A 69,452-nucleotide genomic window follows, 5' to 3' on the forward strand; every position below is an offset into this window, starting at 1 on the left:
GGGGCGCGTCTTGCTTGGGCCTCTCTCCAGAAGGCCCTCAATCAGACCCAGTGTTGACACGTGGCAAGACGCTCCTCGGGGCGCGTCTTGCTTGGGCCTCTCTCCAGAAGGCCCTCAATCAGACCCAGTGTTGACACGTGGCAAGACGCTCCTCGGGGCGCGTCTTGCTTGGGCCTCTCTCCTGGAGGCGCTCAGTCAGAATGAGTAGTGACATGTGGCCTGACGCTCCTCCGGGCGCATCTACCTTGGGCCTCTCTCCTGGAGGCGCTCAGTCAGACCCAGTGTTGACATGTGGCAAGACGCTCCTCGGGGCGCGTCTTGCTTGGGCATTCTCTCCTGGAGGCGCTCAGACAGACCCAGTGTTGACATGTGACAAGACGCTCCTCGGGGCGCGTCTTGCTTGGGCCTCTCTCCTGGAGGCACTCAGTCAGAACCAGAGGTGACATGTGGCAAGACGCTCCTCGGGGCGCGTCCTGCTTGGGCCTCTCTCCTGGAGGCCCTCTGTCAGACCCAGTGTTGACATGTGGCAAGACGCTGCTCCGGGCGAATCTTGCTTGGGCCTCTCTCCTGGAGGCCCTCAGTCAGACCCATTGTTGACATGTGGCAAGACGCTCCTCGGGGCGCGTCTTGCTTGGGCCTCTCTCCTAGAGGCGCTCAGTCAGACCGAGTGCTGACATAAGGCAAGACGCTCCTCGGGGCGCGTCTTGCTGGGGCCTCTCTCGTGGAGGCGCTCAGTCAGACCCAGTGCTGACATTTGGCAAGACGCTCCTCGGGGCGCATCTTGCTTGGGCCTCTCTCCTGGAGGCCCTCAGTCAGACCCATTGTTGACATGTGGCAAGACGCTCCTCGGGGCGCGTCTTGCTTGGGCCTCTCTCCTGGAGGCGCTCAGTCAGACCGAGTGCTGACATAAGGCAAGACACTCCTCGGGGCGCGTCTTGCTGGGGCCTCTCTCCTGGAGGCGCTCAGTCAGACCCAGTGCTGACATGTGGCAAGACACTCCTCGGGCGCGTCTTGCTTGGGCTTCTCTCCTGGAGGCGCTCAGACGGACCCAGTGTTGACATGTGACAAGACGCTCCTCGGGGCGCGTCTTGCTTGGGCCTCTCTCCTGGAGGCCCTCTGTCAGACCCAGTGTTTACATGTGGCAAGACGCTCCTCCGGGCGCATCTTGCTTGGGCCTCTCTCCTGGAGGCCCTCAGTCAGACCCATTGTTGACATGTGGCAAGACGCTCCTCGGGGCGCGTCTTGCTTGGGCCTCTCTCCTGGAGGCGCTCAGTCAGACCGAGTGCTGACATAAGGCAAGACACTCCTCGGGGCGCGTCTTGCTGGGGCCTCTCTCCTGGAGGCGATCAGTCAGACCCAGTGCTGACATGTGGCAAGACGCTCCTCGGGGCGCGTCTTGCTTTGGCCTCTCTCCTGGAGGCGCTCAGTCAGACCCAGTGTTGACATGTGGCAAGACGCTCCTCGGGGCGCGTCTTGCTTGGGCCTCTCTCATGGAGGCCCTCTGTCAGACCCAGTGTTGACATGTGTCAAGACGCTCCTCGGGGCGCGTCTTGCTTTGGCCTCTCTCCTGGAGGCGCTCAGTCAGACCGAGTGCTGACATGTGGCAAGAAGCTCCTCGGGGCGCGTCTTGCTTGGGCTTCTCTCCTGGAGGCCCTCAGTAAGACCCATTGTTGACATGTGGCAAGACGCTCCTCGGGGCGCATCTTGCTTGGGCCTCTCTCCTGGAGGCGCTCAGTCAGACCAAGTGGTGACATGTGGCAAAACGCTCCTCGGGGCGCGTCTTGCTTGGGCCTCTCTCCAGAAGGCCCTCAATCAGACCCAGTGTTGACACGTGGCAAGACGCTCCTCGGGGCGCGTCTTGCTTGGGCCTCTCTGCTGGAGGCGCTCAGTCAGACCGAGTGCTGACATGTGGCAAGAAGCTCCTCGGGGCGTGTCTTGCTTGGGCTTCTCTCCTGGAGGCCCTCAGTAAGACCCATTGTTGACATGTGGCAAGACGCTCCTCGGGGCGCGTCTTGCTTGGGCCTCTCTCCTGGAGGCGCTCAGTCAGAATGAGTAGTGACATGTGAACTGACGCACCTCGGGGCGTGTCTTGCTTGGGCCTCTCTCCTGGAGGCCCTCTGTCAGACCCAGTGTTGACATGTGGCAAGACACTCCTCGGGGCGCGTCTTGCTTGGGCCTCTCTCATGGAGGCCCTCTGTCAGACCCAGTGTTGACATGTGTCAAGACGCTCCTCAGGGCGCGTCTTGCTTTGGCCTCTCTCCTGGAGGCGCTCAGTCAGACCGAGTGCTGACATGTGGCAAGACGCTCCTCGGGCCGCGTGTTGCTTGGGCTTCTCTCCTGGAGGCCCTCAGTCAGACCCATTGTTGACATGTGGCAAAACGCTCCTCGGGGCCCATCTTGCTTGGGCCTCTCTCCTGGAGGCCCTCAGTCAGACCCATTGTTGACATGTGGCAAGACGCTCCTCGGGGCGCGTCTTGCTTGGGCCTCTCTCCTGGAGGCGCTCAGTCAGACCGAGTGCTGACAAAAGGCAAGACGCTCCTCGGGGCGCGTCTTGCTTGGGCCTCTCTCCTGGAGGCGCTCAGTCAGACCGAGTGCTGACATGTGGCAAGACGCTCCTCGGGGCGCGTCTTGCTTGGGCCTCTCTCCTGGAGGCGCTCAGTCAGACCAAGTGGTGACAAGTGGCAAAACGCTCCTCGGGGCGCGTCTTGCTTGGGCCTCTCTCCAGAAGGCCCTCAATCAGACCCAGTGTTGACACGTGGCAAGACGCTCCTCGGGGCGCGTCTTCCTTGGGCCTCTCTCCTGGAGGCGCTCAGTCAGACCGAGTGCTGACATGTGGCAGGAAGCTCATCGGGGCGTGTCTTGCTTGGGCTTCTCTCCTGGAGGCCCTCAGTAAGACCCATTGTTGACATGTGGCAAGACGCTCCTCGGGGCGCGTCTTGCTTGGGCCTCTCTCCTGGAGGCGTTCAGTCAGACCAAGTGGTGACATGTGGCAAGACGCTCCTCGGGGTGCGTCTTGCTTGGGCCTCTCTCCTGGAGGCGCTCAGTCAGAATGAGTAGTGACATGTGGCCTGACGCTCCTCGGGGCGCGTCTTGCTTGGGCCTCTCTCCTGGAGGCCCTCTGTCAGACCCAGTGTTGACATGTGGCAAGACACTCCTCGGGGCGCGTCTTGCTTGGGCCTCTCTCATGGAGGCCCTCTGTCAGACCCAGTGTTGACATGTGTCAAGACGCTCCTCAGGGCGCGTCTTGCTTTGGCCTCTCTCCTGGAGGCGCTCAGTCAGACCGAGTGCTGACATGTGGCAAGACGCTCCTCGGGCCGTGTGTTGCTTGGGCTTCTCTCCTGGAGGCCCTCAGTCAGACCCATTGTTGACATGTGGCAAGACGCTCCTCGGGGCCCATCTTGCTTGGGCCTCTCTCCTGGAGGCCCTCAGTCAGACCCATTGTTGACATGTGGCAAGACGCTCCTCGGGGCGCGTCTTGCTTGGGCCTCTCTCCTGGAGGCGCTCAGTCAGACCGAGTGCTGACAAAAGGCAAGACGCTCCTCTGGGCGCGTCTTGCTGGGGCCTCTCTCCTGGAGGAGCTCAGTCAGAACCAGAGGTGACATGTGGCAAGACGCTCCTCGGGGCGCGTCTTGCTTGGGCCTCTCTCCTGGAGGCCCTCTGTCAGACCCAGTGTTGACATGTGGCAAGACGCTCCTCCGGGCCCATCTTGCTTGGGCCTCTCTCCTGGAGGCCCTCAGTCAGACCCATTGTTGACATGTGGCAAGACGCTCCTCGGGGCGCGTCTTGCTGGGGCCTCTCTCCTGGAGGCGCTCAGTCAGACCCAGTGCTGACATGTGGCAAGACGCTCCTTGGGGCGCGTCTTGCTTGGGCCTCTCTCCTGGAGGCGCTCAGTCAGACCCAGTGTTGACATGTGGCAAGACGCTCCTCGGGGCGCGTCTTGCTTTGGCCTCTCTCCTGGAGGCGCTCAGTCAGACCGAGTGCTGACATGTGGCAAGACACTCCTCGGGGCGCGTCTTGCTTGGGCTTCTCTCCTGGAGGCCCTCAGTAAGACCCATTGTTGACATGTGGCAAGACGCTCCTCGGGGCGCGTCTTGCTTGGGCCTCTCTCCTGGAGGCGCTCAGTCAGACTGAGTAGTGACATGTGGCCTGACGCTCCTCGGGGCGCGTGTTGCTTGGGCCTCTCTAATGGAGGTGGTCAGTCAGACCAAGTGGTGACATGTGGCAAGACGCTCCTCGGGGCGCGTCTTGCTTGGGCCTCTCTCCAGAAGGCCCTCAATCAGACCCAGTGTTGACACGTGGCAAGACGCTCCTCGGGGCGCGTCTTGCTTGGGCCTCTCTCCTGGAGGCGCTCAGTCAGAATGAGTAGTGACATGTGGCCTGACGCTCCTCCGGGCGCATCTTGCTTGGGCCTCTCTCCTGGAGGCGCTCAGTCAGACCCAGTTTTGACATGTGGCAAGACGCTCCTCGGGGCGCGTCTTGCTTTGGCATTCTCTCCTGGAGGCGCTCAGACAGACCCAGTGTTGACATGTGACAAGACGCTCCTCGGGGCGCGTCTTGCTTGGGCCTCTCTCCTGGAGGCGCTCAGTCAGAACCAGAGGTGACATGTGGCAAGACGCTCCTCGGGGCGCGTCTTGCTTGGGCCTCTCTCCTGGAGGCCCTCTGTCAGACCCAGTGTTGACATGTGGCAAGACGCTGCTCCGGGCGCATCTTGCTTGGGCCTCTCTCCTGGAGGCCCTCAGTCAGACCCATTGTTGACATGTGGCAAGACGCTCCTCGGGGCGCGTCTTGCTTGGGCCTCTCTCCTGGAGGCGCTCAGTCAGACCGAGTGCTGACATAAGGCAAGAAGCTCCTCGGGGCGCGTCTTGCTGGGGCCTCTCTCGTGGAGGCGCTCAGTCAGACCCAGTGCTGACATATGGCAAGATGCTCCTCGGGGCGCGTCTTGCTTGGGCCTCTCTCCTGGAGGCGCTAAGTCAGACCCAGTGTTGACATGTGGCAAGACGCTCCTCGGGGCGCGTATTGCTTGGGCCTCTCTCCTGAATGCCCTCTGTCAGACCGAGTGTTGACATGTGGCAAGACGCTCCTCTGGGCGAGTCTTGCTTGGGCTTTTCTCCTGGAGGCCCTCAGTCAGACCCATTGTTGACATGTGGCAAGATGCTCCTCGGGGCGCGTCTTGCTTGGGCTTCTCTCCTGGAGGCGCTCAGTCAGAAACAGAGGTGACATGTGGCAAGACGCTCCTCGGGGCGCGTCTTGCTTGGGCCTCTCTCCTGGAGGCCCTCTGTCAGACCCAGTGTTGACATGTGGCAAGACGCTCCTCGGGGCGCATCTTGCTTGGGCCTCTCTCCTGAAGGCCCTCAGTCAGACCCATTGTTGACATGTGGCAAGACGCTCCTCGGGGCGCGTCTTGCTTGGGCCTCTCTCCTGGAGGCGCTCAGTCAGACCGAGTGCTGACATAAGGCAAGACGCTCCTCGGGGCGCGTCTTGCTGGGGCCTCTCTCGTGGAGGCGCTCAGTCAGACCCAGTGCTGACATGTGGCAAGACGCTCCTCGGGGCGCGTCTTGCTTGGGCCTCTCACCTGGAGGCGCTCAGTCAGACCCAGTGTTGACATGTGGCAAGACTCTCCTCGGGGCGCGTCTTGCTTGGGCTTCTCTCATGGAGGCCCTCAGTCCGACCCAGTGTTGACATGTGTCAAGACGCTCCTCGGGGCGTGTCTTTCTTGGGCCTCTGTCCTGGAGGCGCTCAGTCAGTCCCAGTGTTGACATGTGGCAAGACGCTCCTCTGGGCGAGTCTTGCTTGGGCTTCTCTCCTGGAGGCCCTCAGTCAGACCCATTGTTGACATGTGGCAAGACGCTCCTCGGGGCACGTCTTGCTTGGGCCTCTCTCCTGGAGGCGCTCAGTCACACCGAGTAGTGACATGTGGCAAGACGCTCCTCGGGGCGCGTCTTGCTTGGACCTCCCTCCTGGAGGTGCTCAGTCAGACCGAGTAGTGACATTCGGCAAGACGCTCCTCGGGGCGCGTCTTGCTTGGACCTCTCTACTGGAGGCGATCAGTTAGACCGAGTAGTGACATGTGGCAAGACGCTCCTCGTGCGCGTCTTGCTTGGGCCTCTCTCCTGGAGGCGCTCAGTCAGACCGAGTGCTGACATAAGGCAAGACGCTCCTAGGGGCGCGTCTTGCTGGGGCCTCTCTCCTGGAGGTGCTCAATCAGACCCAGTGGTGACACGTGGCAAGACGCTCCTCTGGGCTCATCTTGCTTGGGCCTCTCTCCTGGAGGAGCTAAGTCAGACCCAGTGTTGACACGTGGCAAAACGCTCCTCGGGGCGCGTCTTGCTTGGGCCTCTCTCCTGGAGGCGCTCAGTCAGACACAGTGTTGACATGTGGCAAGACACTCCTCGGGGCGCGTCTTGCTTTGGCTTCTCTCCTGGAGGCCCTCAGTCAGACCCATTGTTGACATGTGGCAAAACGCTCCTCGGGGCGTGTATTGCTTGGGCCTCTCTCCTGGATGCCCTCTGTCAGACCCAGTGTTGACATGTGGCAAGACTCCCCTCGGGGCGCGACTTGCTTGGGCTTCTCTAATGGTGGCCCTCAGTCAGACCCAGTGTTGACATGTGTCAAGACTTTCCTCGGGGCGTGTCTTGCTTGGGCCTCTCTCCTGGAGGCGCTCAGTCAGACCCAGTGTTGACATGTGGCAAGACGCTCCTCGTGGCGCTTCTTGCTTGGGCTTCTCTCCTGGAGGCCCTCAGTCAGACCCATTGTTGACATGTGGCAAGACGCTCCTCGGGCACGTCTTGCTTGGGCCTCTCTCCTGGAGGCGCTCAGTCAGACCGAGTAGTGACATGTGGCAAGACGCTCCTCGGGGCGCGTGTTGCTTGGACCTCTCTCCTGGAGGCGCTCAGTCAGACCAAGTAGTGACTTGTGGCTAGACGCTCCTCGGGGTGCGTCTTGCTTGGGCCTCTCTCCTGGAGGCGCTCAATCAGACCCAGTGTTGACATGTGGCAAGACGCTCCTCGGGGCGCGTCTTGCTTGGGCTTCTCTCCTGGAGGCCCTCAGTCAGACCCATTGTTGACATGTGGCAAGAAGCTCCTCGGGGCGCTTCTTGCTTGGGCCTCTCTCCTGGAGGCGCTCAGTCAGAACCAGAGGTGACATGTGGCAAGACGCTCCTCGGGCGCGTCTTGCTTGGGCTTCTCTCCTGGAGGCGCTCAGACAGACCCAGTGTTGACATGTGACAAGACGCTCCTCGGGGCGCGTCTTGCTTGGGCCTCTCTCCTGGAGGCCCTCTGTCAGACCCAGTGTTGACATGTGGCAAGACGCTCCTCCGGGCGCATCTTGCTTGGGCCTCTCTCCTGGAGGCCCTCAGTCAGACCCATTGTTGACATGTGGCAAGACGCTCCTCGGGGCGCGTCTTGCTTGGGCCTCTCTCCTGGAGGCGCTCAGTCAGACCGAGTGCTGACATAAGGCAAGACACTCCTCGGGGCGCGTCTTGCTGGGGCCTCTCTCCTGGAGGCGATCAGTCAGACCCAGTGCTGACATGTGGCAAGACGCTCCTCGGGGCGCGTCTTGCTTTGGCCTCTCTCCTGGAGGCGCTCAGTCAGACCCAGTGTTGACATGTGGCAAGACGCTCCTCGGGCCGCGTCTTGCTTGGGCCTCTCTCATGGAGGCCCTCTGTCAGACCCAGTGTTGACATGTGTCAAGACGCTCCTCGGGGCGCGTCTTGCTTTGGCCTCTCTCCTGGAGGCGCTCAGTCAGACCGAGTGCTGACATGTGGCAAGAAGCTCCTCGGGGCGCGTCTTGCTTGGGCTTCTCTCCTGGAGGCCCTCAGTAAGACCCATTGTTGACATGTGGCAAGACGCTCCTCGGGGCGCATCTTGCTTGGGCCTCTCTCCTGGAGGCGCTCAGTCAGACCAAGTGGTGACATGTGGCAAAACGCTCCTCGGGGCGCGTCTTGCTTGGGCCTCTCTCCAGAAGGCCCTCAATCAGACCCAGTGTTGACACGTGGCAAGACGCTCCTCGGGGCGCGTCTTGCTTGGGCCTCTCTGCTGGAGGCGCTCAGTCAGACCGAGTGCTGACATGTGGCAAGAAGCTCCTCGGGGCGTGTCTTGCTTGGGCTTCTCTCCTGGAGGCCCTCAGTAAGACCCATTGTTGACATGTGGCAAGACGCTCCTCGGGGCGCGTCTTGCTTGGGCCTCTCTCCTGGAGGCGCTCAGTCAGACCAAGTGGTGACATGTGGCAAGACGCTCCTCGGGGCGCGTCTTGCTTGGGCCTCTCTCCAGAAGGCCCTCAATCAGACCCAGTGTTGACACGTGGCAAGACGCTCCTCGGGGCGCGTCTTGCTTGGGCCTCTCTCCTGGAGGCGCTCAGTCAGAATGAGTAGTGACATGTGGCCTGACGCTCCTCGGGGCGTGTCTTGCTTGGGCCTCTCTCCTGGAGGCCCTCTGTCAGACCCAGTGTTGACATGTGGCAAGACACTCCTCGGGGCGCGTCTTGCTTGGGCCTCTCTCATGGAGGCCCTCTGTCAGACCCAGTGTTGACATGTGTCAAGACGCTCCTCAGGGCGCGTCTTGCTTTGGCCTCTCTCCTGGAGGCGCTCAGTCAGACCGAGTGCTGACATGTGGCAAGACGCTCCTCGGGCCGCGTGTTGCTTGGGCTTCTCTCCTGGAGGCCCTCAGTCAGACCCATTGTTGACATGTGGCAAAACGCTCCTCGGGGCCCATCTTGCTTGGGCCTCTCTCCTGGAGGCCCTCAGTCAGACCCATTGTTGACATGTGGCAAGACGCTCCTCGGGGCGCGTCTTGCTTTGGCCTCTCTCCTGGAGGCGCTCAGTCAGACCGAGTGCTGACAAAAGGCAAGACGCTCCTCGGGGCGCGTCTTGCTTGGGCCTCTCTCCTGGAGGCGCTCAGTCAGACCGAGTGCTGACATGTGGCAAGAAGCTCCTCGGGGCGTGTCTTGCTTGGGCTTCTCTCCTGGAGGCCCTCAGTCAGACCCATTGTTGACATGTGGCAAGACGCTCCTCGGGGCGCGTCTTGCTTGGGCCTCTCTCCTGGAGGGGCTCAGTCAGACCAAGTGGTGACAAGTGGCAAAACGCTCCTCGGGGCGCGTCTTGCTTGGGCCTCTCTCCAGAAGGCCCTCAATCAGACCCAGTGTTGACACGTGGCAAGACGCTCCTCGGGGCGCGTCTTGCTTGGGCCTCTCTCCTGGAGGCGCTCAGTCAGACCGAGTGCTGACATGTGGCAGGAAGCTCATCGGGGCGTGTCTTGCTTGGGCTTCTCTCCTGGAGGCCCTCAGTAAGACCCATTGTTGACATGTGGCAAGACGCTCCTCAAAGGCGTCTTGCTGGGGCCTCTCTCCTGGAGGAGCTCAGTCAGAACCAGAGGCTACATTTGGCAAGACGCTCCTCGGGGCGCGTCTTGCTTGGGCCTCTCTCCTGGAGGCCCTCTGTCAGACCCAGTGTTGACATGTGGCAAGACGCTCCTCCTGGCGCATCTTGCTTGGGCCTCTCTCCTGGAGGCCCTCAGTCAGACCCATTGTTGACATGTGGCAAGACTCTCCTCGGGGCGCGTCTTGCTGGGGCCTCTCTCCTGGAGGCGCTCAGTCAGACCCAGTGCTGACATGTGGCAAGACGCTCCTTGGGGGGCGCCTTGCTTGGGCCTCTCTCCTGGAGGCGCTCAGTCAGACCCAGTGTTGACATGTGGCAAGACACTCCTCGGGGCGCGTCTTGCTTTGGCCTCTCTCCTGGAGGCGCTCAGTCAGACCGAGTGCTGACATGTGGCAAGACACTCCTCGGGGCGCGTCTTGCTTGGGCCTCTCTCCAGAAGGCCCTCAATCAGACCCATTGTTGACATGTGGCAAGACGCTCCTCGGGGCGCGTCTTGCTTGGGCCTCTCTCCTGGAGGCGCTCAGTCAGAATGAGTAGTGACATGTGGCCTGACGCTCCTCCGGGCGCTTCTTGCTTGGGCCTCTCTCCTGGAGGCGCTCAGTCAGACCCAGTTTTGACATGTGGCCTGACGCTCCTCCGGGCGCATCTTGCTTGGGCCTCTCTCCTGGAGGCGCTCAGTCAGACCCAGTTTTGACATGTGGCAAGACGCTCCTCGGGGCGCGTCTTGCTTGGGCCTCTCTCCTGGAGGCGCTCAGTCAGAATGAGTAGTGACATGTGGCCTGACGCTCCTCCGGGCGCATCTTGCTTGGGCCTCTCTCCAGAAGGCCCTCAATCAGACCCAGTGTTGACACGTGGCAAGACGCTCCTCGGGGCGCGTCTTGCTTGGGCCTCTCTCCTGGAGGCGCTCAGTCAGAATGAGTAGTGACATGTGGCCTGACGCTCCTCCGGGCGCATCTTGCTTGGGCCTCTCTCCTGGAGGCGCTCAGACAGACCCAGTGTTGACATGTGGCAAGACGCTCCTCGGGGCGCGTCTTGCTTGGGCCTCTCTCCTGGAGGCGCTCAGTCAGACTGAGTAGTGACATGTGGCCTGACGCTCCTCGGGGCGCGTGTTGCTTGGGCCTCTCTAATGGAGGTGGTCAGTCAGACCAAGTGGTGACATGTGGCAAGACGCTCCTCGGGGCGCGTCTTGCTTGGGCCTCTCTCCAGAAGGCCCTCAATCAGACCCAGTGTTGACACGTGGCAAGACGCTCCTCGGGGCGCGTCTTGCTTGGGCCTCTCTCCTGGAGGCGCTCAGTCAGACTGAGTAGTGACATGTGGCCTGACGCTCCTCGGGGCGCGTGTTGCTTGGGCCTCTCTAATGGAGGTGGTCAGTCAGACCAAGTGGTGACATGTGGCAAGACGCTCCTCGGGGCGCGTCTTGCTTGGGCCTCTCTCCAGAAGGCCCTCAATCAGACCCAGTGTTGACACGTGGCAAGACGCTCCTCGGGGCGCGTCTTGCTTGGGCCTCTCTCCTGGAGGCGCTCAGTCAGAATGAGTAGTGACATGTGGCCTGACGCTCCTCCGGGCACATCTTGCTTGGGCCTCTCTCCAGGAGGCCCTCAGTAAGACCCATTGTTGACATGTGGCAAGACGCTCCTCTGGGCGCGTCTTGCTGGGGCCTCTCTCCTGGAGGAGCTCAGTCAGAACCAGAGGCTACATGTGGCAAGACGCTCCTCGGGGCGCGTCTTGCTTGGGCCTCTCTCCTGGAGGCCCTCTGTCAGACCCAGTGTTGACATGTGGCAAGACGCTCCTCCGGGCGCATCTTGCTTGGGCCTCTCTCCTGGAGGCCCTCAGTCAGACCCATTGTTGACATGTGGCAAGACTCTCCTCGGGGAGCGTCTTGCTGGGACCTCTCTCCTGGAGGCGCTCAGTCAGACCCAGTGCTGACATGTGGCAAGACGCTCCTTGGGGCGCGCCTTGCTTGGGCCTCTCTCCTGGAGGCGCTCAGTCAGACCCAGTGTTGACATGTGGCAAGACACTCCTCGGGGCGCGTCTTGCTTTGGCCTCTCTCCTGGAGGCGCTCAGTCAGACCGAGTGCTGACATGTGGCAAGACACTCCTCGGGGCGCGTCTTGCTTGGGCTTCTCTCCTGGAGGCCCTCAGTAAGACCCATTGTTGACATGTGGCAAGACGCTCCTCGGGGCGCGTCTTGCTTGGGCCTCTCTCCTGGAGGCGCTCAGTCAGACTGAGTAGTGACATGTGGCCTGACGCTCCTCGGGGCGCGTGTTGCTTGGGCCTCTCTAATGGAGGTGGTCAGTCAGACCAAGTGGTGACATGTGGCAAGACGCTCCTCGGGGCGCGTCTTGCTTGGGCCTCTCTCCAGAAGGCCCTCAATCAGACCCAGTGTTGACACGTGGCAAGACGCTCCTCGGGGCGCGTCTTGCTTGGGCCTCTCTCCTGGAGGAGCTCAGTCAGAATGAGTAGTGACATGTGGCCTGACGCTCCTCCGGGCGCATCTTGCTTGGGCCTCTCTCCTGGAGGCGCTCAGTCAGACCCAGTTTTGACATGTGGCAAGACGCTCCTCGGGGCGCGTCTTGCTTGGGCATTCTCTCCTGGAGGCGCTCAGACAGACCCAGTGTTGACATGTGACAAGACGCTCCTCGGGGCGCGTCTTGCTTGGGCCTCTCTCCTGGAGGCGCTCAGTCAGAACCAGAGGTGACATGTGGCAAGACGCTCCTCGGGGCACGTCTTGCTTGGGCCTCTCTCCTGGAGGCCCTCTGTCAGACCCAGTGTTGACATGTGGCAAGACGCTCCTCAGGGCGCGTCTTGCTTTGGCCTCTCTCCTGGAGGCGCTCAGTCAGACCGAGTGCTGACATGTGGCAAGACGCTCCTCGGGCCGCGTGTTGCTTGGGCTTCTCTCCTGGAGGCCCTCAGTCAGACCCATTGTTGACATGTGGCAAGACGCTCCTCGGGGCCCATCTTGCTTGGGCCTCTCTCCTGGAGGCCCTCAGTCAGACCCATTGTTGACATGTGGCAAGACGCTCCTCGGGGCGCGTCTTGCTTGGGCCTCTCTCCTGGAGGCGCTCAGTCAGACCGAGTGCTGACAAAAGGCAAGACGCTCCTCTGGGCGCGTCTTGCTGGGGCCTCTCTCCTGGAGGAGCTCAGTCAGAACCAGAGGTGACATGTGGCAAGACGCTCCTCGGGGCGCGTCTTGCTTGGGCCTCTCTCCTGGAGGCCCTCTGTCAGACCCAGTGTTGACATGTGGCAAGACGCTCCTCCGGGCGCATCTTGCTTGGGCCTGTCTCCTGGAGGCCCTCAGTCAGACCCATTGTTGACATGTGGCAAGACGCTCCTCGGGGCGCGTCTTGCTGGGGCCTCTCTCCTGGAGGCGCTCAGTCAGACCCAGTGCTGACATGTGGCAAGACGCTCCTTGGGGCGCGTCTTGCTTGGGCCTCTCTCCTGGAGGCGCTCAGTCAGACCCAGTGTTGACATGTGGCAAGACACTCCTCGGGGCGCGTCTTGCTTTGGCCTCTCTCCTGGAGGCGCTCAGTCAGACCGAGTGCTGACATGTGGCAAGACACTCCTCGGGGCGCGTCTTGCTTGGGCTTCTCTCCTGGAGGCCCTCAGTAAGACCCATTGTTGACATGTGGCAAGACGCTCCTCGGGGCGCGTCTTGCTTGGGCCTCTCTCCTGGAGGCGCTCAGTCAGACTGAGTAGTGACATGTGGCCTGACGCTCCTCGGGGCGCGTGTTGCTTGGGCCTCTCTAATGGAGGTGGTCAGTCAGACCAAGTGGTGACATGTGGCAAGACGCTCCTCGGGGCGCGTCTTGCTTGGGCCTCTCTCCAGAAGGCCCTCAATCAGACCCAGTGTTGACACGTGGCAAGACGCTCCTCGGGGCGCGTCTTGCTTGGGCCTCTCTCCTGGAGGCGCTCAGTCAGAATGAGTAGTGACATGTGGCCTGACGCTCCTCCGGCCGCATCTTGCTTGGGCCTCTCTCCTGGAGGCACTCAGTCAGACCCAGTTTTGACATGTGGCAAGACGCTCCTCGGGGCGCGTCTTGCTTGGGCATTCTCTCCTGGAGGCGCTCAGACAGACCCAGTGTTGACATGTGACAAGACGCTCCTCGGGGCGCGTCTTGCTTGGGCCTCTCTCCTGGAGGAGCTCAGTCAGAACCAGAGGTGACATGTGGCAAGACGCTCCTCGGGGCGCGTCTTGCTTGGGCCTCTCTCCTGGAGGCCCTCTGTCAGACCCAGTGTTGACATGTGGCAAGACGCTCCTCCGGGCGCATCTTGCTTGGGCCTGTCTCCTGGAGGCCCTCAGTCAGACCCATTGTTGACATGTGGCAAGACGCTCCTCGGGGCGCGTCTTGCTGGGGCCTCTCTCCTGGAGGCGCTCAGTCAGACCCAGTGCTGACATGTGGCAAGACGCTCCTTGGGGCGCGTCTTGCTTGGGCCTCTCTCCTGGAGGCGCTCAGTCAGACCCAGTGTTGACATGTGGCAAGACACTCCTCGGGGCGCGTCTTGCTTTGGCCTCTCTCCTGGAGGCGCTCAGTCAGACCGAGTGCTGACATGTGGCAAGACACTCCTCGGGGCGCGTCTTGCTTGGGCTTCTCTCCTGGAGGCCCTCAGTAAGACCCATTGTTGACATGTGGCAAGACGCTCCTCGGGGCGCGTCTTGCTTGGGCCTCTCTCCTGGAGGCGCTCAGTCAGACTGAGTAGTGACATGTGGCCTGACGCTCCTCGGGGCGCGTGTTGCTTGGGCCTCTCTAATGGAGGTGGTCAGTCAGACCAAGTGGTGACATGTGGCAAGACGCTCCTCGGGGCGCGTCTTGCTTGGGCCTCTCTCCAGAAGGCCCTCAATCAGACCCAGTGTTGACACGTGGCAAGACGCTCCTCGGGGCGCGTCTTGCTTGGGCCTCTCTCCTGGAGGCGCTCAGTCAGAATGAGTAGTGACATGTGGCCTGACGCTCCTCCGGCCGCATCTTGCTTGGGCCTCTCTCCTGGAGGCGCTCAGTCAGACCCAGTTTTGACATGTGGCAAGACGCTCCTCGGGGCGCGTCTTGCTTGGGCATTCTCTCCTGGAGGCGCTCAGACAGACCCAGTGTTGACATGTGACAAGACGCTCCTCGGGGCGCGTCTTGCTTGGGCCTCTCTCCTGGAGGCGCTCAGTCAGAACCAGAGGTGACATGTGGCAAGACGCTCCTCGGGGCGCGTCTTGCTTGGGCCTCTCTCCTGGAGGCCCTCTGTCAGACCCAGTGTTGACATGTGGCAAGACGCTGCTCCGGGCGCATCTTGCTTGGGCCTCTCTCCTGGAGGCGCTCAGTCAGACCGAGTGCTGACATAAGGCAAGAAGCTCCTCGGGGCGCGTCTTGCTGGGGCCTCTCTCGTGGAGGCGCTCAGTCAGACCCAGTGCTGACATGTGGCAAGATGCTCCTCGGGGCGCGTCTTGCTTGGGCCTCTCTCCTGGAGGCGATAAGTCAGACCCAGTGTTGACATGTGGCAAGACGCTCCTCGGGGCGCGTATTGCTTGGGCCTCTCTCCTGAATGCCCTCTGTCAGACCGAGTGTTGACATGTGGCAAGACTCTCCTCGGGGCGCGTCTTGCTTGGGCTTCTCTCATGGAGGCCCTCAGTCCGACCCAGTGTTGACATGTGTCAAGACGCTCCTCGGGGCGTGTCTTGCTTCGGCCTCTCTCCTGGAGGCGCTCAGTCAGACCCAGTGTTGACATGTGGCAAGACGCTCCTCTGGGCGAGTCTTGCTTGGGCTTTTCTCCTGGAGGCCCTCAGTCAGACCCATTGTTGACATGTGGCAAGATGCTCCTCGGGGCGCGTCTTGCTTGGGCCTCTCTCCTGGAGGCGCTCAGTCAGAAACAGAGGTGACATGTGGCAAGACGCTCCTCGGGGCGCATCTTGCTTGGGCCTCTCTCCTGGAGGCCCTCTGTCAGACCCAGTGTTGACATGTGGCAAGACGCTCCTCCGGGCGCATCTTGCTTGGGCCTCTCTCCTGAAGGCTCTCAGTCAGACCCATTGTTGACATGTAGCAAGACGCTCCTCGGGGCGCGTCTTGCTTGGGCCTCTCTCCTGGAGGCGCTCAGTCAGACCGAGTGCTGACATAAGGCAAGACGCTCCTCGGGGCGCGTCTTGCTGGGGCCTCTCTCGTGGAGGCGCTCAGTCAGACCCAGTGCTGACATGTGGCAAGACGCTCCTCGGGGCGCGTCTTGCTTGGGCCTCTCTCCTGGAGGCGCTCAGTCAGACCCAGTGTTGACATGTGGCAAGACTCTCCTCGGGGCGCGTCTTGCTTGGGCTTCTCTCATGGATGCCCTCAGTCCGACCCAGTGTTGACATGTGTCAAGACGCTCCTCGGGGCGTGTCTTGCTTGGGCCTCTCTCCTGGAGGCCCTCAGTCAGACCCAGTGTTGACATGTGGCAAGACGCTCCTCGGGGCGCGTCTTGCTGAGGCCTCTCTCCTGGAGGCGCTCAGTCAGACCCAGTGCTGACATGTGGCAAGACGCTCCTTGGGGCGCGTCTTGCTTGGGCCTCTCTCCTGGAGGCGCTCAGTCAGACCCAGTGTTGACATGTGGCAAGACACTCCTCGGGGCGCGTCTTGCTTTGGCCTCTCTCCTGGAGGCGCTCAGTCAGACCGAGTGCTGACATGTGGCAAGACACTCCTCGGGGCGCGTCTTGCTTGGGCTTCTCTCCTGGAGGCCCTCAGTAAGACCCATTGTTGACATGTGGCAAGACGCTCCTCGGGGCGCGTCTTGCTTGGGCCTCTCTCCTGGAGGCGCTCAGTCAGACTGAGTAGTGACATGTGGCCTGACGCTCCTCGGGGCGCGTGTTGCTTGGGCCTCTCTAATGGAGGTGGTCAGTCAGACCAAGTGGTGACATGTGGCAAGACGCTCCTCGGGGCGCGTCTTGCTTGGGCCTCTCTCCAGAAGGCCCTCAATCAGACCCAGTGTTGACACGTGGCAAGACGCTCCTCGGGGCGCGTCTTGCTTGGGCCTCTCTCCTGGAGGCGCTCAGTCAGAATGAGTAGTGACATGTGGCCTGACGCTCCTCCGGGCGCATCTTGCTTGGGCCTCTCTCCTGGAGGCGCTCAGTCAGACCCAGTTTTGACATGTGGCAAGACGCTCCTCGGGGCGCGTCTTGCTTGGGCCTCTCTCCTGGAGGCGCTCAGTCAGAACCAGAGGTGACATGTGGCAAGACGCTCCTCGGGGCGCGTCTTGCTTGGGCCTCTCTCCTGGAGGCCCTCTGTCAGACCCAGTGTTGACATGTGGCAAGACGCTCCTCAGGGCGCGTCTTGCTTTGGCCTCTCTCCTGGAGGCGCTCAGTCAGAACGAGTGCAGACATGTGGCAAGACGCTCCTCGGGCCGCGTGTTGCTTGGGCTTCTCTCCTGGAGGCCCTCAGTCAGACCCATTGTTGACATGTGGCAAGACGCTCCTCGGGGCCCATCTTGCTTGGGCCTCTCTCCTGGAGGCCCTCAGTCAGACCCATTGTTGACATGTGGCAAGACGCTCCTCGGGGCGCGTCTTGCTTGGGCCTCTCTCCTGGAGGCGCTCAGTCAGACCGAGTGCTGACAAAAGGCAAGACGCTCCTCTGGGCGCGTCTTGCTGGGGCCTCTCTCCTGGAGGAGCTCAGTCAGAACCAGAGGTGACATGTGGCAAGACGCTCCTCGGGGCGCGTCTTGCTTGGGCCTCTCTCCTGGAGGCCCTCTGTCAGACCCAGTGTTGACATGTGGCAAGACGCTCCTCCGGGCGCATCTTGCTTGGGCCTCTCTCCTGGAGGCCCTCAGTCAGACCCATTGTTGACATGTGGCAAGACGCTCCTCGGGGCGCGTCTTGCTGGGGCCTCTCTCCTGGAGGCGCTCAGTCAGACCCAGTGCTGACATGTGGCAAGACGCTCCTTGGGGCGCGTCTTGCTTGGGCCTCTCTCCTGGAGGCCCTCTGTCAGACCCAGTGTTGACATGTGGCAAGACGCTCCTCCGGGCGCATCTTGCTTGGGCCTCTCTCCTGAAGGCCCTCAGTCAGACCCATTGTTGACATGTGGCAAGACGCTCCTCGGGGCGCGTCTTGCTTGGGCCTCTCTCCTGGAGGCGCTCAGTCAGACCGAGTGCTGACATAAGGCAAGACGCTCCTCGGGGCGCGTCTTGCTGGGGCCTCTCTCGTGGAGGCGCTCAGTCAGACCCAGTGCTGACATGTGGCAAGACGCTCCTCGGGGCGCGTCTTGCTTGGGCCTCTCTCCTGGAGGCGCTCAGTCAGACCCAGTGTTGACATGTGACAAGACTCTCCTCGGGGCGCGTCTTGCTTGGGCTTCTCTCATGGAGGCCCTCAGTCCGACCCAGTGTTGACATGTGTCAAGACGCTCCTCGGGGCGTGTCTTGCTTGGGCCTCTGTCCTGGAGGCCCTCTGTCAGACCCAGTGTTGACATGTGGCAAGACGCTCCTCCGGGCGCATCTTGCTTGGGCCTCTCTCCTGGAGGCCCTCAGTCAGACCCATTGTTGACATGTGGCAAGACGCTCCTCGGGGCGCGTCTTGCTGGGGCCTCTCTCCTGGAGGCGCTCAGTCAGACCCAGTGCTGACATGTGGCAAGACGCTCCTTGGGGCGCGTCTTGCTTGGGCCTCTCTCCTGGAGGCACTCAGTCAGACCCAGTGTTGACATGTGGCAAGACACTCCTCGGGGCGCGTCTTGCTTTGGCCTCTCTCCTGGAGGCGCTCAGTCAGACCGAGTGCTGACATGTGGCAAGACACTCCTCGGGGCGCGTCTTGCTTGGGCTTCTCTCCTGGAGGCCCTCAGTAAGACCCATTGTTGACATGTGGCAAGACGCTCCTCGGGGCGCGTCTTGCTGGGGCCTCTCTCCTGGAGGCGCTCAGTCAGACCCAGTGCTGACATGTGGCAAGACGCTCCTTGGGGCGCGTCTTGCTTGGGCCTCTCTCCTGGAGGCCCTCTGTCAGACCCAGTGTTGACATGTGGCAAGACGCTCCTCCGGGCGCATCTTGCTTGGGCCTCTCTCCTGAAGGCCCTCAGTCAGACCCATTGTTGACATGTGGCAAGACGCTCCTCGGGGCGCGTCTTGCTTGGGCCTCTCTCCTGGAGGCGCTCAGTCAGACCGAGTGCTGACATAAGGCAAGACGCTCCTCGGGGCGCGTCTTGCTGGGGCCTCTCTCGTGGAGGCGCTCAGTCAGACCCAGTGCTGACATGTGGCAAGACGCTCCTCGGGGCGCGTCTTGCTTGGGCCTCTCTCCTGGAGGCGCTCAGTCAGACCCAGTGTTGACATGTGGCAAGACTCTCCTCGGGGCGCGTCTTGCTTGGGCTTCTCTCATGGAGGCCCTCAGTCCGACCCAGTGTTGACATGTGTCAAGACGCTCCTCGGGGCGTGTCTTGCTTGGGCCTCTGTCCTGGAGGCCCTCTGTCAGACCCAGTGTTGACATGTGGCAAGACGCTCCTCCGGGCGCATCTTGCTTGGGCCTCTCTCCTGGAGGCCCTCAGTCAGACCCATAGTTGACATGTGGCAAGACGCTCCTCGGGGCGCGTCTTGCTGGGGCCTCTCTCCTGGAGGCGCTCAGTCAGACCCAGTGCTGACATGTGGCAAGACGCTCCTTGGGGCGCGTCTTGCTTGGGCCTCTCTCCTGGAGGCACTCAGTCAGACCCAGTGTTGACATGTGGCAAGACACTCCTCGGGGCGCGTCTTGCTTTGGCCTCTCTCCTGGAGGCGCTCAGTCAGACCGAGTGCTGACATGTGGCAAGACACTCCTCGGGGCGCGTCTTGCTTGGGCTTCTCTCCTGGAGGCCCTCAGTAAGACCCATTGTTGACATGTGGCAAGACGCTCCTCGGGGCGCGTCTTGCTTGGGCCTCTCTCCTGGAGGCGCTCAGTCAGACTGAGTAGTGACATGTGGCCTGACGCTCCTCGGGGCGCGTGTTGCTTGGGCCTCTCTAATGGAGGTGGTCAGTCAGACCAAGTGGTGACATGTGGCAAGACGCTCCTCGGGGCGCGTCTTGCTTGGGCCTCTCTCCAGAAGGCCCTCAATCAGACCCAGTGTTGACACGTGGCAAGACACTCCTCGGGGCGCGTCTTGCTTGGGCCTCTCTCCTGGAGGCGCTCAGTCAGAATGAGTAGTGACATGTGGCCTGACGCTCCTCCGGGCGCATCTTGCTTGGGCCTCTCTCCTGGAGGCGCTCAGTCAGACCCAGTTTTGACATGTGGCAAGACGCTCCTCGGGGCGCGTCTTGCTTGGGCATTCTCTCCTGGAGGCGCTCAGACAGACCCAGTGTTGACATGTGACAAGACGCTCCTCGGGGCGCGTCTTGCTTGGGCCTCTCTCCTGGAGGCGCTCAGTCAGAACCAGAGGTGACATGTGGCAAGACGCTCCTCGGGGCGCGTCTTGCTTGGGCCTCTCTCCTGGAGGCCCTCTGTCAGACCCAGTGTTGACATGTGGCAAGACGCTCCTCAGGGCGCGTCTTGCTTTGGCCTCTCTCCTGGAGGCGCTCAGTCAGAACGAGTGCTGACATGTGGCAAGACGCTCCTCGGGCCGCGTGTTGCTTGGGCTTCTCTCCTGGAGGCCCTCAGTCAGACCCATTGTTGACATGTGGCAAGACGCTCCTCGGGGCCCATCTTGCTTGGGCCTCTCTCCTGGAGGCCCTCAGTCAGACCCATTGTTGACATGTGGCAAGACGCTCCTCGGGGCGCGTCTTGCTTGGGCCTCTCTCCTGGAGGCGCTCAGTCAGACCGAGTGCTGACAAAAGGCAAGACGCTCCTCTGGGCGCGTCTTGCTGGGGCCTCTCTCCTGGAGGAGCTCAGTCAGAACCAGAGGTGACATGTGGCAAGACGCTCCTCGGGGCGCGTCTTGCTTGGGCCTCTCTTCTGGAGGCCCTCTGTCAGACCCAGTGTTGACATGTGGCAAGACGCTCCTCCGGGCGCATCTTGCTTGGGCCTCTCTCCTGGAGGCCCTCAGTCAGACCCATTGTTGACATGTGGCAAGACGCTCCTCGGGGCGCGTCTTGCTGGGGCCTCTCTCCTGGAGGCGCTCAGTCAGACCCAGTGCTGACATGTGGCAAGACGCTCCTTGGGGCGCGTCTTGCTTGGGCCTCTCTCCTGGAGGCGCTCAGTCAGACCCAGTGTTGACATGTGGCAAGACACTCCTCGGGGCGCGTCTTGCTTTGGCCTCTCTCCTGGAGGCGCTCAGTCAGACCGAGTGCTGACATGTGGCAAGACACTCCTCGGGGCGCGTCTTGCTTGGGCTTCTCTCCTGGAGGCCCTCAGTAAGACCCATTGTTGACATGTGGCAAGACGCTCCTCGGGGCGCGTCTTGCTTGGGCCTCTCTCCTGGAGGCGCTCAGTCAGACTGAGTAGTGACATGTGGCCTGACGCTCCTCGGGGCGCGTGTTGCTTGGGCCTCTCTAATGGAGGTGGTCAGTCAGACCAAGTGGTGACATGTGGCAAGACGCTCCTCGGGGCGCGTCTTGCTTGGGCCTCTCTCCAGAAGGCCCTCAATCAGACCCAGTGTTGACACGTGGCAAGACGCTCCTCGGGGCGCGTCTTGCTTGGGCCTCTCTCCTGGAGGCGCTCAGTCAGAATGAGTAGTGACATGTGGCCTGACGCTCCTCCGGGCGCATCTTGCTTGGGCCTCTCTCCTGGAGGCGCTCAGTCAGACCCAGTTTTGACATGTGGCAAGACGCTCCTCGGGGCGCGTCTTGCTTGGGCATTCTCTCCTGGAGGCGCTCAGACAGACCCAGTGTTGACATGTGACAAGACGCTCCTCGGGGCGCGTCTTGCTTGGGCCTCTCTCCTGGAGGCGCTCAGTCAGAACCAGAGGTGACATGTGGCAAGACGCTCCTCGGGGCGCGTCTTGCTTGGGCCTCTCTCCTGGTGGCCCTCTGTCAGACCCAGTGTTGACATGTGGCAAGACGCTGCTCCGGGCGCATCTTGCTTGGGCCTCTCTCCTGGAGGCGCTCAGTCAGACCGAGTGCTGACATAAGGCAAGAAGCTCCTCGGGGCGCGTCTTGCTGGGGCCTCTCTCGTGGAGGCGCTCAGTCAGACGCAGTGCTGACATGTGGCAAGACGCTCCTCGGGGCGCGTCTTGCTTGGGCCTCTCTCCTGGAGGCGCTAAGTCAGACCCAGTGTTGACATGTGGCAAGACGCTCCTCGGGGCGCGTATTGCTTGGGCCTCTCTCCTGAATGCCCTCTGTCAGACCGAGTGTTGACATGTGGCAAGACTCTCCTCGGGGCGCGTCTTGCTTGGGCTTCTCTCATGGAGGCCCTCAGTTCGACCCAGTGTTGACATGTGTCAAGACGCTCCTCGGGGCGTGTCTTGCTTCGGCCTCTCTCCTGGAGGCGCTCAGTCAGACCCAGTGTTGACATGTGGCAAGACGCTCCTCTGGGCGAGTCTTGCTTGGGCTTTTCTCCTGGAGGCCCTCAGTCAGACCCATTGTTGACATGTGGCAAGATGCTCCTCGGGGCGCGTCTTGCTTGGGCCTCTCTCCTGGAGGCGCTCAGTCAGAAACAGAGGTGACATGTGGCAAGACGCTCCTCGGGGCGCGTCTTGCTTGGGCCTCTCTCCTGGAGGCCCTCTGTCAGACCCAGTGTTGACATGTGGCAAGACGCTCCTCCGGGCGCATCTTGCTTGGGCCTCTCTCCTGAAGGCCCTCAGTCAGACCCATTGTTGACATGTGGCAAGACGCTCCTCGGGGCGCGTCTTGCTTGGGCCTCTCTCCTGGAGGCGCTCAGTCAGACCGAGTGCTGACATAAGGCAAGACGCTCCTCGGGGCGCGTCTTGCTGGGGCCTCTCTCGTGGAGGCGCTCAGTCAGACCCAGTGCTGACATGTGGCAAGACGCTCCTCGGGGCGCGTCTTGCTTGGGCCTCTCTCCTGGAGGCGCTCAGTCAGACCCAGTGTTGACATGTGGCAAGACTCTCCTCGGGGCGCGTCTTGCTTGGGCTTCTCTCATGGAGGCCCTCAGTCCGACCCAGTGTTGACATGTGTCAAGACGCTCCTCGGGGCGTGTCTTGCTTGGGCCTCTGTCCTGGAGGCGCTCAGTCAGTCCCAGTGTTATTATGTGGCAAGACGCTCCTCTGGGCGAGTCTTGCTTGGGCTTCTCTCCTGGAGGCCCTCAGTCAGACCCATTGTTGACATGTGGCAAGACGCTCCTCGGGGCACGTCTTGCTTGGGCCTCTCTCCTGGAGGCGCTCAGTCACACCGAGTAGTGACATGTGGCAAGACGCTCCTCGGGGCGCGTCTTGCTTGGACCTCTCTACTGGAGGCGCTCAGTTAGACCGAGTAGTGACATGTGGCAAGACGCTCCTCGGGGCGCGTCTTGCTTGGGCCTCTCTCCTGGAGGCGCTCAGTCAGACCGAGTGCTGACATAAGGCAAGACGCTCCTAGGGGCGCGTCTTGCTGGGGCCTCTCTCCTGGAGGTGCTCAATCAGACCCAGTGGTGACACGTGGCAAGACGCTCCTCTGGGCGCATCTTGCCTAGGCCTCTCTCCTGGAGGAGCTAAGTCAGACCCAGTGTTGACACGTGGCAAGACGCTCCTCGGGGCGCGTCTTGCTTGGGCCTCTCTCCTGGAGGCGCTCAGTCAGACACAGTGTTGACATGTGGCAAGACACTCCTCGGGGCGCGTCTTGCTTGGGCCTCTCTCCTGGATGCCCTCTGTCAGACCCTATGTTGTTGACATGTGGCAAGACTCCCCTCGGGGCGCGACTTGCTTGGGCTTCTCTAATGGTGGCCCTCAGTCAGACCCAGTGTTGACATGTGTCAAGACTTTCCTCGGGGCGTGTCTTGCTTGGGCCTCTCTCCTGGAGGCGCTCAGTCAGACCCAGTGTTGACATGTGGCAAGACGCTCCTCGTGGTGCTTCTTGCTTGGGCTTCTCTCCTGGAGGCCCTCAGTCAGACCCATTGTTGACATGTGGCAAGACGCTCCTCGGGCACGTCTTGCTTGGGCCTCTCTCCTGGAGGCGCTCAGTCAGACCGAGTAGTGACATGTGGCAAGACGCTCCTCGGGGCGCGTGTTGCTTGGACCTCTCTCCTGGAGGCAATCAGTCAGACCGAGTAGTGACTTGTGGCTAGACGCTCCTCGGGGTGCCTCTTGCTTGGGCCTCTCTCCTGGAGGCGCTCAATCAGACCCAGTGTTGACATGTGGCATGACGCTCCTCGGGGCGCGTCTTACTTGGGCTTCTCTCCTGGAGGCCCTCAGTCAGACCCATTGTTGACATGTGGCAAGAAGCTCCTCGGGGCGCTTCTTGCTTGGGCCGCTCTCCTGGAGGCGCTCAGTCAGACCGAGTGCTGACATGTGGCAAGATGCTCCTCGGGGCGCGTCTTGCTGGGGCCTCTCTCCTGTAGGCGCTCAGTCAAACCCAGTGTTGACAAGTGTCAAGACGCTCCTCGGGCGTTTCTTGCTTGCGCCTCTCTCCTGGAGGCGCTCAGTCAGACCCAGAGGTGACATGTGGCAAGATGCTCCTCGGGCCTCTCTCCTGGAGGCGCTCAGTCAGACCCAGTGTTGACATGTGGCAAGACGCTCCTCGGGGCGCGTCTTGCTTGGGCCTCTCTCCTGGAGGTGCTCAGTCAGACCCAGTGTTGACATGTGGCAAGACGCTCCTCGGGGCACGTCTTGCTTGGGCCTCTTTCCTGGAGGCGCTCATTCAGACCGAGTGCTGACATGTTGCAAGACGCTCCTCGGGGCACATCTTGCTTGGGCTTCTCTCCTGGAGGCCCTCAGTCAGACCCAGTGTTGACATGTGGCAAGACGCTCCTCGGGGCGCGTCTTATTTGGGCCTCTCTCCTCGAGGCCCTCAGTCAGACCCAGTGTTGACATGTGGCAAGACGCTCCTCGGGGCGCGTCTTGCTTGGGCTTCTCTCCTGGAGGCCCTCAGTCAGACCCAGTGTTGACATGTGGCAAGACGCTCCTCGGGGCACGTCTTGCTTGGGCCTCTTTCCTGGAGGCGCTCATTCAGACCGAGTGCTGACATGTTGCAAGACGCTCTTCGGGGCACATCTTGCTTGGGCTTCTCTCCTGGAGGCCCTCAGTCAGACCCAGTGTTGACATGTGGCAAGACGCTCCTCGGGGCGCGTCTTATTTGGGCCTCTCTCCTCGAGGCCCTCAGTCAGACCCAGTGTTGACATGTGGCAAGACGCTCCTCGGGGCGCGTCTTGCTTGGGCTTCTCTCCTGGAGGCCCTCAGTCAGACCCATTGTTGACATGTGGCAAGACGCTCCTCGGGGCGCGTCTTGCTTGGGCCTCTCTCCAGAAGGCCCTCAATCAGACTCAGTGTTGACATGTGGCAAGACGCTCCTCCGGGCGCGTCTTGCTTGGGCTTCTGTCCTGGAGGCCTTCAGTCAGACCCATTGTTGACATGTGGCAAGACGCTCCTCGGGGCACGTCTTGCTTGGGCCTCTCTCCTGGAGGCCCTCTGTCAGACCCAGTGTTGACATGTGTCAAGACGCTCCTCGGGGCGCGTCTTGCTTGGGCTTCTCTCCTGGAGGCCCTCAGTCATACCCATTGTTGACATGTGGCAAGACGCTCCTCGGGGCGCGTCTTGCTTTGGCCACTCTCCTGGAGGCGCTCAGTCAGACCGAGTGCTGACATGTGGAAAGACGCTCCTCGGGGCGCGTCTTACTTGGGCTTCTCTCCTGGAGGCGCTCAGAAAGACCCAGTGTTAACATGTGACAAGACGCTCCTCGGGGCGCGTCTTGCTTGGGCCTCACTCCCGGAGGCGCTCAGTCAGACCCAGTGGTGACATGTGGCAAGACACTCCTCGGGGCGCGTCTTGCTTGGGCCTCTCTCCTGGAGGCCCTCTGTCAGACCCAGTGTTGGCATGTGGCAAGACGCTCCTCAGGGCGCGTCTTGGTTGGGCCTCTCTCCTGGAGGCGCTCAGTCAGACCCAGTGGTGACATGTGGCAAGACGCTCCTCGGGGCGTATATTGCTTGGGCCTCTCTCCTGGATGCCCTCTGTCAGACCGAGTGTTGACATGTGGCAAGACTCTCCTCGGGGCGCGTCTTGCTTGGGCTTCTCTCATGGAGGCCCTCAGTCAGACCCAGTGTTGACATGTGTCAAGACGCTCCTCGGGGCGTGTCTTGCTTGGGCCTCTCTCCTGGAGGCGCTCAGTCAGACCCAGTGTTGACATGTGGCAAGACGCTCCTCGGGGCGCGTCTTGCTTGGGCTTCTCTCCTGGAGGCCCTCAGTCAGACCCATTGTTGACATGTGGCAAGACTTTCCTCGGGGCACGTCTTGCTTGGGCCTCTCTCCTGGAGGCGCTCAAACAGACCGAGTAGTGACATGTGGCCAGACGCTCCTCGGGGCGCGTCTTGCTGGGGCTTCTCTCATGGAGGCACTCAGTCAGACCCAGTGTTGACATGTGGCAAGACGCTCCTCGGGGCGCGTCTTGCTTGGACCTCTCTCCCTGAGGCGCTCAGTCAGACCGAGTAGTGACATTTGGCAAGACACTCCTCGGGGCGCGTCTTGCTTGGGCCTCTCTCATGGAGGCCCTCTGTCAGACCCAGTGTTGACATGTGTCAAGACGCTCCTCGGGGGGCGTCTTGCTTTGGCCACTCTCCTGGAAGCGCTCAGTCAGACCGAGTGCTGACATGTGGCAAGAAGCTTCTCGGGGCGCGTCTTGCTTGGGCTTCTCTCCCGGAGGCCCTCAGTAAGAACCATTGTTGACATGTGGCAAGACGCTCCTCGGGGCGCGTCTTGCTTGGGCATCTCTCCTGGAGGCGCTCAGTCAGACTGAGTAGTGACATGTGGCCTGACGCTCCTCGGGGCGCGTGTTGCTTGGGCCTCTCTCCTGGAGGCGCTCAGTCAGACCAAGTGGTGACATGTGGCAAGACAATCCTCGGGGCGCGTCTTGCTTGGGCCTCTCTCCTGGAGGCCCTCTGTCAGACCCAGTGTTCACATGTGGCAAGACGCTCCTCGGGGCGCGTCTTGCTTGGGCCTCTCTCCAGAAGGCCCTCAATCAGACTCAGTATTGACACGTGGCAAGACGCTCCTCGGGGCGCGTATTACTTGGGCCTCTCTCCTGGAGGCGCTCAGTCAGACTGAGTATTGACATTTGGCCTGACGCTCCTCGGGGCGCGTGTTGCTTGGGCCTCTCTCCTGGAGGCGCTCAGTCAGACCGAGTGCTGACATGTGGAAAGACGCTCCTCGGGGCGCGTCTTGCTTGGGCTTCTCTCCTGGAGGCGCTCAGAAAGACCCAGTGTTGACATGTGACAAGACGCTCCTCGGGGCGCGTCTCGCTTGGGCCTCTCTCCTGGAGGCGCTCAGTCAGAACCAGTGGTGACTTGTGGCAAGACACTCCTCGGGGCGCGTCTTGCTTGGGCCTCTCTCCTGGAGGCCCTCTGTCAGACCCAGTGTTGGCATGTGGCAAGACGCTCCTCAGGGCGCGTCTTGGTTGGGCCTTTCTCCTGGAGGCGCTCAGTCAGACCCAGTGGTGACATGTGGCAAGACGCTCCTCGGGTCGCGTATTGCTTGGGCCTCTCTCCTGGATGCCCTCTGTCAGACCGAGTGTTGACATGTGGCAAGACTCTCCTCAGGGCGCGTCTTGCTTGGGCTTCTCTCATGGAGGCCCTCAGTAAGACCCAGTGTTGACATGTGTCAAGACGCTCCTCGGGGCATGTCTTGCTTGGGCCTCTCTCCTGGAGGCGCTCAGTCAGACCCAGTGTTGACATGTGGCAAGACGCTCCTCGGGGCACGTCTTTCTTTGGCCTCTCTCCTGGAGGCGCTCAAACAGACCGAGTAGTGACATGAGGCAAGACGCTCCTCGGGGCGCGTCTTGCTGGGGCTTCTCTCATGGAGGCCCTCAGTCAGACCCAGTGTTGACATGTGGCAAGATGCTCCTCGGGGCGCGTCTTGCTTGGACCTCTCTCCCTGAGGCGCTCAGTCAGACCCAGTGTTGACATTTGGCAAGACACTCCTCGGGGCGCGTCTTGCTTGGGCCTCTCTCATGGAGGCCCTCTGTCAGACCCATTGTTGACATGTGTCATGAAGCTCCTCGTGGGGAGTCTTGCTTTGGCCTCTCTCCTGGAGGCGCTCAGTCAGACCGAGTGCTGACATGTGGCAAGAAGCTCCTCGGGGCGCGTCTTGCTTGGGCTTCTCTCCCGGAGGCCCTCAGTAAGAACCATTGTTGACATGTGGCAAGACGCTCCTCGGGGCGCGTCTTGCTTGGGCCTCTCTACAGAAGGCCCTCAATCAGACCCAGTGTTGACACGTGGCAAGACGCTCCTCGGGGCGCATCTTGCTTGGGCCTCTCTCCTGGAGGTGCTCAGTCAGACTGAGTAGTGACATGTGGCCTGACGCTCCTCGGGGCGCGTCTTGCTTGGGCCTCTCTCCTGGAGGCGCTCAGTCGAACCAAGTGGTGACATGTGGCAAGACAATTCTCGGGGCGCGTCTTGCTTGGGCCTCTCTCCTGGAGGCCCTCTGTCAGACCCAGTGTTGACATGTGGCAAGACACTCCTCGGGGCGCGTCTTGCTTGGGCCTCTCTCATGGAGGCCCTCTGTCAGACCCAGTGTTGACATGTGTCAAGACGCTCCTCGGGGCGCGTCTTGCTTTGGCCTCTCTCCTGGAGGCGCTCAGTCAGACCGAGTGCTGACATGTGGCAAGAAGCTCCTCAGGGTGCGTCTTGCTTGGGCTTCTCTCCTGGATGCCCTCAGTAAGACCCATTGTTTACATGTGGCAAGACGCTCCTCGGGGCGCATCTTGCTTGGGCCTCTCACCTGGAGGCGCTCAGTCAGACTGAGTAGTGACATGTGGCCTGACGCTCCTCGGGGCGCGTGTTGCTTGGGCCTCTCTCCTGGAGGCGCTCAGTCAGACCAAGTGGTGACATGTGGCAAGACACTCCTTGGGGCGCGTCTTGCTTGGGCCTCTCTCCTGGAGGCCCTCTGTCAGACCCAGTGTTCACATGTGTCAAGACGCTCCTCGGGGCGCATCTTGCTTGGGCCTCTCTCCTGGAGGCGCTCAGTCAGACCGAGTGCTGACATGTGGCAAGACGCTCCTCAGGCCGCGTGTTGCTTGGGCTTCTCTCCTGGAGGCCCTCAGTCAGACCCATTGTTGACATGTGGCAAGACGCTCCTCGGGGCGCGTGTTGCTTGGGCCTCTCTCCTGGAGGCGCTCAGTCAGACCGAGTGCTGACATGTGGCAAGACGCTCCTCGGGGCACGTCTTGCTTGGGCTTCTCTCCTGGAGGCGCTCAGAAAGACCCAGTGTTGACATGTGACAAGACGCTCCTCGGGGCGCGTCTTGCTTGGGCCTCTCTCCTTTAAGCGCTCAGTCAGAACCAGAGGTGACATGTGGCAAGACGCTCCTCGGGGCGCGTCTTGCTTGGGCCTCTCTCCTGGAGGCCCTCTGTCAGACCCAGTGTTGACATGTGGAAAGACGCTCCTCGGGGCGCATCTTGCTTGGGCCTCTCTCCTGGAGGCCCTCAGTCAGACCCAGTGTTGACATGTGGCAAGACGCTCCTCGGGGCGCGTCTTGCTTGGGCTTCTCTCCTGGAGGCGCTAAGTCAGACCGAGTGCTGACATAAGGCAAGACGCTCCTCGGGGCGCGTCTTGCTGGGGCCTCTCTCCTGGAGGCGCTCAGTCAGACCCAGTGCTGACATGTGGCAAGACGCTCCTCGGGGCGCGTCTTGCTTGGGCCTCTCTCCTGGACGCGCTCAGTCAGACCCAGTGGTGACATGTGGGAAGACACTCCTCGGGGCGCGTCTTGCTTGGGCTTCTCTCGTGGAGGCTCTCTGTCAGACCCAGTGTTGACATGTGTCAAGACGCTCCTCGGGGCGCGTCTTGCTTGGGCTTCTCTCCTGGAGACCCTCAGTCAGACCCATTGTTGACATGTGGCAAGACGCTCCTCGGGGCACGTCTTGCTTGGGCCTCTCTCCTGGAGGCGCTCAGTCAGACCGAGTAGTGACATGTGGCGAGACGCTCCTCGGGGCGCGTCTTGCTTGGGCCTCTCTCCAGAAGGCCCTCAATCAGACTCAGTGTTGACACGTGGCAAGACGCTCCTCGGGGCGCGTCTTACTTGGGCCTCTCTCCTGGAGGCGCTCAGTCAGACTGAGTAGTGACATGTGGCCTGACGCTCCTCGGGGCGCGTGTTGCTTGGGCCTCTCTCCTGGAGGCGCTCAGTCAGACCGAGTGCTGACATGTGGAAAGACGCTCCTCGGGGCGCGTCTTGCTTGGGCCTCTCTCCTGGAGGCGCTCAGAAAGACCCAGTGTTGACATGTGACAAGACGCTCCTCGGGGCGCGTCTTGCTTGGGCCTCTCTCCTGGAGGCGCTCAGTCAGAACCAGTGGTGACTTGTGGCAAGACACTCCTCGGGGCGCGTCTTGCTTGGGCCTCTCTCCTGGAGGCCCTCTGTCAGACCCAGTGTTGGCATGTGGCAAGACGCTCCTCAGGGTGCGTCTTGGTTGGGCCTCTCTCCTGGAGGCGCTCAGTCAGACCCAGTGGTGACATGTGGCAAGACGCTCCTCGGGGCGCGTATTGCTTGGGCCTCTCTCCTGGATGCCCTCTGTCAGACCGAGTGTTGACATGTGGCAAGACTCTCCTCGGGGCGCGTCTTGCTTGGGCTTCTCTCATGGAGGCCCTCAGTAAGACCCAGTGTAGACATGTGTCAAGACGCTCCTCGGGGCATGTCTTGCTTGGGCCTCTCTCCTGGAGGCGCTCAGTCAGACCCAGTGTTGACATGTGGCAAGACGCTCCTCGGGGCGCGTCTTGCTTGGGCTTCTCTCCTGGAGGCCCTCAGTCAGACCCATTGTTGACATGTGGCAAGACGCTCCTCGGGGCACGTCTTTCTTTGGCCTCTCTCCTGGAGGCGGTCAAACAGACCGAGTAGTGACATGAGGCAAGACGCTCCTCGGGGCGCGTCTTGCTGGGGCTTCTCTCATGGAGGCACTCAGTCAGACCCAGTGTTGACATGTGGCAAGACGCTCCTCGGGGCGCGTCTTGCTTGGACCTCTCTCCCTGAGGCGCTCAGTCAGACCCAGTGTTGACATTTGGCAAGACACTCCTCGGGGCGCGTCTTGCTTGGGCCTCTCTCATGGAGGCCCTCTGTCAGACCCAGTGTTGACATGTGTCATGAAGCTCCTCGGGGGGCGTCTTGCTTTGGCCTCTCTCCTGGAGGCGCTCAGTCAGACCGAGTGCTGACATGTGGCAAGAAGCTCCTCGGGGCGCGTCTTGCTTGGGCTTCTCTCCCGGAGGCCCTCAGTAAGAACCATTGTTGACATGTGGCAAGACGCTCCTCGGGGCGCGTCTTGCTTGGGCCTCTCTCCAGAAGGCCCTCAATCAGACCCAGTGTTGACACGTGGCAAGACGCTCCTCGGGGCGCGTCTTGCTTGGGCCTCTCTCCAGAAGGCCCTCAATCAGACCCAGTGTTGACATGTGTCATGAAGCTCCTCGGGGGGCGTCTTGCTTTGGCCTCTCTCCTGGAGGCGCTCAGTCAGACTGAGTGCTGACATGTGGCAAGAAGCTCCTCGGGGCGCGTCTTGCTTGGGCTTCTCTCCTGGAGGCCCTCAGTAAGACCCATTGTTGACATTTGGCAAGACGCTCCTCGGGACGCGTCTTGCTTGGGCCTCTCTCCTGGAGGCGCTCAGTCAGACTGAGTAGTGACGTGTGGCCTGACGCTACTCGGGGCGCGTGTTGCTTGGGCCTCTCTCCTGGAGGCGCTCAGTCAGACCAAGTGGTGACATGTGGCAAGACACTCCTCGGGGCGCGTCTTGCTTGGGCCTCTCTCCTGGAGGCCCTCTGTCAGACCCAGTGTTGACATGTGTCAAGACGCTCCTCGGGGCGCGTCTTGCTTGGGCCTCTCTCCTGGAGGCGCTCAGTCAGACCGAGTGCTGACATGTGGCAAGACGCTCCTCGGGCCGCGTGTTGCTTGGGCTTCTCTCCTGGAGGCCCTCAGTCAGACCCATTGTTGACATGTGGCAAGACGCTCCTCGGGGCGCGTCTTGCTTGGGCCTCTCTCCTGGAGGCGCTCACTCAGACCGAGTGCTGACATGTGGCAAGACGCTCCTCGGGCCGCGTCTTGCTTGGGCTTCTCTCCTGGAGGCCCTCAGTCAGACCCATTGTTGACATGTGGCAAGACGCTCCTCGGGGCGCGTCTTGCTTGGGCCTCTCTCCTGGAGGCGCTCAGTCAGACCGAGTGCTGACATGTGGCATGACCCTCCTCGGGGCGCGTCTTGCTTGGGATTCTCTCCTGGAGGCGCTCAGAAAGACCCAGTGTTGACATGTGACAAGACGCTCCTCGGGGCGCGTCTAGCTTGGGCCTCTCTCCTGGAGGCGCTCAGTCAGAACCAGAGGTGACATGTGGCAAGACGCTCCTCGGGGCGCGTCTTGCTTGGGCCTCTCTCCTGGAGGCCCTCTGTCAGACCCAGTGTTGACATGTGGAAAGACGCTCCTCCGGGCGCATCTTGCTTGGGCCTCTCTCCTGGAGGCCCTCAGTCAGACCCATTGTTGACATGTGGCAAGACGCTCCTCGGGGCGCGTCTTGCTTGGGCTTCTCTCCTGGAGGCGCTAAGTCAGACCGAGTGCTGACATAAGGCAAGACGCTCCTCGGGGCGCGTCTTGCTGGGGCCTCTCTCCTGGAGGCGCTCAGTCAGACCCAGTGCTGACATGTGGCAAGACGCTCCTCGGGGCGCGTCTTGCTTGGGCCTCTCTCCTGGAGGCGCTCAGTCAGACTGAGTAGTGACATGTGGCCTGACGCTCCTCGGGGCACGTCTTGCTTGGGCCTCTCTCCTGGACTTGCTCAGTCAGACCCAGTGGTGACATGTGGGAAGACACTCCTCGGGGCGCGTCTTGCTTGGGCTTCTCTCGTGGAGGCTCTCAGTCAGACCCAGTGTTGACATGTGTCAAGACGCTCCTCGGGGCGCGTCTTGCTTGTGCTTCTCTCCTGGAGACCCTCAGTCAGACCCATTGTTGACATGTGGCAAGACGCTCCTCGGGCCGCGTGTTGCTTGGGCTTCTCTCCTGGAGGCCCTCAGTCAGACCCATTGTTGACATGTGGCAAGACGCTCCTCGGGGCGCGTCTTGCTTGGGCCTCTCTCCTGGAGGCGCTCACTCAGACCGAGTGCTGACATGTGGCAAGACGCTCCTCGGGCCGCGTCTTGCTTGGGCTTCTCTCCTGGAGGCCCTCAGTCAGACCCATTGTTGACATGTGGCAAGACGCTCCTCGGGGCGCGTCTTGCTTGGGCCTCTCTCCTGGAGGCGCTCAGTCAGACCGAGTGCTGACATGTGGCATGACGCTCCTCGGGGCGCGTCTTGCTTGGGCTTCTCTCCTGGAGGCGCTCAGAAAGACCCAGTGTTGACATGTGACAAGACGCTCCTCGGGGCGCGTCTAGCTTGGGCCTCTCTCCTGGAGGCGCTCAGTCAGAACCAGAGGTGACATGTGGCAAGACGCTCCTCGGGGCGCGTCTTGCTTGGGCCTCTCTCCTGGAGGCCCTCTGTCAGACCCAGTGTTGACATGTGGAAAGACGCTCCTCCGGGCGCATCTTGCTTGGGCCTCTCTCCTGGAGGCCCTCAGTCAGACCCATTGTTGACATGTGGCAAGACGCTCCTCGGGGCGCGTCTTGCTTGGGCTTCTCTCCTGGAGGCGCTAAGTCAGACCGATTTCTGACATAAGGCAAGACGCTCCTCGGGGCGCGTCTTGCTGGGGCCTCTCTCCTGGAGGCGCTCAGTCAGACCCAGTGCTGACATGTGGCAAGACGCTCCTCGGGGCGCGTCTTGCTTGGGCCTCTCTCCTGGAGGCGCTCAGTCAGACTGAGTAGTGACATGTGGCCTGACGCTCCTCGGGGCACGTCTTGCTTGGGCCTCTCTCCTGGACTTGCTCAGTCAGACCCAGTGGTGACATGTGGGAAGACACTCCTCGGGGCGCGTCTTGCTTGGGCTTCTCTCGTGGAAGCTCTCAGTCAGACCCAGTGTTGACATGTGTCAAGACGCTCCTCGGAGCGCGTCTTGCTTGTGCTTCTCTCCTGGAGACCCTCAGACAGACCCAGTATTGACATGTGACAAGACGCTCCTCGGGGCGCGTCTTGCTTGGGCCTCTCTCCTGGAGGCGCTCAGTCAGAACCAGAGGTGACATGTGGCAAGACGCTCCTCGGGGCGCGTCTTGCTTGGGCCTCTCTCCTGGAGGCCCTCTGTCAGACCCAGTGTTGACATGTGGCAAGACGCTCCTCCGGGCGCATCTTGCTTGGGCCTCTCTCCTGGAAGCCCTCAGTCAGACCCATTGTTGACATGTGGCAAGACGCTCCTCGGGGCGCGTCTTGCTTGGGCCTCTCTCCTGGACTTGCTCAGTCAGACCCAGTGGTGACATGTGGGAAGACACTCCTCGGGGCGCGTCTTGCTTGGGCTTCTCTCGTGGAGGCTCTCAGTCAGACCCAGTGTTGACATGTGTCAAGACGCTCCTCGGGGCGCGTCTTGCTTGTGCTTCTCTCCTGGAGACCCTCAGACAGACCCAGTATTGACATGTGACAAGACGCTCCTCGGGGCGCGTCTTGCTTGGGCCTCTCTCCTGGAGGCGCTCAGTCAGAACCAGAGGTGACATGTGGCAAGACGCTCCTCGGGGCGCGTCTTGCTTGGGCCTCTCTCCTGGAGGCCCTCTGTCAGACCCAGTGTTGACATGTGGCAAGACGCTCCTCCGGGCGCATCTTGCTTGGGCCTCTCTCCTGGAAGCCCTCAGTCAGACCCATTGTTGACATGTGGCAAGACGCTCCTCGGGGCGCGTCTTGCTTGGGCCTCTCTCCTGGATGCGCTCAGTCAGAACCAGTGTTGACATGTGTCAAGACGCTCCTCGGGGCGTGTCTTGCTTGGGCTTCTCTCCTGCAGGCCCTCAGTCAGACCCATTGTTGACATGTGGCAAGACGCTCCTCGGGGCGCGTCTTGCTTGGGCTTCTCTCCTGGAGGCGCTCAGACCGACCCAGTGTTGACATGTGACAAGACGCTCCTCGGGGCGCGTCTTGCTTGGGCCTCTCTCCTGGAGGCGCTCAGTCAGAACCAGAGGTGACATGTGGCAAGACGCTCCTCGGGGCACGTCTTGCTTGGGCCTCTTTCCTGGAGGCCCTCTGTCAGACCCAGTGTTGACATGTGGCAAGACGCTCCTCCGGGCGCATCTTGCTTGGGCCTCTCTCCTGGAGGCCCTCAGTCAGACCCATTGTTGACAGTTGGCAAGACTTTCCTCGGGGCGCGTCTTACTTGGGCCTCTCTCCTGGAGGCGCTCAGTCAGACCCAGTGTTGACATGTGGCAAGACGCTCCTCGGGGCGCGTCTTGCTTGGGCCTCTCTCCTGGAGGCGCTCAGTTGGACCCAGTGGTTACACGTGGATAGACGCTCCTCGGGGCGCGTCTTGCTTGGGCCTCTCTCCTGGAGGCGCTCAGTCAGACCCAGTGTTGACACGTGGCAAGACGCTCCTCGGGGCGCGTCTTGCTTGGGCCTCTCTCCTGGAGGCGCTCAGTCAGACCCAGTGTTGACATGTGTCAAGACGCTCCTCGGGGCGCGTCTTGCTTGTGCTTCTCTCCTGGAGACCCTCAGACAGACCCAGTATTGACATGTGACAAGACGCTCCTCGGGGCGCGTCTTGCTTGGGCCTCTCTCCTGGAGGCGCTCAGTCAGAACCAGAGGTGACATGTGGCAAGACGCTCCTCGGGGCGCGTCTTGCTTGGGCCTCTCTCCTGGAGGCCCTCTGTCAGACCCAGTGTTGACATGTGGCAAGACGCTCCTCCGGGCGCATCTTGCTTGGGCCTCTCTCCTGGAAGCCCTCAGTCAGACCCATTGTTGACATGTGGCAAGACGCTCCTCGGGGCGCGTCTTGCTTGGGCCTCTCTCCTGGATGCGCTCAGTCAGAACCAGTGTTGACATGTGTCAAGACGCTCCTCGGGGCGTGTCTTGCTTGGGCTTCTCTCCTGCAGGCCCTCAGTCAGACCCATTGTTGACATGTGGCAAGACGCTCCTCGGGGCGCGTCTTGCTTGGGCTTCTCTCCTGGAGGCGCTCAGACCGACCCAGTGTTGACATGTGACAAGACGCTCCTCGGGGCGCGTCTTGCTTGGGCCTCTCTCCTGGAGGCGCTCAGTCAGAACCAGAGGTGACATGTGGCAAGACGCTCCTCGGGGCACGTCTTGCTTGGGCCTCTTTCCTGGAGGCCCTCTGTCAGACCCAGTGTTGACATGTGGCAAGACGCTCCTCCGGGCGCATCTTGCTTGGGCCTCTCTCCTGGAGGCCCTCAGTCAGACCCATTGTTGACAGTTGGCAAGACTTTCCTCGGGGCGCGTCTTACTTGGGCCTCTCTCCTGGAGGCGCTCAGTCAGACCCAGTGTTGACATGTGGCAAGACGCTCCTCGGGGCGCGTCTTGCTTGGGCCTCTCTCCTGGAGGCGCTCAGTTGGACCCAGTGGTTACACGTGGATAGACGCTCCTCGGGGCGCGTCTTGCTTGGGCCTCTCTCCTGGAGGCGCTCAGTCAGACCCAGTGTTGACACGTGGCAAGACGCTCCTCGGGGCGCGTCTTGCTTGGGCCTCTCTCCTGGAGGCGCTCAGTCAGACCCAGTGTTGACACGTGGCAAGACGCTCTTCGGGGCGCGTCTTGGTAGGGCCTCTCTCCTGGAGGCGCTCATTCAGACCCAGTGGTGACATGTGGAAAGACGCTCCTCGGGGCGCATATTGCTTGGGCCTCTCTCCTGGAGGCGCTCAGTCAGACCGAGTGCTGACATAAGGCAAGATGCTCCTCGCGGCGCGTCTTGCTGGGGCCTCTCTCCTGGAGGTGCTCAATCAGACCCAGTGGTGACACGTGGCAAGACGCTCCTCGGGGCGCGTCTTGCTTGGGCCTCTCTCCTGGAGGATTCAGTCAGACCCAGTGGTGACACGTGGCAAGACGCTCCTCGGGGCGCATCTTGCTTGGGCCTCTCTCCTGGAGGCGCTAAGTCAGACCCAGTGTTGACACGTGGCAAGACGCTCCTCGGGGCGCGTCTTGCTTGGGCCTCTCTCCTGGAGGAGCTCAGTCAGACCCAGTGTTGACATGTGGCAAGACACTCCTCGGGGTGCGTCTTGCTTGGGCCTCTCTCATGGAGGCCCTCTGTCAGACCCAGTGTTGACATGTGTCAAGACGCTCCTCGGGGCGCATCTTGCTTTGGCCTCTCTCCTGGAGGCGCTCAGTCAGACCGAGTGCTGACATGTGGCAAGAAGCTCCTCGGGGCGCGTCTTCCTTGGGCTTCTCTCCTGGAGGCCCTCAGTCAGACCCATTGTTGACATGTGGCAAGACGCTCCTCGGGGCGCGTATTGCTTGGGCCTCTCTCCTGGATGCCCTCTGTCAGACCCAGTGTTGACATGTGGCAAGAATCTCCTCGGGGCGCGTCTTGCTTGGGCTTCTCACATGGAGGCCCTCAGTCAGACCCAGTGTAAACATGTGTCAAGACGCTCCTCGGGGCGTGTCTTGCTTGGGCCTCTCTCCTGGAGGCGCTCAGTCAGACCCAGTGTTGACATGTGGCAAGACGCTCCTCGGGGCGCTTCTTGCTTGGGCTTCTCTCCTGGAGGCGCTCAGTCAGACCGAGTAGTGACATGTGACAAGACGCTCCTCGGGGCGCGTCATGCTGGGGCTTCTCTCATGGAGGCACTCAGTCAGACCCAGTGTTGACATGTGGCAAGACGCTCCTTCGGGGCACGTGTTGCTTGGACCTCTCTCCTGGAGGCGCTCAGTCAGACTCAGTGTTGACATGTGTCAAGACGCTCCTCGGGCGTTTCTTGCTTGGGCCTCGCTCCTGGAGGCGCTCAGTCAGACCCAGTGTTGACATAATACAAGGCGCTCCTCGGAGCACGTCTTGCTTGGGCCTCTCTCCTGGAGGCGCTCAGTCAGACCCAGAGGTGACATGTGTCAAGACGCTCCTCGGGCCTCTCTCCTGGAGGCGCTCAGTCAGACCCAGTGTTGACATGTGGCAAGACGCTCCTCGGGGCGCGTCTTGCTTGGGCCTCTCTACTGGAGGTGCTCAGTCAGACCCAGTGTTGACATGTGGCAAGACGCTCCTCGGGGCGCGTCTTGCTTGGGCCTCTCTCCTGGAGGCGCTCAGTCAGACTGAGTGCTGACATGTGGCAAGACTCTCCTCGGGGCGCGTCTTGCTTGGGCCTCTCTCCTGGAGGCGCTCAGTCAGACCCAGTGTTGACATGTGGCAAGACGCTCCTCGGGGCGCGTCTTGCTTGGGCCTCTCTCCTGGAGGCGCTCAGTCAGACCGAGTGCTGACATGTGGCAAGATGCTCCTCGGGGCGCGTCTTATTTGGGCCTCTCTCCTGGAGGCCCTCAGTCAGACCCAGTGTTGACATGTGGCAAGACGCTCCTCGGGGCGCGTCTTGCTTGGGCTTCTCTCCTGGAGGCCCTCAGTCAGACCCATTGTTGACATGTGGCAAGACGCTCCTCGGGGCACGTCTTGCTTGGGCCTCTTTCCTGGAGGCCCTCTGTCAGACCCAGTGTTGACATGTGGCAAGACGCTCCTCCGGGCGCATCTTGCTTGGGCCTCTCTCCTGGAGGCCCTCAGTCAGACCCATTGTTGACAGTTGGCAAGACTTTCCTCGGGGCGCGTCTTACTTGGGCCTCTCTCCTGGAGGCGCTCAGTCAGACCCAGTGTTGACATGTGGCAAGACGCTCCTCGGGGCGCGTCTTGCTTGGGCCTCTCTCCTGGAGGCGCTCAGTTGGACCCAGTGGTGACACGTGGATAGACGCTCCTCGGGGCGCGTCTTGCTGGGGCCTCTCTCCTGGAGGCGCTCAGTCAGACCCAGTGTTGACACGTGGCAAGACGCTCCTCGGGGCGCGTCTTGCTTGGGCCTCTCACCTGGAGGCGCTCAGTCAGACCCAGTGTTGACACGTGGCAAGAGGCTCTTCGGGGCGCGTCTTGCTTGGGCCTCTCTCCTGGAGGTGCTCAGTCAGACCCAGTGTTGGCATGTGGCAAGACACTCCTCGGGGCGCGTCTTGGTAGGGCATCTCTCCTGGAGGCGCTCATTCAGACCCAGTGGTGACATGTGGAAAGACACTCCTCGGGGCGCATATTGCTTGGGCCTCTCTCCTGAATAGCCTCTGTCAGACCGAGTGTTGACATGTGGCAAGACTCTCCTCGGGGCGCGTCTTGCTTGGGCTTCTCTCATGGAGGCCCTCAGTCCGACCCAGTGTTGACATGTGTCAAGACGCTCCTCGGGGCGTGTCTTGCTTGGACCTCTCTCCTGGAGGCGCTCAGTCAGACCCAGTGTTGACATGTGGCAAGACGCTCCTCTGGGCGCGTCTTGCTCTGGCTTCTCTCCTGGAGGCCCTCAGTCAGACCCATTGTTGACATGTGGCAAGACGCTCCTCGGGGCACGTCTTGCTTGGGCCTCTTTCCTGGAGGGGCTCAGTCAGACCGAGTAGTGACATGTGGCAAGACGCTCCTCGGGGCGCGTCTTGCTTGGGCCTCTCTCCTGGAGGCGCTCAGTCAGACCGAGTGCTGACATGTGGCAAGACGCTCCTCGGGGCGCGTCTTGCTTGGGCTTCTCTCCTGGAGGCCCTCAGTCAAACCCATTGTTGACATGTGGCAAGACGCTCCTCGGGGCGCGTCTTATTTGGGCCTCTCTCCTGGAGGCCCTCAGTCAGACCCAGTGTTGACATGTGGCAAGACGCTCCTCGGGGCGCGTCTTGCTTGGGCTTCTCTCCTGGAGGCCCTCAGTCAGACCCATTGTTGACATGTGGCAAGACACTCCTCGGGGCAAGTCTTGCTTGGGCCTCTCTCCTGGAGGCGCTCAGTAAGACCGAGTAGTGACATGTGGCAAGACGCTCCTCGGGGCGCATCTTGCTTGGACCTCTCTCCTGGAGGCGCTCAGTTAGACATGTCAACACTGGGTCTGACTGAGCGCCTCCAGGAGAGAGGCCCGAGGAGCGTCTTGACACATGTCACTACTCAGTCCGACTGAGCGCCTCCAGGAGAGAGGCCCCAGCAAAGACGCGCCCCGAGGAGCGTCTTGCCACATGTCAACAATGGGTCTGACTGAGGGCCTCCATGAGAGAAGCCCAAGCAAGACGCGCCCCGAGGAGCGTCTTGCCACATGTCAACACTGGGTCTAATTGAGCGCCTCCAGGAGAGAGGCCCAAGCAAGACGCGCCCCGAGGAGCGTCTTGCCACATGTCAACACCGGGTCTGATTGAGCACCTCCAGTAGAGAGGCCCCAGCAAGACGCGCCCCGAGGAGCGTCTTGCCTTATGTCAGCACTCGGTCTGACTGAGCGCCTCCAGGAGAGAGGCCCAAGCAAGACGCGCCCCGAGGAGCGTCTTGCCACATGTCACTACTCGGTCTAACTGAGCGCCTCCAGGAGAGAGGTCCAAGCAAGACGTGTCCCGAGGAGCGTCTTGCCAAATGTCACTACTCAGTCTGACTGAGCGCCTCCAGGAGGGAGGTCCAAGCAAGACGCGCCCCGAGGAGCGTCTTGCCACATGTCACTACTCGGTCTGACTGAGCGCCTCCAGGAGAGAGGCCCAAGCAAGACGTGCCCCGAGGAGCGTCTTGCCACATGTCAACAATGGGTCTGACTGAGGGCCTCCAGGAGAGAAGCCCAAGCAAGACGCGCCCAGAGGAGCGTCTTGCCACATGTCAACACTGGGTCTGACTGAGCGCCTCCAGGAGAGAGGCCCAAGCAAGACACGCCCCGAGGAGCGTCTTGACACATGTCAACACTGGGTCGGACTGAGGGCCTCCATGAGAGAAGCCCAAGCAAGACGCGCCCCAAGGAGAGTCTTGCCACATGTCAACACTCGGTCTGACAGAGGGCATTCAGGAGAGAGGCCGAAGCAAGACGCGCCCCGTGGAGCGTCTTGCCACATGTCACCACATGGTCTGAATGAGCGCCTCCAGGAGAGAGGCCCAACCAAGACGCGCCCCGAGGAGCGTCTTGCCACATGTCACTACTCGGTCTAACTGAGCGCCGCAAGGAGAGAGGTCCAAGCAAGACGTGCCCCGAGGAGCGTCTTGCCAAATGTCACTACTCAGTCTGACTGAGCGCCTCCAGGAGGGAGGTCCAAGCAAGACGCGCCCCGAGGAGCGTCTTGCCACATGTCACTACTCGGTCTGACTGAGCGCCTCCAGGAGAGAGGCCCAAGCAAGACGTGCCCCGAGGAGCGTCTTGCCACATGTCAACAATGGGTCTGACTGAGGGCCTCCAGGAGAGAAGCCCAAGCAAGACGCGACCAGAGGAGCGTCTTGCCACATGTCAACACTGGGTCTGACTGAGCGCCTCCAGGAGAGAGGCCCAAGCAAGACACGCCCCGAGGAGCGTCTTGACACATGTCAACACTGGGTCGGACTGAGGGCCTCCATGAGAGAAGCCCAAGCAAGACGCGCCCCAAGGAGAGTCTTGCCACATGTAAACACTCGGTCTGACAGAGGGCATTCAGGAGAGAGGCCGAAGCAAGACGCGCCCCGTGGAGCGTCTTGCCACATGTCACCACATGGTCTGAATGAGCGCCTCCAGGAGAGAGGCCCAACAAAGACGCGCCCCGAGGAGTGTCTTGCCACATGCCAACACATGGTCTGACTGAGCGCCTCCAGGAGAGAGGCCCAAGCAAGACGCGCCCCGAGGAGCGTCTTGCCTCATGTCAACACCGGGTCTGACTTAGCGCCTCCAGGAGAGAGGCCCAAGCAAGACGCGCCCAGAGGAGCGTCTTGCCACGTGTCACCACTGGGTCTGATTGAGCACCTCCAGTAGAGAGGCCCCAGCAAGACGCGCCCCGAGGAGCGTCTTGCCTTATGTCAGCACTCGGTCTGACTGAGCGCCTCCAGGAGAGAGGCCCAAGCAAGACGCGCCCCGAGGAGCGTCTTGCCACATGTCACTACTCGGTCTAACTGAGCGCCTCCAGGAGAGAGGTCCAAGCAAGACGTTCCCCGAGGAGCGTCTTGCCAAATGTCACTACTCAGTCTGACTGAGCGCCTCCAGGAGGGAGGTCCAAGCAAGACGCGCCCCGAGGAGCGTCTTGCCACATGTCACTACTCGGTCTGACTGAGCGCCTCCAGGAGAGAGGCCCAAGCAAGACGTGCCCCGAGGAGCGTCTTGCCACATGTCAACAATGGGTCTGACTGAGGGCCTCCAGGAGAGAAGCCCAAGCAAGACGCCACCAGAGGAGCGTCTTGCCACATGTCAACACTGGGTCTGACTGAGCGCCTCCAGGAGACAGGCCCAAGCAAGACACGCCCCGAGGAGCGTCTTGACACATGTCAACACTGGGTCGGACTGAGGGCCTCCATGAGAGAAGCCCAAGCAAGACGCGCCCCAAGGAGAGTCTTGCCACATGTAAACACTCGGTCTGACAGAGGGCATTCAGGAGAGAGGCCGAAGCAAGACGCGCCCCGTGGAGCGTGTTGCCACATGTCACCACATGGTCTGAATGAGCGCCTCCAGGAGAGAGGCCCAACAAAGACGCGCCCCGAGGAGTGTCTTGCCACATGCCAACACATGGTCTGACTGAGCGCCTCCAGGAGAGAGGCCCAAGCAAGACGCGCCCCGAGGAGCGTCTTGCCACGTGTCAACACTGGGTCTGACTGAGCGCCTCCAGGAGAGAGGGACAAGCAAGACGCGCCCAGAGGAGCGTCTTGCCACATGTCAACAATGGGTCTGACTGAGCGCCTCCAGGAGAGAGGCCCAAGCAAGACACGCCCCGAGGAGCGTCTTGACACATGTCAACACTGGGTCGGACTGAGGGCCTCCATGAGAGAAGCCCAAGCAAGACGCACCCCGAGGAGAGTCTTGCCACATGTCAACACTCGGTCTGACAGAGGGCATTCAGGAGAGAGGCCGAAGCAAGACGCGCCCCGAGGAGCGTCTTGCCACATGTCACCACTGGGTCTGAATGAGCGCCAACAGGAGAGAGTCCCAACCAAGACGCGCCCCGAGGAGCGTCTTGCTACATGTCAACAATGGGTCTGACTGAGGGCCTCCAGGAGAGAAGCCCAAGCAAGACGCGCCCAGAGGAGCGTCTTGCCACATGTCAACACTGGGTCGGACTGAGGAACTCGATGAGAGAAGCCCAAGCAAGACGCGCCCCGAGGAGAGTCTTGCCACATTTCAACACTCGGTCTGACAGAGGGCATTCAGGAGAGAGGCCCAAGCAATACGCGCCCCGAGGAGCGTCTTGCCACATGTCACCACTGGGTCTGAATGAGCGCCTCCAGGAGAGAGGCCCAACCAAGACGCGCCCCGAGGAGTGTCTTGCCACATGCCAACACTGGGTCTGACTGAGCTCCTCCAGGAGAGAGGCCCAAGCAAGATGCGCCCCGAGGAGCGTCTTGCCACGTGTCAACACTGAGTCTGACTGAGCGCCTCCAGGAGAGAGGCCCAAGCAAGACGCGCCCCGAGGAGCGTCTTGCCACAGTTGAACACTGGGTCTGACTGAGCGCCTCTGGGAGAGAGGCCCAAGCAAGACGCGCCCGGAGGAGCGTCTTGCAACATGTCAGCACTCGGTCTGACTGAGCGCCTCCAGGAGAGAGGCCCAAGCAAGACGCGCCCCGAGGAGCGTCCTGCCACATGTCAACACTGGGTCTGACTGAGCGCCTCCAGGAGAGAGGCCCAAGCAAGACGCGCCCTGAGGAGCGTCTTGCCACGTGTCACCACTGGGTCAGACTGAGCTCCTCCAGGAGAGAGGCCCAAGCAAGACGCGCCCAGAGGAGCGTCTTGCCACGTGTCACCACTGGGTCTTATTGAGCACCTCCAGTAGAGAGGCCCCAGCAAGACGCGCCCCGAGGAGCGTCTTGCCTTATGTCAGCACTCGGTCTGACTGAGCGCCTCCAGGAGAGAGGCCCAAGCAAGACGCGCCCCGAGGAGCGTCTATCCACATGTCACTACTCGGTCTAACTGAGCGCCTCCAGGAGAGAGGTCCAAGCAAGACGCCCCCCGAGGAGCGTCTTGCCAAATGTCACTACTCGGTCTGACTGAGCGCCTCCAGGAGGGAGGTCCAAGCAAGAAGCGCCCCGAGGAGCGTCTTGCCACATGTCACTACTCGGTCTGACTGAGCGCCTCCAGGAGAGAGGCCCAAGCAAGACGTGCCCCGAGCAGCGTCTTGCCACATGTCAACAATGGGTCTGACTGAGGGCCTCCAGGAGAGAAGCCCAAGCAAGACGCGCCCAGAGGAGCGTCTTGCCACATGTCAACACTGGGTCTGACTGAGCGCCTCCAGGAGAGAGGCCCAAGCAAGACACGCCCCGAGGAGCGTCTTGACACATGTCAACACTGGGTCGGACTGAGGGCCTCCATGAGAGAAGCCCAAGCAAGACGCGCCCCGAGGAGAGTCTTGCCACATGACAACACTCGGTCTGACAGAGGAAATTCAGGAGAGAGGCCGAAGCAAGACGCGCCTCGAGGAGCGTCTTGCCACATGTCACCACTGGGTCTGAATGAGCACCACCAGGAGAGAGGCCCAACCAAGACGCGCCCCGAGGAGTGTCTTGCCACATGCCAACACTGGGTCTGACTGAGCGCCTCCAGGAGAGAGGCCCAAGCAAGACGCGCCCCGAGGAGCGTCTTGCCACGTGTCAACACTGGGTCTGACTGAGCGCCTCCAGGAGAGAGGCCCAAGCAAGACGCGCCCAGAGGAGCGTCTTGCCACATGTCAACACTGGGTCTGACTGAGCGCCTCCAGGAGAGAGGCCCAAGCAAGACACGCCCCGAGGAGCGTCTTGACACATGTCAACACTGGGTCGGACTGAGGGCCTCCATGAGAGAAGCCCAAGCAAGACGCGCCCCGAGGAGAGTCTTGCCACATGTCAACACTCGGTCTGACAGAGGGCATTCAGGAGAGAGGCCAAAGCAATACGCGCCCCGAGGAGCGTCTTGCCACAAGTCACCACTGGGTCTGAATGAGCGCCTCCAGGAGAGAGGCCCAACCAAGACGCGCCCCGAGGAGCGTCTTGCCACATGCCAACACTGGGTCTGACTGAGCGCCTCCAGGAGAGAGGCCCAAGCAAGACGCGCCCCGAGGAGCGTCCTGCCACATGTCAACACTGGGTCTGACTGAGCGCCTCCAGGAGAGAGGCCCAAGCAAGACGCGCCCCGAGGAGCGTCTTGCCACATGTCAACACTGGGTCTGACAGAGGGCCTCCAGGAGAGAGGCCCAAGCAAGACGCGCCCCGAGGAGCGTCTTGCCACATGTCACCTCTGGTTCTGACTGAGCGCCTCCAGGAGAGAGGCCCAAGCAAGACGCGCCCCGAGGAGCGTCTTGTCACATGTCAACACTGGGTCTGTCTGAGCGTCTCCAGGAGAGAAGCCCAAGCAAGACGCGCCCCGAGGAGCGTCTTGCCACATGTCAACAATGGGTCTGACTGAGGGCCTCCAGGAGAGAGGCCCAAGCAAGACGCGATCGAGGAGCGTCTTGACACATGTCAACACTGGGTCTGACTGAGGGCCTCCAGGAGAGAGGCCCAAGCAAGACGCGCCCCGAGGAGTGTCTTGCCACATGCCACCACTGGGTCTGACTGAGCGCCTCCAGGAGAGAGGCCCAAGCAAGACGCGCCCCGGGGAGCGTCAGGCCACATGTCACTACTCAGTCTGACTGAGCGCCTCCAGGAGAAAGGCCCAAGAAAGACGCGCCCTGAGGAGCGTCTTGCCACATGTCAACAATGGGTCTGACTGAGGGCCTCCAGGAGAGAGGCCCAAGCAAGATGCGCCCGGAGGAGCGTCTTGCCACATGTCAACACTGGGTCTGACAGAGGGCCTCCAGGAGAGAGGCCCAAGCAAGACGCGCCCCGAGGAGCGTCAGGCCACATGTCACTACTCAGTCCGACTGAGCGCCTCCAGGAGAGAGGCCCAAGCAAGACGCGCCCCGAGGAGCGTCTTGCCACGTGTCAACACTGGGTCTGATTGAGGGCCTTCTGGAGAGAGGCCCAAGCAAGATGCGCCCCGAGGAGCGTCTTGCAACATGTCAACAATGGGTCTTACTGAGGGCCTCCAGGAGATAAGCCCAAGCAACACGCGCCCCGAGGAGCTTCTTGCCACATGTCAGCACTCGGTCTGACTGAGCGGCTCCAGGAGAGAGGCCAAAGCAAGACGCGCCCCGAGGAGCGTCTTGACACATGTCAACACTGGGTCTGACAGAGGGCCTCCATGAGAGAGGCCCAAACAAGACGCGCCCCGAGGAGTGTCTTGCCACATGTCAACACTGGGTCTGACTGAGCGGCTCCAGGAGAGAGGCCCAAGCAAGACGCGCCCCGAGGAGCGTCTTGCCACATGTCAACACTGGGTCTGACTGAGCGCCTCCAGGAGAGAGGCCTGAGGAGCGTCTTGCCACATGTCACCTCTGGGTCTGACTGAGCGCCACCACGAGAGAGGCGCAAGCAAGAAACGCCCGAGGAGCGTCAGGCCACATGTCATTACTCAGTCCGACTGAGCGCCTCCAGGAGAGAGGCCCAAGCAAGACGCGCCCCGAGGAGCGTCTTGCCACGTGTCAACACTGGGTCTGATTGAGGGCCTTCTGGAGAGAGGCCCAAGCAAGATGCGCCCCGAGGAGCGACTTGCCACATGTCACCACTGGGTCTGAATGAGCACCTCCAGGAGAGAGGCCCAACCAAGACGCGCCCCGAGGAGTGTCTTGCCACATGCCAACACTGGGTCTGACTGAGCGCCTCCAGGAGAGAGGCCCCAGCAAAGACGCGCCCCGAGGAGCGTCTTGCCACATGTCAACAATGGGTCTGACTGAGGGCCTCCAGGAGAGAAGCCCAAGCAAGACGCGCCCCGAGGAGCGTCTTGCCACATGTCAACACTGGGTCTAATTGAGCGCCTCCAGGAGAGAGGCCCAAGCAAGACGCGCCCCGAGGAGCGTCTTGCCACATGTCACTACTCGGACTGACTGAGCGCCTCCAGGAGAGTGGTCCAAGCAAGACGTGCCCCGAGGAGAGTCTTGCCACATGTCAACACTGGGTCTGACAGAGGGCATCCAGGAGAGAGGCCCAAGCAATACGCTCCCCGAGGAGCTTCTTTCCACATGTCAACAATGGGTCTTACTGAGGGCCTCCATGAGAGAAGCCCAAGCAAGACGCGCCCCGAGGAGTGTCTTGCCACATGTCAACACTGTGTCTGACTGAGCACCTCCAGGAGAGAGGCCCAAGCAAGACGCGCCCCGAGGAGCGTCTTGCCACGTGTCAACACTGGGTCTGACTTAGCGCCTCCAGGAGAGAGGCCCAAGCAAGATGCGCCCCGAGGAGCGTCTTGCCACGTGTCACCACTGGGTCTGACTGAGCTCCTCCAGGAGAGAGGCCCAAGCAAGACGCGCCCAGAGGAGCGTCTTGCCACGTGTCACCACTGGGTCTGATTGAGCACCTCCAGTAGAGAGGCCCCAGCAAGACGCGCCCCGAGGAGCGTCTTGCCTTATGTCAGCACTCGGTCTGACTGAGCGCCTCCAGGAGAGAGGCCCAAGCAAGACGCGCCCCGAGGAGCGTCTTGCCACATGTCACTACTCGGTCTAACTGAGCGCCTCCAGGAGAGAGGTCCAAGCAAGACGTGCCCCGAGGAGCGTCTTGCCAAATGTCACTACTCGGTCTGACTGAGCGCCTCCAGGAGGGAGGTCCAAGCAAGACGCGCCCCGAGGAGCGTCTTGCCACATGTCACTACTCTGTCTGACTGAGCGCCTCCAGGAGAGAGGCCCAAGCAAGACGTGCCCCGAGGAGCGTCTTGCCACATGTCAACAATGGGTCTGACTGAGGGCCTCCAGGAGAGAAGCCCAAGCAAGACGCGCCCAGAGGAGCGTCTTGCCACATGTCAACACTGGGTCTGACTGAGCGCCTCCAGGAGAGAGGCCCAAGCAAGACACGCCCCGAGGAGCGTCTTGACACATGTCAACACTGGGTCGGACTGAGGGCCTCCATGAGAGAAGCCCAAGCAAGACGCGCCCCGAGGAGAGTCTTGCCACATGTCAACACTCGGTCTGACAGAGGGCATTCAGGAGAGAGGCCGAAGCAAGACGCGCCCCGAGGAGCGTCTTGCCACATGTCACCACATGGTCTGAATGAGCGCCTCCAGGAGAGAGGCCCAACCAAGACGCGCCCCGAGGAGTGTCTTGCCACATGCCAACACATGGTCTGACTGAGCGCCTCCAGGAGAGAGGCCCAAGCAAGACGCGCCCCGAGGAGCGTCTTGCCACGTGTCAACACTGGGTCTGACTGAGCGCCTCCAGGAGAGAGGCCCAAGCAAGACGCGCCCCGAGGAGCGTCCTGCCACATGTCAACACTGGGTCTGACTGAGCGCCTCCAGGAGAGAGGCCCAAGCAAGACGCGCCCTGAGGAGCGTCTTGCCACGTGTCACCACTGGGTCTGACTGAGCTCCTCCAGGAGAGAGGCCCAAGCAAGACGCGCCCAGAGGAGCGTCTTGCCACGTGTCACCACTGGGTCTGATTGAGCACCTCCAGTAGAGAGGCCCCAGCAAGACGCGCCCCGAGGAGCGTCTTGCCTTATGTCAGCACTCGGTCTGACTGAGCGCCTCCAGGAGAGAGGCCCAAGCAAGACGCGCCCCGAGGAGCGTCTATCCACATGTCACTACTCGGTCTAACTGAGCGCCTCCAGGAGAGAGGTCCAAGCAAGACGCCCCCCGAGGAGCGTCTTGCCAAATGTCACTACTCGGTCTGACTGAGCGCCTCCAGGAGGGAGGTCCAAGCAAGAAGCGCCCCGAGGAGCGTCTTGCCACATGTCACTACTCGGTCTGACTGAGCGCCTCCAGGAGAGAGGCCCAAGCAAGACGTGCCCCGAGCAGCGTCTTGCCACATGTCAACAATGGGTCTGACTGAGGGCCTCCAGGAGAGAAGCCCAAGCAAGACGCGCCCAGAGGAGCGTCTTGCCACATGTCAACACTGGGTCTGACTGAGCGCCTCCAGGAGAGAGGCCCAAGCAAGACACGCCCCGAGGAGCGTCTTGACACATGTCAACACTGGGTCGGACTGAGGGCCTCCATGAGAGAAGCCCAAGCAAGACGCGCCCCGAGGAGAGTCTTGCCAAATGACAACTCTCGGTCTGACAGAGGAAATTCAGGAGAGAGGCCGAAGCAAGACGCGCCTCGAGGAGCGTCTTGCCACATGTCACCACTGGGTCTGAATGAGCACCACCAGGAGAGAGGCCCAACCAAGACGCGCCCCGAGGAGTGTCTTGCCACATGCCAACACTGGGTCTGACTGAGCGCCTCCAGGAGAGAGGCCCAAGCAAGACGCGCCCCGAGGAGCGTCTTGCCACGTGTCAACACTGGGTCTGACTGAGCGCCTCCAGGAGAGAGGCCCAAGCAAGACGCGCCCAGAGGAGCGTCTTGCCACATGTCAACACTGGGTCTGACTGAGCGCCTCCAGGAGAGAGGCCCAAGCAAGACACGCCCCGAGGAGCGTCTTGACACATGTCAACACTGGGTCGGACTGAGGGCCTCCATGAGAGAAGCCCAAGCAAGACGCGCCCCGAGGAGAGTCTTGCCACATGTCAACACTCGGTCTGACAGAGGGCATTCAGGAGAGAGGCCGAAGCAATACGCGCCCCGAGGAGCGTCTTGCCACATGTCACCACTGGGTCTGAATGAGCGCCTCCAGGAGAGAGGCCCAACCAAGACGCGCCCCGAGGAGTGTCTTGCCACATGCCAACACTGGGTCTGACTGAGCGCCTCCAGGAGAGAGGCCCAAGCAAGACGCGCCCCGAGGAGCGTCCAGCCACATGTCAACACTGGGTCTGACTGAGCGCCTCCAGGAGAGAGGCCCAAGCAAGACGCGCCCCGAGGAGCGTCTTGCCACATGTCAACACTGGGTCTGACAGAGGGCCTCCAGGAGAGAGGCCCAAGCAAGACGCGCCCCGAGGAGCGTCTTGCCACATGTCACCTCTGGTTCTGACTGAGCTCCTCCAGGAGAGAGGCCCAAGCAAGACGCGCCCCGAGGAGCGTCTTGTCACATGTCAACACTCGGTCTGTCTGAGCGTCTCCAGGAGAGAAGCCCAAGCAAGACGCGCCCCGAGGAGCGTCTTGCCACATGTCAACAATGGGTCTGACTGAGGGCCTCCAGGAGAGAGGCCCAAGCAAGACGCGCTCGAGGAGCGTCTTGAGACATGTCAACACTGGGTCTGACTGAGGGCCTCCAGGAGAGAGGCCCAAGCAAGACGCGCCCCGAGGAGTGTCTTGCCACATGCCACCACTGGGTCTGACTGAGCGCCTCCAGGAGAGAGGCCCAAGCAAGACGCGCCCCGGGGAGCGTCAGGCCACATGTCAATACTCAGTCTGACTGAGCGCCTCCAGGAGAAAGGCCCAAGAAAGACGCGCCCTGAGGAGCATCTTGCCACATGTCAACAATGGGTCTGACTGAGGGCCTCCAGGAGAGAGGCCCAAGCAAGATGCGCCCGGAGGAGCGTCTTGCCACATGTCAACACTGGGTCTGACAGAGGGCCTCCAGGAGAGAGGCCCAAGCAAGACGCGCCCCGAGGAGCGTCAGGCCACATGTCACTACTCAGTCCGACTGAGCGCCTCCAGGAGAGAGGCCCAAGCAAGACGCGCCCCGAGGAGCGTCTTGCCACGTGTCAACACTGGGTCTGATTGAGGGCCTTCTGGAGAGAGGCCCAAGCAAGATGCGCCCCGAGGAGCGTCTTGCCACATGTCAACAATGGGTCTTACTGAGGGCCTCCAGGAGATAAGCCCAAGCAACACGCGCCCCGAGGAGCTTCTTGCCACATGTCAGCACTCGGTCTGACTGAGCGGCTCCAGGAGAGAGGCCAAAGCAAGACGCGCCCCGAGGAGCGTCTTGACACATGTCAACACTGGGTCTGACAGAGGGCCTCCATGAGAGAGGCCCAAACAAGACGCGCCCCGAGGAGTGTCTTGCCACATGTCAACACTGGGTCTGACTGAGCGGCTCCAGGAGAGAGGCCCAAGCAAGACGCGCCCCGAGGAGCGTCTTGCCACATGTCAACACTGGGTCTGACTGAGCGCCTCCAGGAGAGAGGCCTGAGGAGCGTCTTGCCACATGTCACCTCTGGGTCTGACTGAGCGCCACCACGAGAGAGGCGCAAGCAAGAAACGCCCGAGGAGCGTCAGGCCACATGTCATTACTCAGTCCGACTGAGCGCCTCCAGGAGAGAGGCCCAAGCAAGACGCGCCCCGAGGAGCGTCTTGCCACGTGTCAACACTGGGTCTGATTGAGGGCCTTCTGGAGAGAGGCCCAAGCAAGATGCGCCCCGAGGAGCGACTTGCCACATGTCACCACTGGGTCTGAATGAGCGCCTCCAGGAGAGAGGCCCAACCAAGACGCGCCCCGAGGAGTGTCTTGCCACATGCCAACACTGGGTCTGACTGAGCGCCTCCAGGAGAGAGGCCCCAGCAAAGACGCGCCCCGAGGAGCGTCTTGCCACATGTCAACAATGGGTCTGACTGAGGGCCTCCAGGAGAGAAGCCCAAGCAAGACGCGCCCCGAGGAGCGTCTTGCCACATGTCAACACTGGGTCTAATTGAGCGCCTCCAGGAGAGAGGCCCAAGCAAGACGCGCCCCGAGGAGCGTCTTGCCACATGTCACTACTCGGACTGACTGAGCGCCTCCAGGAGAGTGGTCCAAGCAAGACGTGCCCCGAGGAGAGTCTTGCCACATGTCAACACTGGGTCTGACAGAGGGCATCCAGGAGAGAGGCCCAAGCAATACGCTCCCCGAGGAGCTTCTTTCCACATGTCAACAATGGGTCTTACTGAGGGCCTCCATGAGAGAAGCCCAAGCAAGACGCGCCCCGAGGAGTGTCTTGCCACATGTCAACACTGTGTCTGACTGAGCACCTCCAGGAGAGAGGCCCAAGCAAGACGCGCCCCGAGGAGCGTCTTGCCACGTGTCAACACTGGGTCTGACTTAGCGCCTCCAGGAGAGAGGCCCAAGCAAGATGCGCCCCGAGGAGCGTCTTGCCACGTGTCACCACTGGGTCTGACTGAGCTCCTCCAGGAGAGAGGCCCAAGCAAGACGCGCCCAGAGGAGCGTCTTGCCACGTGTCACCACTGGGTCTGATTGAGCACCTCCAGTAGAGAGGCCCCAGCAAGACGCGCCCCGAGGAGCGTCTTGCCTTATGTCAGCACTCGGTCTGACTGAGCGCCTCCAGGAGAGAGGCCCAAGCAAGACGCGCCCCGAGGAGCGTCTTGCCACATGTCACTACTCGGTCTAACTGAGCGCCTCCAGGAGAGAGGTCCAAGCAAGACGTGCCCCGAGGAGCGTCTTGCCAAATGTCACTACTCGGTCTGACTGAGCGCCTCCAGGAGGGAGGTCCAAGCAAGACGCGCCCCGAGGAGCGTCTTGCCACATGTCACTACTCTGTCTGACTGAGCGCCTCCAGGAGAGAGGCCCAAGCAAGACGTGCCCCGAGGAGCGTCTTGCCACATGTCAACAATGGGTCTGACTGAGGGCCTCCAGGAGAGAAGCCCAAGCAAGACGCGCCCAGAGGAGCGTCTTGCCACATGTCAACACTGGGTCTGACTGAGCGCCTCCAGGAGAGAGGCCCAAGCAAGACACGCCCCGAGGAGCGTCTTGACACATGTCAACACTGGGTCGGACTGAGGGCCTCCATGAGAGAAGCCCAAGCAAGACGCGCCCCGAGGAGAGTCTTGCCACATGTCAACACTCGGTCTGACAGAGGGCATTCAGGAGAGAGGCCGAAGCAAGACGCGCCCCGAGGAGCGTCTTGCCACATGTCACCACATGGTCTGAATGAGCGCCTCCAGGAGAGAGGCCCAACCAAGACGCGCCCCGAGGAGTGTCTTGCCACATGCCAACACATGGTCTGACTGAGCGCCTCCAGGAGAGAGGCCCAAGCAAGACGCGCCCCGAGGAGCGTCTTGCCACGTGTCAACACTGGGTCTGACTGAGCGCCTCCAGGAGAGAGGCCCAAGCAAGACGCGCCCCGAGGAGCGTCCTGCCACATGTCAACACTGGGTCTGACTGAGCGCCTCCAGGAGAGAGGCCCAAGCAAGACGCGCCCTGAGGAGCGTCTTGCCACGTGTCACCACTGGGTCTGACTGAGCTCCTCCAGGAGAGAGGCCCAAGCAAGACGCGCCCAGAGGAGCGTCTTGCCACGTGTCACCACTGGGTCTGATTGAGCACCTCCAGTAGAGAGGCCCCAGCAAGACGCGCCCCGAGGAGCGTCTTGCCTTATGTCAGCACTCGGTCTGACTGAGCGCCTCCAGGAGAGAGGCCCAAGCAAGACGCGCCCCGAGGAGCGTCTATCCACATGTCACTACTCGGTCTAACTGAGCGCCTCCAGGAGAGAGGTCCAAGCAAGACGCCCCCCGAGGAGCGTCTTGCCAAATGTCACTACTCGGTCTGACTGAGCGCCTCCAGGAGGGAGGTCCAAGCAAGAAGCGCCCCGAGGAGCGTCTTGCCACATGTCACTACTCGGTCTGACTGAGCGCCTCCAGGAGAGAGGCCCAAGCAAGACGTGCCCCGAGCAGCGTCTTGCCACATGTCAACAATGGGTCTGACTGAGGGCCTCCAGGAGAGAAGCCCAAGCAAGACGCGCCCAGAGGAGCGTCTTGCCACATGTCAACACTGGGTCTGACTGAGCGCCTCCAGGAGAGAGGCCCAAGCAAGACACGCCCCGAGGAGCGTCTTGACACATGTCAACACTGGGTCGGACTGAGGGCCTCCATGAGAGAAGCCCAAGCAAGACGCGCCCCGAGGAGAGTCTTGCCAAATGACAACACTCGGTCTGACAGAGGAAATTCAGGAGAGAGGCCGAAGCAAGACGCGCCTCGAGGAGCGTCTTGCCACATGTCACCACTGGGTCTGAATGAGCACCACCAGGAGAGAGGCCCAACCAAGACGCGCCCCGAGGAGTGTCTTGCCACATGCCAACACTGGGTCTGACTGAGCGCCTCCAGGAGAGAGGCCCAAGCAAGACGCGCCCCGAGGAGCGTCTTGCCACGTGTCAACACTGGGTCTGACTGAGCGCCTCCAGGAGAGAGGCCCAAGCAAGACGCGCCCAGAGGAGCGTCTTGCCACATGTCAACACTGGGTCTGACTGAGCGCCTCCAGGAGAGAGGCCCAAGCAAGACACGCCCCGAGGAGCGTCTTGACACATGTCAACACTGGGTCGGACTGAGGGCCTCCATGAGAGAAGCCCAAGCAAGACGCGCCCCGAGGAGAGTCTTGCCACATGTCAACACTCGGTCTGACAGAGGGCATTCAGGAGAGAGGCCGAAGCAATACGCGCCCCGAGGAGCGTCTTGCCACATGTCACCACTGGGTCTGAATGAGCGCCTCCAGGAGAGAGGCCCAACCAAGACGCGCCCCGAGGAGTGTCTTGCCACATGCCAACACTGGGTCTGACTGAGCGCCTCCAGGAGAGAGGCCCAAGCAAGACGCGCCCCGAGGAGCGTCCAGCCACATGTCAACACTGGGTCTGACTGAGCGCCTCCAGGAGAGAGGCCCAAGCAAGACGCGCCCCGAGGAGCGTCTTGCCACATGTCAACACTGGGTCTGACAGAGGGCCTCCAGGAGAGAGACCCAAGCAAGACGCGCCCCGAGGAGCGTCTTGCCACATGTCACCTCTGGTTCTGACTGAGCTCCTCCAGGAGAGAGGCCCAAGCAAGACGCGCCCCGAGGAGCGTCTTGTCACATGTCAACACTCGGTCTGTCTGAGCGTCTCCAGGAGAGAAGCCCAAGCAAGACGCGCCCCGAGGAGCGTCTTGCCACATGTCAACAATGGGTCTGACTGAGGGCCTCCAGGAGAGAGGCCCAAGCAAGACGCGCTCGAGGAGCGTCTTGAGACATGTCAACACTGGGTCTGACTGAGGGCCTCCAGGAGAGAGGCCCAAGCAAGACGCGCCCCGAGGAGTGTCTTGCCACATGCCACCACTGGGTCTGACTGAGCGCCTCCAGGAGAGAGGCCCAAGCAAGACGCGCCCCGGGGAGCGTCAGGCCACATGTCACTACTCAGTCTGTCTGAGCGCCTCCAGGAGAAAGGCCCAAGAAAGACGCACCCTGAGGAGCGTCTTGCCACATGTCAACAATGGGTCTGACTGAGGGCCTCCAGGAGAGAGGCCCAAGCAAGATGCGCCCGGAGGAGCGTCTTGCCACATGTCAACACTGGGTCTGACAGAGGGCCTCCAGGAGAGAGGCCCAAGCAAGACGCGCCCCGAGGAGCGTCAGGCCACATGTCACTACTCAGTCCGACTGAGCGCCTCCAGGAGAGAGGCCCAAGCAAGACGCGCCCCGAGGAGCGTCTTGCCACGTGTCAACACTGGGTCTGATTGAGGGCCTTCTGGAGAGAGGCCCAAGCAAGATGCGCCCCGAGGAGCGTCTTGCCACATGTCAACAATGGGTCTTACTGAGGGCCTCCAGGAGATAAGCCCAAGCAACACGCGCCCCGAGGAGCTTCTTGCCACATGTCAGCACTCGGTCTGACTGAGCGGCTCCAGGAGAGAGGCCAAAGCAAGACGCGCCCCGAGGAGCGTCTTGACACATGTCAACACTGGGTCTGACAGAGGGCCTCCATGAGAGAGGCCCAAACAAGACGCGCCCCGAGGAGTGTCTTGCCACATGTCAACACTGGGTCTGACTGAGCGGCTCCAGGAGAGAGGCCCAAGCAAGACGCGCCCCGAGGAGCGTCTTGCCACATGTCAACACTGGGTCTGACTGAGCGCCTCCAGGAGAGAGGCCTGAGGAGCGTCTTGCCACATGTCACCTCTGGGTCTGACTGAGCGCCACCACGAGAGAGGCGCAAGCAAGAAACGCCCGAGGAGCGTCAGGCCACATGTCATTACTCAGTCCGACTGAGCGCCTCCAGGAGAGAGGCCCAAGCAAGACGCGCCCCGAGGAGCGTCTTGCCACGTGTCAACACTGGGTCTGATTGAGGGCCTTCTGGAGAGAGGCCCAAGCAAGATGCGCCCCGAGGAGCGACTTGCCACATGTCACCACTGGGTCTGAATGAGCGCCTCCAGGAGAGAGGCCCAACCAAGACGCGCCCCGAGGAGTGTCTTGCCACATGCCAACACTGGGTCTGACTGAGCGCCTCCAGGAGAGAGGCCCCAGCAAAGACGCGCCCCGAGGAGCGTCTTGCCACATGTCAACAATGGGTCTGACTGAGGGCCTCCAGGAGAGAAGCCCAAGCAAGACGCGCCCCGAGGAGCGTCTTGCCACATGTCAACACTGGGTCTAATTGAGCGCCTCCAGGAGAGAGGCCCAAGCAAGACGCGCCCCGAGGAGCGTCTTGCCACATGTCACTACTCGGACTGACTGAGCGCCTCCAGGAGAGTGGTCCAAGCAAGACGTGCCCCGAGGAGAGTCTTGCCACATGTCAACACTGGGTCTGACAGAGGGCATCCAGGAGAGAGGCCCAAGCAATACGCTCCCCGAGGAGCTTCTTTCCACATGTCAACAATGGGTCTTACTGAGGGCCTCCATGAGAGTAGCCCAAGCAAGACGCGCCCCGAGGAGTGTCTTGCCACATGTCAACACTGTGTCTGACTGAGCACCTCCAGGAGAGAGGCCCAAGCAAGACGCGCCCCGAGGAGCGTCTTGCCACGTGTCAACACTGGGTCTGACTTAGCGCCTCCAGGAGAGAGGCCCAAGCAAGATGCGCCCCGAGGAGCGTCTTGCCACGTGTCACCACTGGGTCTGACTGAGCTCCTCCAGGAGAGAGGCCCAAGCAAGACGCGCCCAGAGGAGCGTCTTGCCACGTGTCACCACTGGGTCTGATTGAGCACCTCCAGTAGAGAGGCCCCAGCAAGACGCGCCCCGAGGAGCGTCTTGCCTTATGTCAGCACTCGGTCTGACTGAGCGCCTCCAGGAGAGAGGCCCAAGCAAGACGCGCCCCGAGGAGCGTCTTGCCACATGTCACTACTCGGTCTAACTGAGCGCCTCCAGGAGAGAGGTCCAAGCAAGACGTGCCCCGAGGAGCGTCTTGCCAAATGTCACTACTCAGTCTGACTGAGCGCCTCCAGGAGGGAGGTCCAAGCAAGACGCGCCCCGAGGAGCGTCTTGCCACATGTCACTACTCTGTCTGACTGAGCGCCTCCAGGAGAGAGGCCCAAGCAAGACGTGCCCCGAGGAGCGTCTTGCCACATGTCAACAATGGGTCTGACTGAGGGCCTCCAGGAGAGAAGCCCAAGCAAGACGCGCCCAGAGGAGCGTCTTGCCACATGTCAACACTGGGTCTGACTGAGCGCCTCCAGGAGAGAGGCCCAAGCAAGACACGCCCCGAGGAGCGTCTTGACACATGTCAACACTGGGTCGGACTGAGGGCCTCCATGAGAGAAGCCCAAGCAAGACGCGCCCCGAGGAGAGTCTTGCCACATGTCAACACTCGGTCTGACAGAGGGCATTCAGGAGAGAGGCCGAAGCAAGACGCGCCCCGAGGAGCGTCTTGCCACATGTCACCACATGGTCTGAATGAGCTCCTACGGGAGAGAGGCACCAACCAAGACGCGCCCCGAGGAGTGTCTTGCCACTTGCCAACACATGGTCTGACTGAGCGCCTCCAGGAGAGAGGCCCAACCAAGACGCGCCCCGAGGAGCGTCTTGCCACATGTCAACAATGGGTCTGATTGAGGGCCTCCAGGAGAGAAGCCCAAGCAAGACGCGCCCAGAGGAGCGTCTTGCCACATGTCAACACTGGGTCGGACTGAAGAACTCGATGAGAGAAGCCCAAGCAAGACGCGCCCCGAGGAGAGTCTTGCCACATGTCAACACTCGGTCTGACAGAGGGCATTCAGGAGAGAGGCCCAAGCAATACGCGCCCCGAGGAGCGTCTTGCCACATGTCACCACTGGGTCTGAATGAGCGCCTCCAGGAGAGAGGCCCAACCAAGACGCGCCCCGAGGAGTGTCTTGCCACATGCCAACACTGGGTCTGACTGAGCGCCTCCAGGAGAGAGGCCCAAGCAAGACGCGCCCCGAGGAGCGTCTTGCCACGTGTCAACACTGAGTCTGACTGAGCGCCTCCAGGAGAGAGGCCCAAGCAAGACGCGCCCCGAGGAGCGTCTTGCCACAGTTGAACACTGGGTCTGACTGAGCGCCTCCAGGAGAGAGGCCCAAGCAAGACGCGCCCGGAGGAGCGTCTTGCAACATGTCAGCACTCGGTCTGACTGAGCGCCTCCAGGAGAGAGGCCCAAGCAAGACGCGCCCCGAGGAGAGTCTTGCCACATGTCAACACTGGGTCTGACAGAGGGCATCCAGGAGAGAGGCCCAAGCAATACGCGCCCCGAGGAGCTTCTTTCCACATGTCAACAATGGGTCTTACTGAGTGCCTCCATGAGAGAAGCCCCAGCAAGACGCGCCCCGAGGAGTGTCTTGCCACATGTCAGCACTGGGTCTGACTGAGCACCTCCAGGAAAGAGGCCCAAGCAAGAAGCGCCCCGAGGAGCGTCTTGCCACATGTCAACACTGGGTCTGACTGAGCGCCTCCAGGAGAGAGGCCTGAGGAGCGTCTTGCCACATGTCACCTCAGGGTCTGACTGAGCGCCACCAGGAGGGAGGCGCAAGCAAGAAACGCCCGAGGAGCGTCTTGACACATGTCAACACTGGGTCTGACTGAGCGCCTCCAGGAGAGAGGCCCCAGCAAAGACGTGCCCCGAGGAGCGTCTTGCCACATGTCAACACTGGGTCTAATTGAGCGCCTCCAGGAGAGAGGCCCAAGCAAGACGCGCCCCGAGGAGCGTCTTGCCACATGTCACTACTCGGACTGACTGAGCGCCTCCAGGAGAGAGGTCCAAGCAAGACGTGCCCCGAGGAGAGTCTTGCCACATGTCAACACTGGGTCTGACTGAGCGGCTCCAGGAGAGAGGCCCAAGCAAGAGACGCGCCCCGAGGAGCGTCTTGCCACATGTCAACACTGGGTCTGACTGAGCGCCTCCAGGAGAGAGGCCTGAGGAGCGTCTTGCCACATGTCACCTCTGGGTCTGACTGAGCGCCACCACGAGAGAGGCGCAAGCAAGAAACGCCCGAGGAGCGTCTTGACACATGTCAACACTGGGTCTGACTGAGCGCCTCCAGGAGAGAGGCCCCAGCAAAGACGCGCCCCGAGGAGCGTCTTGCCACATGTCAACAATGGGTCTGACTGAGGGCCTCCAGGAGAGAAGCCCAAGCAAGACGCGCCCCGAGGAGCGTCTTGCCACATGTCAACACTGGGTCTAATTGAGCGCCTCCAGGAGAGAGGCCCAAGCAAGACGCGCCCCGAGGAGCGTCTTGCCACATGTCACTACTCGGACTGACTGAGCGCCTCCAGGAGAGTGGTCCAAGCAAGACGTGCCCCGAGGAGAGTCTTGCCACATGTCAACACTGGGTCTGACAGAGGGCATCCAGGAGAAAGGCCCAAGCAATACGCGCCCCGAGGAGCTTCTTTCCACATGTCAACAATGGGTCTTACTGAAGGCCTCCATGAGAGAAGCCCAAGCAAGACGCGCCCCGAGGAGTGTCTTGCCACATGTCAACACTGTGTCTGACTGAGCACCTCCAGGAGAGAGGCCCAAGCAAGACGCGCCCCGAGGAGCGTCTTGCCACGTGTCAACACTGGGTCTGACTTAGCGCCTCCAGGAGAGAGGCCCAAGCAAGATGCGCCCCGAGGAGCGTCTTGCCACGTGTCACCACTGGGTCTGACTGAGCTCCTCCAGGAGAGAGGCCCAAGCAAGACGCGCCCAGAGGAGCTACTTGCCCTTTGTCACCACTGGGTCTGATTGAGCACCTCCAGTAGAGAGGCCCCAGCAAGACGCGCCCCGAGGAGCGTCTTGCCTTATGTCAGCACTCGGTCTGACTGAGCGCCTCCAGGAGAGAGGCCCAAGCAAGACGCGCCCCGAGGAGCGTCTTGCCACATGTCACTACTCGGTCTAACTGAGCGCCTCCAGGAGAGAGGTCCAAGCAAGACGTGCCCCGAGGAGCGTCTTGCCAAATGTCACTACTCGGTCTGACTGAGCGCCTCCAGGAGGGAGGTCCAAGCAAGACGCGCCCCGAGGAGCGTCTTGCCACATGTCACTACTCGGTCTGACTGAGCGCCTCCAGGAGAGAGGCCCAAGCAAGACGTGCCCCGAGGAGCGTCTTGCCACATGTCAACAATGGGTCTGACTGAGGGCCTCCAGGAGAGAAGCCCAAGCAAGACGCGCCCAGAGGAGCGTCTTGCCACATGTAAACACTGGGTCTGACTGAGCGCCTCCAGGAGAGAGGCCCAAGCAAGACACGCCCCGAGGAGCGTCTTGACACATGTCAACACTGGGTCGGACTGAGGGCCTCCATGAGAGAAGCCCAAGCAAGACGCGCCCCGAGGAGAGTCTTGCCACATGTCAACACTCGGTCTGACAGAGGGCATTCAGGAGAGAGGCCGAAGCAAGACGCGCCCCGAGGAGCGTCTTGCCACATCTCACCACATGGTCTGAATGAGCGCCTCCAGGAGAGAGGCCCAACCAAGACGCGCCCCGAGGAGTGTCTTGCCACATGCCAACACATGGTCTGACTGAGCGATTCCAGGAGAGAGGCCCAAGCAAGACGCGCCCCGAGGAGCGTCTTGCCACGTGTCAACACTGGGTTTGACTGAGCGCCTCCAGGAGAGAGGCCCAAGCAAGACGCGCCCAGAGGAGCGTCTTGCCACATGTCAACACTGGGTCTGACTGAGCGCCTCCAGGAGATAGGCCCAAGCAAGACACGCCCCGAGGAGCGTCTTGACACATGTCAACACTGGGTCGGACTGAGGGCCTCCATGAGAGAAGCCCAAGCAAGACGCGCCCCGAGGAGAGTCTTGCCACATGTCAACACTCGGTCTGACAGAGGGCATTCAGGAGAGAGGCCGAAGCAAGACGCGCCCCGAGGAGCGTCTTGCCACATGTCACCACTGGGTCTGAATGAGCGCCAACAGGAGAGAGGCCCAACCAAGACGCACCCCGAGGAGCGTCTTGCCACATGTCAACAATGGGTCTGACTGAGGGCCTCCAGGAGAGAAGCCCAAGCAAGACGCGCCCAGAGGAGCGTCTTGCCACATGTCAACACTGGGTCGGACTGAGGAACTCGATGAGAGAAGCCCAAGCAAGACGCGCCCCGAGGAGAGTCTTGCCACATGTCAACACTCGGTCTGACAGAGGGCATTCAGGAGAGAGGCCCAAGCAATACGCGCCCCAAGGAGCGTCTTGCCACATGTCACCACTGGGTCTGAATGAGCGCCTCCAGGAGAGAGGCCCAACCAAGACGCGCCCCGAGGAGTGTCTTGCCACATGCCAACACTGGGTCTGACTGAGCGCCTCCAGGAGAGAGGCCCAAGCAAGACGCGCCCCGAGGAGCGTCTTGCCACGTGTCAACACTGAGTCTGACTGAGCGCCTCCAGGAGAGAGGCCCAAGCAAGACGCGCCCCGAGGAGCGTCTTGCCACAGTTGAACACTGGGTCTGACTGAGCGCCTCCAGGAGAGAGGCCCAAGCAAGACGCGCCCCGAGGAGCGTCTTGCCACAGTTGAACACTGGGTCTGACTGAGCGCCTCCAGGAGAGAGGCCCAAGCAAGACGCGCCCGGAGGAGCGTCTTGCAACATGTCAGCACTCGGTCTGACTGAGCGCCTCCAGGAGAGAGGCCCAAGCAAGACGCGCCCCGAGGAGAGTCTTGCCACATGTCAACACTGGGTCTGACAGAGGGCATCCAGGAGAGAGGCCCAAGCAATACGCGCCCCGAGGAGCTTCTTTCCACATGTCAACAATGGGTCTTACTGAGTGCCTCCATGAGAGAAGCCCCAGCAAGACGCGCCCCGAGGAGCGTCTTGCCACATGTCAGCACTGGGTCTGACTGAGCACCTCCAGGAGAGAGGCCCAAGCAAGAAGCGCCCCGAGGAGCGTCTTGCCACATGTCAACACTGGGTCTGACTGAGCGCCTCCAGGAGAGAGGCCTGAGGAGCGTCTTGCCACATGTCACCTCAGGGTCTGACTGAGCGCCACCAGGAGGGAGGCGCAAGCAAGAAACGCCCGAGGAGCGTCTTGACACATGTCAACACTGGGTCTGACTGAGCGCCTCCAGGAGAGAGGCCCAAGCAAGACGCGCCCCGAGGAGCGTCTTGCCACAGTTGAACACTGGGTCTGACTGAGCGCCTCCAGGAGAGAGGCCCAAGCAAGACGCGCCCGGAGGAGCGTCTTGCAACATGTCAGCACTCGGTCTGACTGAGCGCCTCCAGGAGAGAGGCCCAAGCAAGACGCGCACCGAGGAGAGTCTTGCCACATGTCAACACTGGGTCTGACAGAGGGCATCCAGGAGAGAGGCCCAAGCAATACGCGCCCCGAGGAGCTTCTTTCCACATGTCAACAATGGGTCTTACTGAGTGCCTCCATGAGAGAAGCCCCAGCAAGACGCGCCCCGAGGTGCGTCTTGCCACATGTCAGCACTGGGTCTGACTGAGCACCTCCAGGAGAGAGGCCCAAGCAAGAAGCGCCCCGAGGAGCGTCTTGCCACATGTCAACACTGGGTCTGACTGAGCGCCTCCAGGAGAGAGGCCTGAGGAGCGTCTTGCCACATGTCACCTCAGGGTCTGACTGAGCGCCACCAGGAGGGAGGCGCAAGCAAGAAACGCCCGAGGAGCGTCTTGACACTTGTCAACACTGGGTCTGACTGAGCGCCTCCAGGAGAGAGGCCCCAGCAAAGACGTGCCCCGAGGAGCGTCTTGCCACATGTCAACACTGGGTCTAATTGAGCGCCTCCAGGAGAGAGGCCCAAGCAAGACGCGCCCCGAGGAGCGTCTTGCCACATGTCACTACTCGGACTGACTGAGCGCCTCCAGGAGAGAGGTCCAAGCAAGACGTGCTCCGAGGAGAGTCTTGCCACATGTCAACACTGGGTCTGACTGAGCGGCTCCAGGAGAGAGGCCTGAGGAGCGTCTTGCCACATGTCACCTCTGGGTCTGACTGAGCGCCACCACGAGAGAGGCGCAAGCAAGAAACGCCCGAGGAGCGTCTTGACACATGTCAACACTGGGTCTGACTGAGCGCCTCCAGGAGAGAGGCCCCAGCAAAGACGCGCCCCGAGGAGCGTCTTGCCACATGTCAACAATGGGTCTGACTGAGGGCCTCCAGGAGAGAAGCCCAAGCAAGACGCGCCCCGAGGAGCGTCTTGCCACATGTCAACACTGGGTCTAATTGAGCGCCTCCAGGAGAGAGGCCCAAGCAAGACGCGCCCCGAGGAGCGTCTTGCCACATGTCACTACTCGGACTGACTGAGCGCCTCCAGGAGAGTGGTCCAAGCAAGACGTGCCCCGAGGAGAGTCTTGCCACATGTCAACACTGGGTCTGACAGAGGGCATCCAGGAGAAAGGCCCAAGCAATACGCGCCCCGAGGAGCTTCTTTCCACATGTCAACAATGGGTCTTACTGAAGGCCTCCATGAGAGAAGCCCAAGCAAGACGCGCCCCGAGGAGTGTCTTGCCACATGTCAACACTGTGTCTGACTGAGCACCTCCAGGAGAGAGGCCCAAGCAAGACGCGCCCCGAGGAGCGTCTTGCCACGTGTCAACACTGGGTCTGACTTAGCGCCTCCAGGAGAGAGGCCCAAGCAAGATGCGCCCCGAGGAGCGTCTTGCCACGTGTCACCACTGGGTCTGACTGAGCTCCTCCAGGAGAGAGGCCCAAGCAAGACGCGCCCAGAGGAGCTACTTGCCCTGTGTCACCACTGGGTCTGATTGAGCACCTCCAGTAGAGAGGCCCCAGCAAGACGCGCCCCGAGGAGCGTCTTGCCTTATGTCAGCACTCGGTCTGACTGAGCGCCTCCAGGAGAGAGGCCCAAGCAAGACGTGCCCCGAGGAGCGTCTTGCCACATGTCACTACTCGGTCTAACTGAGCGCCTCCAGGAGAGAGGTCCAAGCAAGACGTGCCCCGAGGAGCGTCTTGCCAAATATCACTACTCGGTCTGACTGAGCGCCTCCAGGAGGGAGGTCCAAGCAAGACGCGCCCCGAGGAGCGTCTTGCCACATGTCACTACTCGGTCTGACTGAGCGCCTCCAGGAGAGAGGCCCAAGCAAGACGTGCCCCGAGGAGCATCTTGCCACATGTCAACAATGGGTCTGACTGAGGGCCTCCAGGAGAGAAGCCCAAGCAAGACGCGCCCAGAGGAGCGTCTTGCCACATGTCAACACTGGGTCTGACTGAGCGCCTCCAGGAGAGAGGCCCAAGCAAGACACGCCCCGAGGAGCGTCTTGACACATGTCAACACTGGGTCGGACTGAGGGCCTCCATGAGAGAAGCCCAAGCAAGACGCGCCCCGAGGAGAGTCTTGCCACATGTCAACACTCGGTCTGACAGAGGGCATTCAGGAGAGAGGCCGAAGCAAGACGCGCCCCGAGGAGCGTCTTGCCACATGTCACCACATGGTCTGAATGAGCGCCTCCAGGAGAGAGGCCCAACCAAGACGCGCCCCGAGGAGTGTCTTGCCACATGCCAACACATGGTCTGACTGAGCGCCTCCAGGAGAGAGGCCCAAGCAAGACGCGCCCCGAGGAGCGTCTTGCCACGTGTCAACACTGGGTCTGACTGAGCGCCTCCAGGAGAGAGGCCCAAGCAAGACGCGCCCAGAGGAGCGTCTTGCCACATGTCAACACTGGGTCTGACTGAGCGCCTCCAGGAGATAGGCCCAAGCAAGACACGCCCCGAGGAGCGTCTTGACACATGTCAACACTGGGTCGGACTGAGGGCCTCCATGAGAGAAGCCCAAGCAAGACGCACCCCGAGGAGAGTCTTGCCACATGTCAACACTCGGTCTGACAGAGGGCATTCAGGAGAGAGGCCGAAGCAAGACGCGCCCCGAGGAGCGTCTTGCCACATGTCACCACTGGGTCTGAATGAGCGCCAACAGGAGAGAGGCCCAACCAAGACGCACCCCGAGGAGCGTCTTGCCACATGTCAACAATGGGTCTGACTGAGGGCCTCCAGGAGAGAAGCCCAAGCAAGACGCGCCCCGAGGAGACTCTTGCCACATGTCAACACTCGGTCTGACAGAGGGCATTCAGGAGAGAGGCCCAAGCAATACGCGCCCCGAGGAGCGTCTTGCCACATGTCACCACTGGGTCTGAATGAGCGCCTCAAAGGACAGAGAGGCCCAACCAAGACGCGCCCCGAGGAGTGTCTTGCCACATGCCAACACTGGGTCTGACTGAGCGCCTCCAGGAGAGAGGCCCAAGCAAGACGCGCCCCGAGGAGCGTCTTGCCACGTGTCAACACTGAGTCTGACTGAGCGCCTCCAGGAGAGAGGCCCAAGCAAGACGCGCCCCGAGGAGCGTCTTGCCACAGTTGAACACTGGGTCTGACTGAGCGCCTCCAGGAGAGAGGCCCAAGCAAGACGCGCCCAGAGGAGCGTCTTGCAACATGTCAGCACTCGGTCTGACTGAGCGCCTCCAGGAGAGAGGCCCAAGCAAGACGCGCACCGAGGAGATTCTTGCCACATGTCAACACTGGGTCTGACAGAGGGCATCCAGGAGAGAGGCCCAAGCAATACGCGCCCCGAGGAGCTTCTTTCCACATGTCAACAATGGGTCTTACTGAGTGCCTCCATGAGAGAAGCCCCAGCAAGACGCGCCCCGAGGAGCGTCTTGCCACATGTCAGCACTGGGTCTGACTGAGTACCTCCAGGAGAGAGGCCCAAGCAAGACGCGCCCCGAGGAGCGTCTTGCCTTATGTCAGCACTCGGTCTGACTGAGCGCCTCCAGGAGAGAGGCCCAAGCAAGACGCGCCCCGAGGAGCGTCTTGCCACATGTCACTACTCGGTCTAACTGAGCGCCTCCAGGAGAGAGGTCCAAGCAAGACGTGCCCCGAGGAGCGTCTTGCCAAATGTCACTACTCGGTCTGACTGAGCGCCTCCAGGAGGGAGGTCCAAGCAAGACGCGCCCCGAGGAGCGTCTTGCCACATGTCACTACTCGGTCTGACTGAGCGCCTCCAGGAGAGAGGCCCAAGCAAGACGTGCCCCGAGGAGCGTCTTGCCACATGTCAACAATGGGTCTGACTGAGGGCCTCCAGGAGAGAAGCCCAAGCAAGACGCGCCCAGAGGAGCGTCTTGCCACATGTCAACACTGGGTCTGACTGAGCGCCTCCAGGAGAGAGGCCCAAGCAAGACACGCCCCGAGGAGCGTCTTGACACATGTCAACACTGGGTCGGACTGAGGGCCTCCATGAGAGAAGCCCAAGCAAGACGCGCCCCGAGGAGAGTCTTGCCACATGTCAACACTCGGTCTGACAGAGGGCATTCAGGAGAGAGGCCGAAGCAAGACGCGCCCCGAGGAGCGTCTTGCCACATGTCACCACATGGTCTGAATGAGCGCCTCCAGGAGAGAGGCCCAACCAAGAAGCGCACCGAGGAGAGTCTTGCCACATGCCAACACATGGTCTGACTGAGCGCCTCCAGGAGAGAGGCCCAAGCAAGACGCGCCCCGAGGAGCGTCTTGCCACGTGTCAACACTGGGTCTGACTGAGCGCCTCCAGGAGAGAGGCCCAAACAAGACGCGCCCAGAGGAGCGTCTTGCCACATGTCAACACTGGGTCTGACTGAGCGCCTCCAGGAGAGAGGCCCAAGCAAGACACGCCCCGAGGAGCGTCTTGACACATGTCAACACTGGGTCGGACTGAGGGCCTCCATGAGAGAAGCCCAAGCAAGACGCGCCCCGAGGAGAGTCTTGCCACATGTCAACACTCGGTCTGACAGAGGGCATTCAGGAGAGAGGCCGAAGCAAGACGCGCCCCGAGGAGCGTCTTGCCACATGTCACCACTGGGTCTGAATGAGCGACAACAGGAGAGAGGCCCAACCAAGACGCACCCCGAGGAGCGTCTTGCCACATGTCAACAATGGGTCTGACTGAGGGCCTCCAGGAGAGAAGCCCAAGCAAGACGCGCCCCGAGGAGAGTCTTGCCACATGTCAACACTCGGTCTGACAGAGGGCATTCAGGAGAGAGGCCCAAGCAATACGCGCCCCGAGGAGCGTCTTGCCACATGTCACCACTGGGTCTGAATGAGCGCCTCCAGGAGAGAGGCCCAACCAAGACGCGCCCCGAGGAGTGTCTTGCCACATGCCAACACTGGGTCTGACTGAGCGCCTCCAAGAGAGAGGCCCAAGCAAGACGCGCCCCGAGGAGCGTCTTGCCACGTGTCAACACTGAGTCTGACTGAGCGCCTCCAGGAGAGAGGCCCAAGCAAGACGCGCCCCGAGGAGCGTCTTGCCACAGTTGAACACTGGGTCTGACTGAGCGCCTCCAGGAGAGAGGCCCAATCAAGACGCGCCCGGAGGAGCGTCTTGCAACATGTCAGCACTCGGTCTGACTGAGCGCCTCCAGGAGAGAGGCCCAAGCAAGACGCGCACCGAGGAGAGTCTTGCCACATGTCAACACTGGGTCTGACAGAGGGCATCCAGGAGAGAGGCCCAAGCAATACGCGCCCCGAGGAGTTTCTTTCCACATGTCAACAATGGGTCTTACTGAGTGCCTCCATGAGAGAAGCCCCAGCAAGACGCGCCCCGAGGAGCGTCTTGCCACATGTCAGCACTGGGTCTGACTGAGCACCTCCAGGAGAGAGGCCCAAGCAAGAAGCGCCCCGAGGAGCGTCTTGCCACATGTCAACACTGGGTCTGACTGAGCGCCTCCAGGAGAGAGGCCTGAGGAGCGTCTTGCCACATGTCACCTCAGGGTCTGACTGAGCGCCACCAGGAGAGAGGCGCAAGCAAGAAACGCCCGAGGAGCGTCTTGACACATGTCAACACTGGGTCTGACTGAGCGCCTCCAGGAGAGAGGCCCCAGCAAAGACGTGCCCCGAGGAGCGTCTTGCCACATGTCAACACTGGGTCTAATTGAGCGCCTCCAGGAGAGAGGCCCAAGCAAGACGCGCCCCGAGGAGCGTCTTGCCACATGTCACTACTCGGACTGACTGAGCGCCTCCAGGAGAGAGGTCCAAGCAAGACGTGCCCCGAGGAGAGTCTTGCCACATGTCAACACTGGGTCTGACAGAGGGCATCCAGGAGAGAGGCCCAAGCAATACGCGCCCCGAGGAGCTTCTTTCCACATGTCAACAATGGGTCTTACTGAGGGCCTCCATGAGAGAAGCCCAAGCAAGACGCGCCCCGAGGAGTGTCTTGCCACATGTCAACACTGTGTCTGACTGAGCACCTCCAGGAGAGAGGCCCAAGCAAGACGCGCCCCGAGGAGCGTCTTGCCACGTGTCAACACTGGGTCTGACTTAGCGCCTCCAGGAGAGAGGCCCAAGCAAGATGCGCACCGAGGAGCGTCTTGCCACGTGTCACCACTTGGTCTGACTGAGCTCCTCCAGGAGAGAGGCCCAAGCAAGACGTGCCCAGAGGAGCGTCTTGCCACGTGTCACCACTGGGTCTGATTGAGCACCTCCAGTAGAGAGGCCCAAGCAAGAAGCGCCCCGAGGAGCGTCTTGCCACATGTCAACACTGGGTCTGACTGAGCGCCTCCAGGAGAGAGGCCTGAGGAGCGTCTTGCCACATGTCACCTCAGGGTCTGACTGAGCGCCACCAGGAGGGAGGCGCAAGCAAGAAACGCCCGAGGAGCGTCTTGACACTTGTCAACACTGGGTCTGACTGAGCGCCTCCAGGAGAGAGGCCCCAGCAAAGACGTGCCCCGAGGAGCGTCTTGCCACATGTCAACACTGGGTCTAATTGAGCGCCTCCAGGAGAGAGGCCCAAGCAAGACGCGCCCCGAGGAGCGTCTTGCCACATGTCACTACTCGGACTGACTGAGCGCCTCCAGGAGAGAGGTCCAAGCAAGACGTGCTCCGAGGAGAGTCTTGCCACATGTCAACACTGGGTCTGACTGAGCGGCTCCAGGAGAGAGGCCTGAGGAGCGTCTTGCCACATGTCACCTCTGGGTCTGACTGAGCGCCACCACGAGAGAGGCGCAAGCAAGAAACGCCCGAGGAGCGTCTTGACACATGTCAACACTGGGTCTGACTGAGCGCCTCCAGGAGAGAGGCCCCAGCAAAGACGCGCCCCGAGGAGCGTCTTGCCACATGTCAACAATGGGTCTGACTGAGGGCCTCCAGGAGAGAAGCCCAAGCAAGACGCGCCCCGAGGAGCGTCTTGCCACATGTCAACACTGGGTCTAATTGAGCGCCTCCAGGAGAGAGGCCCAAGCAAGACGCGCCCCGAGGAGCGTCTTGCCACATGTCACTACTCGGACTGACTGAGCGCCTCCAGGAGAGTGGTCCAAGCAAGACGTGCCCCGAGGAGAGTCTTGCCACATGTCAACACTGGGTCTGACAGAGGGCATCCAGGAGAAAGGCCCAAGCAATACGCGCCCCGAGGAGCTTCTTTCCACATGTCAACAATGGGTCTTACTGAAGGCCTCCATGAGAGAAGCCCAAGCAAGACGCGCCCCGAGGAGTGTCTTGCCACATGTCAACACTGTGTCTGACTGAGCACCTCCAGGAGAGAGGCCCAAGCAAGACGCGCCCCGAGGAGCGTCTTGCCACGTGTCAACACTGGGTCTGACTTAGCGCCTCCAGGAGAGAGGCCCAAGCAAGATGCGCCCCGAGGAGCGTCTTGCCACGTGTCACCACTGGGTCTGACTGAGCTCCTCCAGGAGAGAGGCCCAAGCAAGACGCGCCCAGAGGAGCTACTTGCCCTGTGTCACCACTGGGTCTGATTGAGCACCTCCAGTAGAGAGGCCCCAGCAAGACGCGCCCCGAGGAGCGTCTTGCCTTATGTCAGCACTCGGTCTGACTGAGCGCCTCCAGGAGAGAGGCCCAAGCAAGACGTGCCCCGAGGAGAGTCTTGCCACATGTCACTACTCGGTCTAACTGAGCGCCTCCAGGAGAGAGGTCCAAGCAAGACGTGCCCCGAGGAGCGTCTTGCCAAATGTCACTACTCGGTCTGACTGAGCGCCTCCAGGAGGGAGGTCCAAGCAAGACGCGCCCCGAGGAGCGTCTTGCCACATGTCACTACTCGGTCTGACTGAGCGCCTCCAGGAGAGAGGCCCAAGCAAGACGTGCCCCGAGGAGCATCTTGCCACATGTCAACAATGGGTCTGACTGAGGGCCTCCAGGAGAGAAGCCCAAGCAAGACGCGCCCAGAGGAGCGTCTTGCCACATGTCAACACTGGGTCTGACTGAGCGCCTCCAGGAGAGAGGCCCAAGCAAGACACGCCCCGAGGAGCGTCTTGACACATGTCAACACTGGGTCGGACTGAGGGCCTCCATGAGAGAAGCCCAAGCAAGACGCGCCCCGAGGAGAGTCTTGCCACATGTCAACACTCGGTC

This window comes from Nothobranchius furzeri, chromosome 1, assembly GCF_043380555.1.
Source record: "Nothobranchius furzeri strain GRZ-AD chromosome 1, NfurGRZ-RIMD1, whole genome shotgun sequence".
NCBI classification, from domain to species: domain Eukaryota; kingdom Metazoa; phylum Chordata; class Actinopteri; order Cyprinodontiformes; family Nothobranchiidae; genus Nothobranchius; species Nothobranchius furzeri.